The 72089-nt window shown below is 38.4% G+C and overlaps 1 pseudogene; it reads right to left on the reverse strand.

Moving 5' to 3' along the window:
• Window positions 1-24066: 24066 nt before the first annotated feature.
• LOC118988274 (mitochondrial inner membrane protease subunit 1-like) lies at window positions 24067-33678 on the reverse strand (annotated as a pseudogene).
• Window positions 33679-72089: the final 38411 nt, after the last annotated feature.

The following is a 72089-nucleotide window of genomic DNA, read 5'->3' on the forward strand; positions in this document are numbered from 1 at the left end:
ATCTCCATTTTACTGAATCTGTTTACTTGTACTAATTGGGAAGTGTGACAGTTAAAATTATTTGACTACTCAGCATTTATTTCCTTCCTCCCTTCGTCACTTCTTTAGTTCCTTCCTTCCTTTCTTTTTAAAGCAATCTGATTTTTTTTTTAGGAATTATCTCTTCCCCAGTGGATATCATTTGTTGGGATTATAATCAGGAGTTCTGTTTACTTCTCTCCAAGGACTGGGGAGGCAAGCTAGGCCAATCTGCTGTTCTATCCCTGAAATTTGAATCTTGAACAGAAGGACAATGATGCTGAAAGTAGTTGGATTTCCATTCCACCATAGCAAGACTCCTGGATTATACAATTCTTTGTATATAGTTCAATATTCTTTGTATATTGTTGCAGTTCTGCTCTCTTTCCTTCCATTCTTTCTGTGAACCTCACACCTTCCTAATACATACCTTTGACTTAAGTGAGAGTTGCTGCCTACTGCTTACAATTAAAGAACCTTAACTAATACTACCATTGTACATGGTGGTGTGCCTATCTAATGCACAAATACTTCTACAATATGGAGTCTGTCAGAAAGTATCCAGCCATGTAATACGAAAAATAGAGACATTTGTTGAAGATACAAGATACAAGAAACATTGTACATAGGACAATGATGCCTCAGTCCTTCAAAGTAGGTGCCTTGGGACCTTACACAGTTCTCCCAGCATCATTAGCAACTGCAGCATGATGTTTCTTCTGCTCTGGTAGCAAAAGCTGGGGAATAAATTTTGCCACAACATGTTTCATGCCAAGATCCTGTGTCAAAATCTCAGACACAGTAATATTTGGAATTCCAAGATCAGCTTCTAGCTTTTGCACTGTCAGTCACCGGTCTTTGTTGATTGCAGCCTATACACATTCAGCATTCTCAGGTGTCCTGCTTGTTACAGGCCTTCCAGAATGTGGATCACTTTTAACAGGTTCTTGACTGCCTTTGAAGCACTTGTGCCACATGTTTATTTGTGCTGCACTCATTGCATCACCCCCCAAAGCCTTCTGAATCATCCAAATAGTTTCTGTGGAGGAATGTTCAAGCTTAATGCAAAATTGTTGCTCTTTGATGCAGATTTGTTGCTCTACTCACTCAGTTATTTTCAATGTGATGGCCATAGAGTACCCATGCTTACTCAACAGCATCTATCACCCCCACTGACTAGAACAGTGAAATCATCATTGTTCATGCATGTGCATTCCAATCCACTCTCCTTGGCTGCCAGGTTACATCAGTGTTGCACACCATTCTTGTTATATTAACCATGGTTGGATTTTTTCTAAACAGTCCTCATATCTCTCCCTAAAGTTTTCTTTAATATTTTTTACATATTTTTTATTGTTTTTCAAGTGCAGTTGTCTCCATTTTCCCCCCTGCATTACTCCCTGCCCCACCCATCCCTACCTACCACCCTTGATCCTCTCCCCCTTTGGCTTTGTCCATGTGTCCTTTGTATATGTTCCTTGATGACCTTCCTGGTTTTCCCCCATTATACCCCTGCCCCTCCCATCTGGTTACCGTGAGTTTGTTCTTTATTTCAATGTCTCGGGTTATATTTAACTTGTTTGTTTGTTTTGTTGATTAGGTTCCACTTATAGGTGAGAACATATGGTATTTGTCTTTCACCACCTGGCTTATTTCACTTAGCATAATGCTCTCCAGTTTCATCCATTATGTGCTATCTTTATTTCCTAGAGGCTTAATCTGTGGTAGATAAATCTCAGTGTGTTCCCATCTTTCTCTTCTTACTACAATATGATTCTATAAATTTTACTAGAACATTAAGTAATGAAACATCTAGTTTTGAATGAACATAAAAGATTAGTAGCCTTTTGAAAGAGAAGTGTTGCCTTTCATATGGGATGAAGCCAGCTCAGTTGTGGAGTTGTATGGGGCATAAGACATTGTATTCTCTTCCAGGAAACCCTGGGGGAGTAAGAAGCATTTGCATCTGACAAAATGCCAGTACTCTGCAGTTAAGTCAGATTTTTATCCACTTAACCTGTGTTGAAATCACAAGAGGAAAGCAGGTATCCCACCATAAGATTAAAATCAGTTCTTGAGTGAAGATGAAATGTTTTAGTGCTGGTGAGACAACGAGGCCATTCGATGATGTGCTGGGTCTGTGCTCCTCTCCTTCAGTTTGGACTTTTGTTATTAAAGTTTCATCCTCCTCCTTACTGGTGAGACCTCAGTGAGATTGGTGCCTGGGAAGACCAAATATTTTATCTGGGAAATAGATGCTGGGACAGAATTTGTAGTGCAAGATGTTTATTGGGGGTAACCTCTGTGAAAGAAGAAAGAAAGGAAGCAGGATTGAGTGGAATGAGCCTCAGGTGACTGTGCAGATATAACAGTTTCTTTTAAATATATTTTATTGATTATGCTATTACAGTTGTCCCATCCCCCCTTTATTCCTTTCTGACTTGCACCAGCCCTCCCACCTGCATCTTCCAACCTTTAGTCCATGTCCATGGGTCATACACATTGGCTCCTTGGTTTTTCCATTTCCTATACTATTCTTAACCTCCCCCGTCTATTTTGCACTTACCATTTATGCTTCTTATTCCCTGTAACTTTTCCTCCATTTCCCCCTCCCCCTCCCTGCTGGTAATCTTCCATGTGATCTCCATTTTTATGGTTCTGTTTCTGTTCTAGTTGTTTACTTAGTTTATTTTTGTTTTTGTAGGTTAGATTGTTGTGAGTTGGTTGTCATTTTACTGTTCATAGTTTTTGATCTTCTATTTCTTAGATAAGTCTCTTTAACATTTCATGTAATAAGGGCTTGGTGACAATGAACTCCTTTAACTTGAACTTATATGAGAAGCACTTTATCTGCCCTTCCCTTCCAAATGATAGCTTTGCTGGAGAGAGTAATCTTGGATGTAGGTCCTTGCCTTTCATGACTTCAAATACTTCTCTCTAGCCCCTTCTTGCCTGCAAGTTTTCTTTTGAGAAATTAGCTGATAGTCTTATGGGCACTCCTTTGTAGGTAACTGTCTCCTTTTCTCTTGCTGCTTTTAGGATTCTCTGTTTTTCTTTAATCTTTGGTAATGTAACTATGATGTGCCTTGGTGTGTGTGCTTCCATGGTTCCAACTTCTTTGGGACTCTCTGAGCTTCCTGGACTTCCTGGAAGTCTATTTCCTTTGCTAGATTGGGGAAGTTCTCCCTCATGTTTTCAAACAAGTTTTCAATTTCTTTCTCTTCCTTTCCTCCTTATGGCACCCCTATGATTCAGATGTTGGAATGTGTAAAGTTGTCCTGGATGTTCCTAGCCTCTCCTCATTTTTTTTTTTTTTTTTTTGCTTCTTTGAATTCTTGCTTCTTGATTCTGTTCTGGTTGAATGTTTATTTCTTCCTTCTGGTAAAAACCATTGATCTGAGTCACAGTTTCCTTCCCTTCACTGTTGGTTTCTGGTACATTTCCCTTTAATTCACTTTTCATAGCCTTCACCTTTTCCTCTATTTTGTGACCATACTCAACCATTTCTGTGAGCATCCTGATTACCTGTTTTTGAACTCTGTATCTGATAGGTTGGCTATCTCTTCATCACTTAGTTGTATTTTTTCTGGAGCTTTGATCTGTTCTTTTATTTGGGCCTTTTTTTGTTTGTTTGTTTTACAGCATGTGTTACATAGTAAGAGGTGGAGCCTTAGGTGTTCACCAGGGTGGGGCAACCCACTTCACTGTACTGTGGCACTGTATGTGGGGGAAGGGCCTGAGAGGGAACAGTGACACTTACTGGGCTCTCAGCTGGCTTTCGGTCACTTTCTCTGCTACCCACAAGCAAATTGGGCTTTACCCACAAGCTAATTCCTGGGTGGATGGGCTTGTGTACATTCTAGAATTCTGTGGTCTCTCAAATGAACTCTCCTGTGAGGCTGAGAGTTTCTCTTGCTGCAGTAACCCCACAGGTTTTTTCAGTCAGAGGTTTTGACACTTTATTTTCCCACACTGGAACCCTGGGTTGGATGGTCTTTCTTGCTCCTACTCCTTCCTCAGTTGTTCCACCTGGTTTATCTACACAGAAATGTGGGACCACCTGGTCTGCCAGTCACCTCCTTGTCTGCCTGGTCCTCCAGCCTTGCTGTGTGTCCTCTCTGCCCTGGCTGCCTGTCTCCACCCCTCCTACCAGTCTGGATGAATGTTTCTTCTTTAACTCCTTGGTTGTCATACTTCCATGCAGTTTGATTTTCTGTTAGTTCTGGTTATTTTTTGTTTTTAAATTTCTTGTTGTCCTTTGGTTTGTGGGAGGAGGCACAGTGACCTACCTATGCATCCATCTTGTATTCTCTTGGAAGAGGTCTGAAACCTTCCTCCAACCTCACAGGAGTCCGACTTTGGACGGAAGCAGCCAGGATCCAGTACCCTAATCTTGTGGTTGTTGATTAGGATAGCCCAGGAAGAGTGTGACCTCGGGTCAAAAGCTTTTGACTGTGAAATAACTGTAGCTTGAAGTTATAGAACTCCTTACAACTGAATGGAGGCCTGAGCAGTAGACTCCTGTGACTGGCACACTGTCCCTTTGAATATTATTCTAAATCCATTCAGAGTTCATAGACTCTGCAGTCCCGCAGTGTAGATTTGAATCCCAGTGACAACACTTGCTCACATGTGATCTTAGAAAAATTTTTTGAAGCTCTCTTTGCCTCATATTCCTTATCTTTAAATTGGAGATAAAATCAGTAATAACCATATATAATTATTGGAAATCACCTAGAAAAATGCTTGACACAGTAAATATTGTATATAATTATATAAATGTAAAATGCTTGCATAGTATGTATTTGCTATGATTTATTTAGTCGTTGAATGTCAACTATGTGCCAATTCCCATTGACCTATCATGTAGGAGCATTCAGATTACCTTCTCTGAGTTGGCTCCATCCTCTGTGAAGCAACATTACAATTTGCTCTTATTGAAAACACATCTGAGAGTCTCAGGAGACTCTAATGCCTTGATTAGTAATCAGTGACACTATTGAAGATCAAGGACTTAGCTCATGTTTTGAGCGCAGACTTCATTGTTTCTTTTCTTTTTTTAAAGATTATTTTACTTTACTTTTCCTTAAAGAGATTTTTGCTGGCCCTAGAGGCTAACTGCAGTGCAGGATTATTTCAGTTTTAAATGTCAAGCTTCCATTTGTTTGTGTGTTGAGGTTGAACAAGACTCACTTTTTCCAAACCATCACACCAATGTGAGTAAACAGGACCACAGGCTATGCTTTTGGGAACTAAGACAGAGAACTTCCTATAAAAAAAGTCCCCTAAATGCTGTCAGGGAGATAATTTTATTTATTTATCAAACACAGATATAGTAATTATAGGTGCCTGGAATGACATTAAGTGTTTTAAAGTATCAATTAATTTGTTTAATATTATGATATAAATACTTGATTTAAGTACTATCAACACTCTCATTTTATAGCCTTGGCAAATGAAGTATAATGAAGTTAAATGACTTGCCCACGGAGAAAGGATAATGAGAAGCACAGTTCAACTTTGAACACAGCTAGAGTTTGTGTTTCCAGGGTTTGTGCTTTTAACCACCAAACATCTTACCCCTGAATAAGTGCTCATCTTAAAACGCATAATCTTTGTTCCTGTCACATAATTCTGAAGACTCTTTGGAGCATAAATATCTCTAAGGAAGGTCCTAATTTACTCTGGGGCTGAGGATCCATCTATCTAGTTTTTTATAAAAATGCCTAAATTGTGCAGTTCTGAGTTTATATTACTTTGGGGCTTTCAATTGAGAACTGTACATTGAAGGCCACCTGAACTGTTTCTTGGATCCCATTTTTCAGTCACCTGGCAAAACACTTAGGACCAGTTCCCAAATATTAAGCCAAACTGAGGGCAATAAAAGTGATGCTAGTTAAGAAGGTTGACTAACCACTAAGATGGATGGAAGATTTTAGATTTGCAAACACCACTTTGTCTAGGTTTGTCATTTCTTTAAATTGTAAGTTCAAAACAAATTTTTTCTAGCTATAATTCCTATTTTTTGGTGTGTGCATTTGTGTATATGTTTCTGTGTTTCATTTTTTATACACAGATGGAATAATCTGAAAAATGGCAATAGAGCAGAATAAAAGCATTAGATCTGCACATCAGGCTGTCATGATTGACAGCAGATTTTCAGAAAGCAAAACCCTCTTTTAAAAAGAAGGAAGACATGTATGGCATTAGACAATCTGAAATGTAACCTTAGCTCTTCCATAAATTTCCTGTATGACCTTGGGCAAGAAAATATTTAATTTTTCTGGGCCTTAGTTTTTTCATCAGTGACTTCTATGATAATTTCAACTTTAATAATCTGTAGAATTTTGAAAAAAGTATAATGACATGGCATTCTGGAGGAAGAAAAAACAGTATTTATTATATCGATTCATTTTGCCCCTCTACTCATTGTGAAGCTGTATTTGTGCTATCGTGAATTTATCACTGTGAGACAAATACACTGTAGTGCCATTTGCAATGGGAAATAAAGTAGATGTAAATCACTGAATGAATTTATAGAAACAAATGGTTGTAATAATATTATTTCCAATGACATTTTTAATTCAGTTCTGGAGATAGGTTAGACAGGTGAAGCTGGAGGGAGAGGGCATGTATTTTATTGACTAAGCACATTTACTGGATCATCTTTCGTGATACAGGTCTGGTAGCCACAGTGAGATGGTTTATTTTCTTCATCAAACTTTTATCTTTCTTTCGTGTTGTCTTCTCTCCCACTATTTCATTTTTTCTGTGCATGTGTGTGTCACTGTTACTAACAGAATAGATCTATACTTAAACCAAATTTCCTGTTTCTCATTTAAAAGATAAAGCGAGGGCAATATTATTGTAAGTTTTAAAAACACCACAGCAGAAGGCAATTAAGATTTTACTTTAATGGGATATTATTTAGTTAATTAAATTATTCTTGCGGTCAACCAATATTTCTTGAGTACCTACTATATGCTCAGGCACTATGCCAGGTGGTGAGGAGACAGTGGTGAATGAAAATCTATTTACATGGGGGGAATCAGATGACAAGAAAATAATTTCCCAAGGATCTAAACTGTGGTACATATTATAGAGGAAGAGTAGAGACAGTTCTGCGAATGTATGCCTTCATCCAGGCAAGAATTCAGGGAAAGTTTTCCAGAGGAATTGACTTTGAGTTCAAAGGTTAAACAAAAGTATAGTCTATTTTGCTACTATGACATATTCCTATAAGTCAAACTGGCTCTTGCATGACTGGTAAATTGGAGAACAGCATAAAGTGAAAGTCACATTCTTTGATCATATACATTTTCCCCAGTATATTAACTACAGCCAAGTAATGCAGTTGAAGGAGAAGTCCACTTACAGGGCTGAACCCAGCAAAGTGCAGGAGAATATAGGACTGTGCACATAATCCACTCACCTTGCTATTCCCCCCTTATCTTCAAAAGATTTGTTGTATGGTTCTTTAATTTTTGCAGCATTTGCCCTTGTTTCTCTATAAGTCAGAAACCCCAATCCCTCTCCACCTCCTTATATCATAGAAACTTCACCTTTTGGGGAGATTCCCATATTTAAGTAGGAATTTCTTTATTTAATAAGAATGTAATATCTTTTTAATGGGACTATGGTTTTAAATTGAGATTATTATTATGTTTTTGTTCCTCACATCAGAACACTGCACAGATTTTAAGTTGTTTGTCCAAATTTCATTTTCCTTTAAGTCTTTAGCAGAAGGGATTTTTATGTACCTCATAGCAGAAACACTTTTATTTGAAAGCAAACCCATAATTTAAAAGTATATGCAAAGACTGTAACTTTTTAAGAAGATTTTATTTATTTATCTTTAGAGAGAAAGGGAAGGAGAGAGGGAGAGAAACATCAATGTATGGTTGCCTCTTGTGTGTCCCCTGCCAGGAACTGGCCTGCAACCCAGGCATGTGCCCTGACTGGGAATGGAACCTTGTTCCTCTGGTTCGCAGGCCCACACTCAATCCACTGAGCCACACCAGCCAGGGCACAAAGACTATAACTTTTTAAATGAAACTCTTTTTCACAGAGTTCAATGTAGATATGCTAAATCTCAGCTTTAGTTTAGTAAACCCTTAAGTATATAGGTTTTATTTCACCTTTCTAAATAATTTAGACATAAAGAAGTTTTTGACTTATTTCAGATGGCAAACTAATTTCAGCTAAATACTGTTTTTATGAGGGCATATTGCCTTTGACTTGTTAATTATTTTTATTTACCACTCACACATTTTCTCAGACATGATAATGCTAAAGTATTTTAAAAGTAAATCTCATTAAGGTATACTTTGTATGTAATACAAGCCATGTTTCAAGTTTATCATAGGATGAACTTTGACAAATGTAGTCACTGCCTCAAAGGTTCCCTCAAGCTCCTTCACAGTCACTCCTGTGCACTCCATTCCCAACCAATCATTGATTTACTTTTGATCATTGCAGATTCAATTTTTCTTCTCTAGAATTTTGTGTTAAGCAGTTCTTAAATAGCAGTGTCTATTGCAGGGCTAGTCTGGATGACTAGTCAGTCCTCTATAGACTTGGCCCGTAAAGAGGCATGAACCCAAATAGATTCAGGCTTACAGCATAGTAGGTAGCGTGAGTTTTGGGCTTCCACTGATTCTCATCCCACAAGAACGGTGGGGTGGAGTGGAGGAGGGTCCAGATGAGTGCTTATGTACACAGTGGATCTGTGTCTCAGTTGAGGAGTACTCCTAGTATTATAACAGGTCTATTGCCAAACCCATCTATGGAGACAGGTATTATCCTACTCAGGAAACAAATCTGCTTACTGACTCAGAGGAAGTGTCATTTTTATAACCCTTGAATATCTGTAGGGATAAGAGAAAACTTTAAGTTTATTACCCTAGCATGTAAGCAGATCTAAACCCGTCTATGGAGTAGCTTTGCAAACGCCCTTAAACAAAACTGTCGATGCCCTGTGCTTAGAAATGAGCGGAAATGCTGGAATTATCTGCCAACATTATGTAAGTGTAATCATGTAGTATGTGTTCTTTTGAGTGTGACTTATTTTGTCCTGCATAATGTTTTAAAAATTCATCTTTCTAACGCTGAGTAGAATTCCATTGTATGGTTATGCCACAATTTGCTTATCTATTTACCTAGTGATGTACACCTGGATGGGTGGCATCGTAGTTATTATAGATAAAGCCACTATTAACATTTACATCCAAGTCTTTCTACAGGCATATGCTTTCATTTCTCTGAGGGTATTTAGGAGTGGCAAGTGTATGTTTTCCAAGGAATAGCAAGTGTATGATACATACACATTAAACTTTTTAAGAAACTGTCAAACTGTTTTCCAAAGTAGTTGTATCTTATGCCATTCTCCCTAGAAGTGTATGACAGTTCCAATTGCCTTACATCCTCAACAACACTTGTATAGTCTTTTTAACCTTCAGACATTATAGATTTGTCTATGTCTCTTTTAAATTCTATAAATTTTCACTGTTTTGAAACTTGTTATAAGAAATATACATTTTTCCAGATTGTTGTCTTGTTGATGAATTTACTTCTCTATTACTATAAAATGTCCCATTTTATCTCAGTAAAATTCTTTCTTCTGAGGTTTGTTTTTTCTGATATATATTCTTTTTTTAAGATTTTATTTATTTATGTATCTTTATATGGGAAGGAGAGAGGGAGAGAAACATCAATATATGGTTGCCTTTCATGCATCCCCTGCTGGGAGTTGGCCTGCAGGGAACTGGCCTGCAACCCAGGTGTGTGCCCTGACTGGGAATCAAAACGCGATCCTCTGGTTCACAGGCTTGTGTTCAATCCACTGAGCTACACCAGCCAGGGATCTGATATATATTCTTTAGTTTACAAACAGCTCTACTGTTTACAATAAACATCTTTAACTTATTACAGTCCAACTTCACATAATATTATGCCACTTCACAAATCCTATAAAAACCCAACAACAGTATATTCTCATTTTCTCCTCTTAATTGTTGTGCTATTGCTGTTCTACATTCTATGTCTAAATATATTATAAACCATTATTTTTGTTTTAAATGGTCAATTATCTTTTATATAAATTTAAAATTGAGACCAATGAATTCTACATATACATACATGCTTATCATTTCTTTATTCTTTTGCACAGATTCAAGTTTTCTTCTGGTGCAATTTTCCTTGTATCAGAAGCACTTACTTTAGTATTTCTTGTATTTCAAGTTCACTGGTAGCACTTCTCTAAGTTTTTGTTTGATAAATTCTTTATTTTGTCTTCATCTTTGAAGCTATTTTTGCCACATAAAAATACCAGCTTGAAGCCCTGGCTGGTGTAGCTCAGTGGATTGAGTGCGGGCCTGTGAACCACACGATTGTGGTTTGATTCCCAGTCAGGGCACATGCCTGGGTTGCAGGCCAGTTCCCAGCAGGGGACTCACGAGAGGCAACCATACATTGATATTTCTCTCCCTCGCTCCTTCCCTTCCTCTCTAAAGATAAATAAATAAAATATTTTAAAAAATAGCAGCTTGACAGGTTTTTCTCTCAATAAATTAGAAAATGTTGTTCTATTGTTATGACAGCCAGCCTCCCAAATGATTATCAGTGATCCTCAGTTCCTGGTGTCCACGAGTTTGTTTAGTCTGTCCCACACTGAATCAGGGTTAACCTGTGCGATCGTGGACTGTGACTGAAATTACATTACATTACTTCTAAGACTGTTTTATGCAGTCATTGCTTCTTGTCCCTTACAAGAAGGACTTGTCCCTTCAAGTGCCTTGGAACAAGGTCACTCTGGACATAGCCACTCAGCATGTCATGAGGGTACTCAAGCAGTCTCACAAAGTGGCCCATGTGGGGAGAAACAAACTTGTCAGCATCACTTGTCAGAGATGAGAGTGATACATCCTGAAAGTGGATTCTCATAAAAGATACCTAACCAGAACTGCCTAAATGAGCCAGTCTCAAATTCCTGACACATAACCATTGTGAGGTAATACGGTATTATTGTGCTTCAACATCATCAGTTTTGGGGTGATTTGCTATGCTGCAGTAGATGCTTACAGAGTTGTTGATGAAAAGGGTAGAGTCATTCTTTTTTAAAAAAAATTGTTGTATTTTTTCCATTACCATTTAATTCCCTCATACCCCCTCTCCTCCAGCCATCACCACACTGTTGTCCATGTCCATAAGCACCTTTCCCTTTTCACTTAATCCCTCCATCCCCTAATCTCCCCCTCCCCCTTAGCTGTCATCCTACTCTCCATCTATGAGTCTGTCTCTATTTGCTGAACTAATGTTCATTTATTTCAGCAAACTAATGTTCAGTTTGTTCATGAGATTCCACATATGAGTGAAATCCTATGGTATTGTTTTTTCCTGACTGGCTGATTCCATTTAGTATAATGTTCTCCAGGCTCATCCACACTGTCCCAGAGGGTACAAGTTTCTTCCTTTTCATGACTGAGTGGTATTCCATTGTGTAAATGTCCCATAGTTGTTTTATCCATTCATCTAGTGATGAACACTTGGGCTGCTTCCATATCTTGGTTTTTGTAAATAATGCTGCAATGGACATAGGAATGCTTATGTTCTTTCAAATTAGTGTTTTGGGTTCCTTTGTACATACTCACACAAGTGAGATTATTGGGTCAAAAGGCAGATCCATTTTTTTATTTTTTGAGGTATCTCCATCCTACTTTCCACACTGGGTACACCAATCTGTATACACACAAACAGTGAAAAAGTGTTCCCCTTTCTCCACATCCTTGCCAGCACTTGTTTGTTGATTTATTGATGATAGTCATTCTGGCAGGTAAGAAGTAATACTTCATTGTCATTTTATTTTGCATTTCTCTGATGAATCTTTCATTTGCACAGTTGATGAAAAGGGTGTGGTTATTCTTAATTTTGCTCCACGCTTTTGTTCTCTGGATGTCTTGAAGATTTTCTCTGTCATTGGTTTTCAGTAATTTGTTTGTGTTGTGCTTCAGTGTTTTCTTTTTGTTTGTGTTTTCATATGTTCATCTTGCATCCTATTTGTTGAAATTCTTGGGCATACACATTTAGAGTTTTCAACAAATTTGGAGTATTTTTTAGCATTATATCTTGAAATACATGTTAGACCATTTGATATTGTCCTTCAGGATACTCCAGTCTTTCCCTCCTCTTTATACCCTCCCCATAATAAGTCTTTTTTCTTTGTTTCTTTTTTTAAAGATTTTATTTATTTATCTTTAGTGGGGAAGGGAAGGAGAGAGGAGAGAGGGAGAGACTATCAATGTACAGTTGCCTCTGGTGTGTCCCCTGCTGGGAACTGGCCTGTAACCCAGCCATGTGCCCTGACTGGGAATCAAACTGCAATACTCTGGTTCTCAGGCCCACGCTCAATCCACTGAGCTACACCAGCCAGGGCCTCTTTGTTTCTTTTTGCATAAATTGTTGTTATGTCATCAAATTTACAAAATTTTTCTTCTGTAATGTCTAATCTGATGTTTATCCTATCCAATAGAATTTTTATTTTAAATATTTTATTTTTCATCTCTAGAAGTTCAAGAAGATTCTTTTTTATATCATCCATTTCTCTCTTCATATATTCACCTTTTCCTATAGACCAGTGATTTTCAATTTTTTCATCTCATGTCACAAATAAACTAATTACTAAAACTCTATGGCACTCCAAAAATGCATTATTATATTTTTGCTGATCTGACAAATAAAATAATATAATTTTTGTTCATTCACACAGGACAGCTATTGTTATATTGGCTGTTGTCATTTTTTAAAATTTGGCAATCTAATGGTAAAGAAATCAGAGCCCCTGACTAAATAGTCAGGTATGACATGTTTTAAAAATTCTTTGGCATAGCAGTTCAAGATTCCTGCTATAGATCCTTATGCATATTGAAAATATATGTGCCAGTAATACCTGTTTCAGTATTCCTGTGTGCTAATTCAATCATCTCTGTTATTTCTGAGTGTATTTCTATTAACCTGTCTCCTCATTGTGAAGCATGTTTTCCTGCTCCTTATGCTTATTCCAGTAATTATTTTGATGATGAACATAGTGAATTTTATAGTATTTTGACTGCTGGATTTAATTGTTTTTCTTTTATTTATTTATTTTTAATTGTTCAAGTACAGTTGTCTCCATTTCCCCCACCGATCCCGCCTCACTCCAGCCGTCCCCACTCCCCACCCTTGATCCTACCCCTCTTTGCTTTTGTCCATGTGTCCTTTGTACATGTTCCTGAAAATCCTTCCCCTGTTTCCCCCCATTATCCCACCTCCCCCTCTGGTTATTTTCAGTTTGTTCTTAATTTTAATGTCTTTGGTTACATTTTGCTTGCTTGTTCATTTTATTGGTTAGGTTCTCCTTATAGGAGAGATCATATGGTATTTCTCTTTTTATCTCCTGGCTTATTTCACTTAGCATAATGCTCTCCAGTTCCATACATGCTGTTGCAAAGGCTAGGAGCACTTTCTTTCTTTTTGATTCATAGTATTCCATCATGTAAATGAACCACAGTTTTCTGATCCACTCATTTACTGATGGGCACTTAGGTTGCTTCCAGCACTTGGCTATTGTAAACTGTGCTGCTATGAACATTGAGGTACACAGAATCTTTTGGATTGGTGTTTCAGGGTTCTTAGAGTTCCATGGAATTTCTGGGTCAAGAGGCAGTTGCCTTTTTAGTTTTCTGAGGAAATTCCATACTGTTTTCCACAGTGGCTACACCAGTCTGCATTCCCACCAACAGTGTACTAGGGTTCCCTTTTCTCCACAACCTCTTCAACACTTGTTGTTTGTTGCTTTGTTTATGATGGTCATTCTCACTGGTGTGAAGTGGTATCTCATTATGGTTTTAATTTGGATCATTCTGATGGCTAGTGATGTTAGCCATGTATGGATCCTGTACCTTATCAAATGCTTTTTCACATCTATCAATATTATCATGTGGTTTTTGTCTTTCCTTTTGTTTATGTGGTGTATTACATTTATTGATTTGCAAGTATTGTACCATCCTTGCATCCCTGGGATGAATCCCACTTGGTCTTGATGTATGAACCTTTTAATGTATTGCTGGATGTGGTTTGCCAATATTTTGTGGAATATTTTAGCATCTCTGTTCATTAGTGATATTGACGTGTAATTTTCTTTCTTTGTTGTGTCTTTATCTGGTTTTGGGATTAGGATGATGCTGGCTTCATAAAAAGAGTTTGGGAGTCTTCCTTCTTCTTGGGCTTTTTGGAATAGCCTGTGAAGGACAGGTTTTAGCTCTTCCTTAAATGGTTTGTAAAATTTTCCTGTGAAGTTGTCTGGTCCAGGAATTTTGTGTGCTGGAAATTTTTTTGATTAATGTTTCTATTTTGTGAGCTGTTATTGATCTGTTCAGGCTTTCTGCTTCTTCATTTGGTTTTGGAAGATTATATTTTTCTAGAAATTTTCCATTTCACCTAAGTATTCAAATTTCTTGGCATATAGTTTTTGTAGCAATTTCTTATAATCCTTTGTATTTCTGTGGTATCAGTTGTAATCTCCCCCCTTTCATTTCTGATTGTGTGTATTTGGGTCCCCTCTCTTTTTTTCTTTATGAGTCTGCTTAAATGGTTGTTGATTTTGTTTATCTTCTCAAAGAACCAGCTCCTGGATTCATTGATCCTTAGAATTGCACTTTTAGTCTCTATGTCACTTAATTCTGCTCTAATCTTGGTTATTTCCTTCCTTCTTACTTGCTCTGGGCTGTCTTTGTTTTTGTTCCTCCAGTTCTTATAGATGTATGGTTAGGTTGTTTATTTGAAATATTTCTATCTTTTTTTTTAAGGTAGGCCTGTATTGCCATGAACTTCCGTCTCAGGAGTACCTTTGCTGTGTCCCATAAATTTGGGACTGTTGTGAGTTTATTTTCATTTGTTTCCAGAAACTTTGATTTCTTCCTTGATCTCATTCTTAACCCATTCATTGTTTAATAGCATGGTATTTAATCTCCATGAATTTGAATGTTTTTGAGTTTTTTCCTTGAGGTTGGTTTCTAGTTTCAGTACCTTGTGGTCAGAGAAAATGCTTGATATGATTTCAATTTTCTTAAATTTGTTGAGGCTTGTTTTGTGTTCTACCATGTGACCTATCTTTGAAAATGTTCCACGTGCACTTGAAAAGAATGTGTATTTTGCTTCTTTGGTATGAGAATTTCTATATGTATCAGTTAAGTCCATTTTATCTAGGATGTTATTCAGTGCCACAAAATCTTTGTTGACATTTTGTTTGAAAATCAATCCATTTTTGACAGTGGGTTGTTAAAAATCATTTACTATAATTGTGTTGCTGTCTATGTTTCTTGACATCCTCCAAGATTTTCCTTATGTATTTGGGTGCTCCTATGTTGGCTGCATATATATTTACAACGTTTATGTCTTCTTGATGGATTCTTACCTTGAGCATTATGAAGTGACCTTCTGAGTCACTTCTCATGGACCTTGTTTTGAAATCTATTTTGTCTGGTATGAGTACTGCTACCCTGGCTTTTCTTTCCTGTCCATTCTCTTGGAATATTTTTTTGCCAACCCTTCACTTTCAGTCTGTGCAGGTCTTTTGTTCTGAGGTGGGTCACTTGTAGGCAGCATATGTGTGGATCGTGTTTTCTTATCTATTCAGCTCCTTCATGTCTTTTGATTGGAACATTTAATCCATTAATATTTAAGATTGTTGTTGATAGGTACTTGTTCATTTTTACCCCTTCAAACCTGTGTTCCTCCATCTTTCACTCCTTTCCTTTATCTTCTTTGAGTAATTTTTTAGTAAATTACTAAATTTTTTTTAGTAATTATAGGGCCGGTGTGGTGGAGATGTATTTTTTCAGCTTTCTTTTGTCTGGGAAAATCCTCCTTTTGCCTTCCATTTTAATTGAGAACCTTGCTGGGTAGAATAGGTAGAATAGTCTTGGTTGCAAGCCTTTGTTTTATTTATTACTTGGAATATCTCTTGACATTCTCTCTTGGATTAGAGTGTTTCTGTTGAGAAATCAGCTGCTAGCCTTTTTGGAGCCCCTTTGTATGTTACTCCTTTTTTTCTCCCTTGCTGCTTTAAGATTTTCTCTTTGTCTTTAATACTTGGCATTTTAATTATGATATGTCTTGGAGTTGGCCTGTTTGGGTTCATCTTGACTGGAACTCTCTGTACTTCCTGAACTTGCATGGTATTTTTCCCCTTCAAGTTTGAAAATATTTTGTCATTATTTTTTCAAACAGGGTTTCTATTCCTTTTTCCTTTTGTTTTCCTTCTGGTATTTCTATGATTCAAATGTTATTGCATTTCATGTTATCTTGGACTTCCCTTAAGCTATCTTCATATTTCTTTAGTCTCTTTTCATGCAGCTGCTCTATCTGGGTGTTTTTTTTCCATCTTGTCTTCTAGTTCACCAATTTGCTGGAAGATAATCTCACTAATCTGCTTCATTCAGCCTGCTTGTAATTCTTCTAGTGTGTTTTTTATTTCTGAAATGTTATTGTCCATTTCTTTCTAGTTTTTATTTATAGTTTCTATTTCCTTATTCATACTGTTGTAGCTCTTACTCAGTTCCTTGTAATTGTCTGTGAGTACCTTTAGTATCCTTATAATCATTATTTTGAATTCTATATCTGATAGTTTGTTTACTTACATTTCACTTAGCTCTTTTAGTAGGGAGTCTTTCATTCCTTTTGATTGCAGGTTCTTTTTTTGTCTCCCCATTTTAAGTGAGTCTTTTTGTTTATTTTTGCACTTCTTGATGTTTCACTTTGCTGTCTTTGTAGAGTGAACTTCTATAGTAGAAATTCTGTGGGGTTCAGTGGTGTGGTCTCTTTGATCCGGATGCTCTAGGTTTGCTGTTTCTTGTGTCTGTGTGGGTTCTTTTGTTGTGCTTGGGTTTTTATCTTCTGATGTTTCTTTGTTGGTGGGTTCTCTCCAGTGGGTACACTGATGGCTCCAGCTCCCAGTATTCTTGTATGTGATCAATGGCAAGGGGTAGGCAAAATGGATTAAGATATCGGGAGAATATTCTATGGGATTTAAGGTACCAAGGAGAAGAGAAAAGATAGGAGATCCTTTGGATAAGTATAGCATTAACCATGATAATTTACCCATCTAGCCACTTTTTATAAAAGATGAAAGAGAGATAAGACTCTTGTTAAAGGGGAGAAGGACTGTGAGCTGAATCCCCAAAACAAAGCACTTGTGCAAGGTTAGATGATGAGATACAGTGAGAATAAGGGATAGAAAGTAGTATGTGAGAGAATAGAATTAACCACAATTATAAAGCTCAGAAATAAGATGAAATTGGCTAAGGTCAGGGGGGGTGTTGTTTAGTATTTACAATTGTATAGAACAACAATTATTTACAATAGTACTGGAACAACAATAATATGATGAAAAATATATGATTTGGATAACATGAATAGAAAATACATGATCAAGAGTAGTGTGTTTTTGGGACAGGAGTAAAGTGAAAGAAGGAAAATTAAAATACAACATGAAAGAGAGAATAAGGAAAACCAGTCAAAGAATGCAATTAAACCAAGAAATAAAACAAAGAAAACTAAACAGGAAGAAGAGAAATTAAAAAATACTAATAAAATAAAAGAAGTAAAAATAATGAAAAAATACAAATAAACAATAAAATGCCAGCTCTATGGGATAGCAAAGTGAAATTTGTCTCAGTTTCTCAGGTTAGCCTTCTGTTCTCTCTTTGGATCTAACTCTGGACCCTTCACAATTCCAGGTCTTATTGTCTTGCTTTGGGGAAGAAAATAAACAAACAAACAAACAAATAAAAAGAGAGGAAAGAAAAAATAAGCCTGTTGCTGACTTTAAACCATTCAGTGAGTTCGGCAGGTCTTCCTGGATGCCACAGAGAAAGGGGGGCTGGGCCTTGCTTTTCTCCCTTCCTATGGTTTTGAGAGGATGGGGACCAGGTCTGGGCCACAATATTTACGGTTGCCCAGGCTCCAGCCCAGGTCCTCTATGAGCTGCTGGGCCCCCACTGTCCATCTTTGCCAGGCCTGCACCTTTAATCCCCCAGTTGTGCTGAGGTCCATTTAGTGGACCTCCTCCTTGCTCTTTGTGAGCCCACTGTGGCTGGAGCCCACAGCGCTGGTGCCACTCAGCCTCTGGGCGAGCAGCGTGAGTTAGTTGCCTGGAAAGCAGCTGGAGTGCAGGCCCGAGGCTCAAATCCCCCTCAATTTTGTGTGTGTGTGTGAAAATGAAAGGGATTATTTATTTAAAGAGTTATACAAACTTAAGAGGAATGACTTAATGTCTTCATTGAGATCCCAATGTCCTTTAGAATACCCACAAATTCATAGTCCTACCTTCCCTCTCAGCCCCAAAAGTTTGGGGTACCCTATCTCAGAGAGAGGAATAGAAGTTCATGGTTCTTCTCTGCCCAAGCTGCATGGTTCCCAAAAGACTCCACATGGCTGTTATGCCAGCCCCAGTCTTCCTCTGCTGCACCATTTCCAACTCTTCCCACAATTGGCCACAGCTGCCATCATTCCTATATTAAATCCCCCTCATTTTTAACTGGTAAAAATGTAAAGCATCGTAGTTCTTCCCAGACATAACAAGGGATAACATAGTTGAATAAATCTACCTGTTTTTATTTCTTATTTGTTCATTAGCCTAGAATTTTTTTCCTTTCTTTTTATAGTTTGCACTATATAGTTTCAGAGGAATTTCCTATTTGGGGGAAAAGTATCTCAGAAGATTAACTTACTCATAAAGCTGAAAGACATTTTCCTTTAAGCATTTATTACTCTAAAGAAACTAATTATCTTTAGAGAGCTAGGAGAATTTACAATGACCTCTGAGGATGAATTTGTAGAAGCTTCCTGGGAAGATTTTTGATTGCTAAGCTACACTCATAGAATTTTTTATTTTAATAATTTTCTGTAAAATTTTTGAACAAGAGTCATTTCAGAATATCACTGCAGCCACTCCTTGGTTACCTGCCACCGTGTATTAGAGCTGGATGCTACCTGTTAACATTCATCGGCTCTATTTGGTTTTGCCCCCATAAGTGTAAAGTTAAAAAGGGAAAATTCCCCAATTTGGACATATGTTAAGACTCTGCTTGATTTCCTGTTATCACAAATGGGAAAAGTATCAATGAACATCAATCACCTGGGAGAAATACACTGAATTCTTTAAGTAAAGAAAAGACAGTTTTATAGGTTTGGTTCTTTCTAAATTGTTTTAGGTGACAGGAGCTACTAGTAAATCTGGGATGGTCCCCTTAGGGACATATCATAGATATATTGGTAAAAGAGGGCACAAAAGCTCTGGAACAATGTGGGGCCATCTGATTATTTGACATGCTTCTTGGAATGATTATTTGTCACCAGATTTGAAAAGAACCACTCATTTTTAAAACTGGAAGTAGGGATGGCAGAGAATAAATCTTTGTCATAAATTAACTCAACACTTGCAAAGAAGCTAACTCTGGGACAGTGTATTTTATTTGTTTGTTGTGAGAATTAAATGAATTAATACATAAAAAATGCTTAGAATAACACCCAGCGTGTAGAAAAAGCTCTGTAAGTGTTATTACATGTTTTTATAATAATTGAAACAATCCCCAGCTAACTCCAAACACAGTCATTCATTAGGAAATTTGGAGCTTGTGTATACACTTAGGTTTGTTCTGGGTGATCCATTTTCAGAGCCCTAGCTATTTGGACCATAAAACCTCATTTTACTTCATCACTACCCTGGAGACCCATGAAGAGACTTCCTGCAATGATTGATGTGATCTGTTCTTTCCATACTAAAGGAAAAAAGAGCCCTCCTGTAAGTTGAATGTCCCTTTAGCTACATTTTCCCTATCTTCTTCTTTTCTCTGCATCTTCCTTCAAACAGAAGAAAGACAGCAAGGCATACGGAATGAAAAAAGAAAGAAAAATGATGAGAAGAGAAGGGTCTGGTAAGTAAAGAAAGCAAGTAAATTTATATATTTTTTTTCTCTGAGAGTTGACAAAGAATTATATCTCATAAGTTTTCATCTGCAAATGTTCCATTATAATTAATACTATCCAAATAGTTTTTATTTCCTCTTTGACCCAAGAGCTCCTTAAACAAGTATTCTTTCTTCCCCTTCCTTTACAATTCCTTCCTTCCTTTCTGTTTTTCTTTTTAAAATTTCCAACTAATTGGAGTTTTTGTGTTTTTTTAATGATTATTTCTAATTTTGTTTTACATTGTGGTCAAATATGATCTATACTATTTCAACAGTTTGAAACTGTTAAGACTTATATTGCTACCTAATATATGGTTAGATTTTACAAATATTCCATGGAAGCTTGAAAAGAAGGCATACTTTCTGTAAAATGACATTTATAAAGCTGTTAAAATATTTTACTATTTGTAGATTATTTATTTTTATCTACTTAATCTTTTTAAAATTCAATAATTATGGTAATTTCTTTACATTTATAATAATTTATTTTTAAACTTTGAATTATATAATTGCATGCTATTTGACATATAACATTTATGATAGATAATATCCATTATGAATTTTCAGTTTTTAACAAAGTGATATTATTTTTAATGCTTTTTTCCTTTGATTTCTACTTTGATGTTGTAACCCATGTTTTTTGTTCTCTTTTATTATAGTAGGTATTAACACAACATATCTTTATTTCACTTTTTATCCTAACTTTTCTGAGTCACTTTATTTTTTATTTTATTATTATTATTTTAACTCTCACCCAAGGATATGTTTATTGACTTTAGAAAGAGAGGAAGAGAGAGAGAGAGAGAACATCAAGTCTAGAGAGAAACATTGATTGGTTTCCTCCCTCATGTGCTCTGTCTTGGGATTAAACCTGTGACCTAGATATGTGCTCTGATTGGGAATCAAACTTGTAACCTTTTGGTGTATGGGATGATGCTCCAACCAATGGAGCCACCCAGCCAGGGCCTGAGTCAATTTGAATATATTGCTTATAGATATTGTAGAGTTAAATTTTGTTTTTTGACCCAATTGAAAGTCTTTCCTTTTAATTGCTGAGATTTATTTCCTTAACATCTATTTTTATAACATGTTTATTACTTTTTAAATCTCATTTGATATTTTCTGCCTTCTCTCTTTCATTTATTCTCTATATTTACATAGTGTCTGTTTTTCCTTTTTTAAATTTCTTGTAAATCTTTAGGTACAAACTTTCTCAAGTTATTAATATGAAATAGTATTAAATGGCTATTAAATACTATTAAAAAGAATAATTTGTCAGAGATAACATTTCTTTCTATTTTTCAAGGTTATTTTGTATACAGTACTCTGTGAGATTTTCCTGGATAATTACTAAATGGTTGAAACATTATTCTTTTTAAAATTTCTTTTCTTTTAAGAATTATATTTGCATTTTGTTTTATAACCTTATTTGCCAGGTCATTTCAATTTGGTTATGCATTTTAATCCATGTGTCTGGGCCTTTCATGCCACTGCATTTCCTTCTGTGATACTTTTATCTGCACCTCCTCTTTGCCACTATGCATATCATCAAGTAGTTTTTCTAAGTAGAGCATATACTTTGTACACTTACTGAAGATTTGTAAATTTGTTAAGCTTTTTCTTTACCTCTATGTGAAAGATTTTTCTTTTGTCTGAGGTATGGAACTAATGAGTCTTGGCTATTTACCTTAAAAATTAATGTGATTCCTTTTTCTTTTGGAATTTAATATTGCAGAGATGATGAGTGACCCCAGTCTGTTACTCAAAAATCATTTTCTCATAGATAACCTGGAGTGTTGGATATCATTGGATAATGTTACTGTGTTTCCACTCTACTGAAATTATCATAGCAGAATCCAAATTTTTTTTCACATTTAATTTTTTGTTCAGCATGGGCTCTACTCCAAGTACATAGGATGGGTATAGCTTTCTCTGGAATCTTCTCTGGGACTTTTACCCACCAAATTGAGTTAGTTAGTTGTCATTGTAAAGAGCTATCCCTGTACAGTGTCCCAAATTATCTCTAATTTGAGAATGTATTTAATATATCAGGAGGAAGTAGCCAGGTAGGTAAAATTTTGGATGAGAGGAAACTTGGAGCTGGCAGAGTTGTACTGCTGGTCCTGCTCCAACATATGCTGCAGTTAGTTCTGATGGAAAAAAATGCCTTTGGGGAGTGGTCTTCACCTTTCTCATGGTCTTTCTAGCCCTTTGAGAGTCGGGTAAAGGGTCCAGCCTCCTTCCCCATTTTACAAAAGTGCTTCTCTTCATCAGAATGTGCTGCTTCTGAGAAACTGGATAGGCAGCAAGCTGCATTGCTGCAAGGTTTCCTGTCACACCTTTGTTTTTTCTGTCCTGCTCCTGTAGCCTCCGAATCTGTCTTGTCCATTGCCCACTCTCACCCCTTGCCTTCACTCCTCATCGTTAGTGATCACTGGTGAAATTTGTCAAGATTTGATTTGCTTTCTTCCCATAGTTTCCAGGGTGGGGAATTTGAGTTGGCAGTTGGTGAAATCTTTTGATCTCGTTTTTTAACCAGAAAAGACACTGGCTTTTGGGCTGCCTGTCACTGCCAAACCCAATAATCTATGACAGTGATTGAATCTTTTATGGGCACTTTATTCAGATGGCCAGTGATCCAAGAAGATGGGAGGTTCATACCCTAACAAACCATTTTGTCTTTTCTTTTTAGGCCAGACCTTTTATAAGGCGAGGGTGGGTGGATAAACAAGGTGCAGGTGAGGGCTTTGAGATTCAGAAGCTGCAATATTCCTGTCCTTGGCAGTTAGCTGTTCCCAAGGGCAGGGTGGTCATCTGCTTCCCCTGGAACACAAAAGGCTTGGATGCCTCCAACTTGTCCCTGGGTGGTAATCTCTACCCAGTGCCCCAGGAGGTCAGCTGTTTTCCCAGGACCAGGGTGGGCCTTATCTGCAGTTTTTGAAACAAAAGCTTTAACATATACATTACTTGCTACACTTATAACTTTTTACCTTAAGCTAAAATTTTTCAAGTCTTGAGTCCCCTATCAGTTTCACCTTTACTTAACAGATTAGATAATCTTACATGTTTGTCAACAGCATGCTTTACTTTCAGCACTGAGGAGGTGTTTTTGGTATTTTACTTTTATGGTTTTTTCTGTTTCTGGGTGAAGAATTTGTTACAGAATAGAAAGAGTTTGTGCACCTGGCACTGGCAGAGCCAAACACCAGACACTGAGAATTGCAGTGGAGAAAGACTGGTTATTTTATTATGAATGGTGCCACCCAGGAGAACCAGAGGTTAATACTCAACAGCTTGAACTCCCTGATGGTGTGTAGGTTACAGAATACACAGGGAAAAATAACAAGACACTGTGGGTTAGGGTTTCGGAGTCCTGCTTAGAGCTGATTAGTTGGCAGTCAGGTAAGGCTGATGAATCATTTCTTCAAGCCTTGAGGACAGCTCTGAGGTCTGTTCTAATGTTCCCCTGGTGTCTAGTTTCATGGGAAAGTAGCCAGAGGGTTGGTACACCTGAGGGCACAGGAACTAAAACATAGCTTAGGTCAAGATGCTATCTTTAGCCTGCCAGAAGTCTTGACTATGTGACTGTTAGTTAGGTTTTCTGCTGACACCAGTGTTGATTATTGGGAAAAAGACTGGGTCTCTGAGGAGTATATATGTAAAGAGAGAAAGAGGTGATTTCTAGAGGTAGGATTTAAAACTACATTTAATCAATATCTTAAGGACCCTCAGCTTTAGATTTGAAACTAGTTGTTTCATTGCCATCTTCCCTAGAATTTAAAAGATCACAGATTTAAAAGATTCATAAATTGCAGTTCACCTTCCTAAGACTTACAAAGATTACTCTGCAAATTATTTCTTTGGGTCACTCTCAGCTTTGGCTTAGCTAATTCATTTTTCAATTAATTTCTATTAACTGTCTTTGGGCTTGTCCCCCAAATTTGAGAATGCTGCTTTTTTATTGAATGGTAATTATTTTATTGATAAAAACATGGTTTTATTTGCAAGAATAAAGTCACTTGGACAGGAGATAAAAATTAAGTCAAAAGAATAAATGCTTGCTAATTATCGAAAAATCTGTGGCCATTAGGGTTGTCATGTAGGAATTCAAAATCACTCAGAGGCCAAATCTTAAAGAAATATGTCCTCTTATTAATCCATGTGAAGTAGGTCCATAGTACTTGGAATTATAGAAGTCTGTGGGTTATCACCTTCTAACCAAACATGATCTGTTGACACGTAACTGTGGCTTTTAAAGAAAATTGATGGATGGTTGGTAAGGATTTTGTCTCCTTCTAAACCAATTACTCATTTACAAATGTTTGATTTTTGGATCACTTGGACTTTTTGTAGTCACAATATCACCTCTTTGGACACCGTGAAGATGTTGACTAAGACGTTCTGCAAAGGCAATATCTGAGTTTTGAATTATAGGCTCCACTGATGGTCCAGAACTCATAACAGACAACATTACCAAGGTATTCAAAAGCATAATGAGCTATATCATCTACTGACTAGAATATCCAATAAGTTGAAAGGTTCTTTCCAGAACACCCTGAAGCAGAGTTCCATGTAGACTCTACCACCATTGGTCATAGGTCTATTCTATAATACATTAAATTTTGAGGATAGTTGCAGGGTTTCTGGAAAAAAGCATCTAAAGCATGTCTCAAAAGCATATGTAGGTGACTTCTGGTTTTAGGATTTTTCTGGCCCCAAAGAAGCCTAGGAGACTCACCTCTAGGACTCAGGTGGGACTTCCTGGCTTGGGATGCTGAGCAGACAAGCACTTCTCTTTTTGAAGGCTGTGATCCACAATACTCTTAACTACAATAGCTCTAGAGGGTGGGATATTTGCCTGAAGGAAAGGAGAGTAAATGCAGTGAGTAGGCATGTGTGCAATCCTGCTTTTCTCTAGATCCCTGGAGGCTGGGTGATGGAGTGCAAAGTAATCAAGTATTGTGATTGGCCTCATTCCATGCTCTTAGCATCCCAGGCCTTACCTGCTACTCACTTACAGACACAATTTATTTTTCAGAATATCTTTGGAAAGTATTATCTCCCTTGCTTCCTTGTGCTTTTGAGGGTGCTATTGGGTGTCTTCCCCCCTACCATCCATCAGATGATAAATACCCAAATTTTAAATATAGTGAGAAGATAAATCTGTTGCAAATAATATAATACAAAAGCAAATATGTAAGAGTTTTGGATTATCTTTGCTCCTGTACATTATTGTAAGCACAGATAATGAATTGACTCTGACTATGTTGACTTGTACCTTATATCAATAGTTCCTCATTCCCTATTCCTTAACTAAATCCCTTACTGAAGTGATTTCATGTACCAGCAGTCACATTTCAGCAGCTTTCAACTTGGCACCTTAGCTATCTTTTTCAGTGTTGTCTTTTAACAATTGCTACAAAATGAGATTTAGATTTTAAATGTTATATACTTACATTATATTTTTGAAGCACTTAAATTTTTTTAATTAAAAATTTTCAGTGAAATTTATTGGGGGTAATGTTGGTTAACAATATTATATAAATTTCAGGTGTACAATTTATAATACATCATGTATATATTGCATTGAGTGCTTACCACCCAAAGTCTAGTATTCCATCACCATATATTTGATCTCCTTTACCCTCTCCATCCTATCCTTATCCACATTTTTTGTATAAAAATGTGTGCATTCTAATTTATTTTTAAGGAATTAAGAGTGGTGTCCTAGTTTAGAATATTTCAGTTCCTTCTGACATTTAGTAAGGGGTTAGAGAAAACTGATGAGTATAGCTTACTGTCTTCAAGTTACATCAGTTATTTAGCGAATTGAATGAGAATGCATTGAACTTATTTTTAGAATGTTCCTTATTATAAATGTGTTATGTATATTATAGAGACTTATGAGCCCCACCAGTGTGGGAAGTGAACTTGTCACATATCATTCCCTTTTCAGGGTCAGGTCTAATTGAAATTTAGAGAAGGAAGTAGGGACCACTAAAGAAAACTCCGAGTGATTCAAGTAATGATATTTATAAACCTCTGAGTCATTAACGATTCAGCACTGAAATACAGTGTTAAGGACACTTGTTAAAGCAACAGTGCTGTAAAATTAAAGCTGAGGCCACTTGTGATTCTTATCTGTGGATATTTGAAATTATGAGTAGGCTAAACATTTACCACAATGAGCCTTTCACTCTAGGCTCATTTGTAAGCAAATTAAAATTCTTCCTTTCAGCCCTGGATGGTGTAGCTCAGTGGATTGAGCATGGCCCTGTGAAGCAAAGGGTCGCTGGTTTGATTCCCAGTCAGGGCACATGCCTGGGTTGCAGGCCAGGTCCCCAGTAGGGGACACATGAGAGGCAACCAAACATTGATGTTTCTCTTCCACTCTTTCTCCTTCCCTTTGCCTCTCTTTAAAAAATAAATAAATAAATAACATATTTAAAAAATTCTTCCTCTCAAATGTTTTTTAAAAATAATACAAACAGAAGACAAAGACAGAAGACAGAAGACAAAGGTATCTTGTGTAAGTTAATTTGAAATGAAAATGTGAAGTCTAATTAGCTTTTTAAAAAACTGAGCTAGCATTCTCGAGTATTTCGTACCAGATGCATTACAATCATGTGCTGTTGTTCTTGTAATACTAATCTTACAAGTGATGAAACTGAGGTTTAGAGAAGTTAAAAGCTTGCTGAAAGTAATACAGCTCATAATTAATTTTCAGTCAAGATTCTAATGCAGATCTTTGCTCAGACAGGACAAAATTGCTTGTACTGTGCTGTCTACTATGGTGGAAAGAGGTAAGCATCATGTTAAATGAGCCAAAATTCCAAACTCAACTTGGGTTTATGGTAAACTGCCTAAAATTATAATCACTAAATGAAGGTGACAACATCAGAAATCATTTGAAATTCTTGGAAGAAAGAAGCATAGTGTAGAGGAAGATAATACTGGTCTACCTTTGATTTAATACCGGTAAAATTAAAACCTCCAATTTCCATTCCTTTTTCTTTTGAACTTTGAAGACAGATTTAGGGCAAATTTGTCATATTTGCTACATGTTACCCTGTAACTTTCCTTTTAGAATGATATTGTGATGAGTTTTCCCAGTAGACTATGTGGGGGACCGAGTATGCAGGCTGTGACATCAGTTGGCAATGCGGGGACAGACTCCATCAGGGCCTCTGGAAGCGTTAGGAATCATCAGGCTCAGCAATACTTTGTGAGACAGCGTGTTCTTCCAGCCTCCCACGGCAGGACTCTGTGTTACGCAGCCCCATCTTTCCAAAGGAAATCTGGTTCTTTGGATGAGCAAACCACTTACATTGCTGGTCAAGATGCATTTGCAAAAAGTGGGAGGTGACTGCAGAAACATATTATATTATACCTTTTTAGCATGGATCTTGCCTGTGGCTACAGAGAGGAAACCATAGAGAATGGAGGAATGTGCACATATTTGAATTACAGAGTAATACATCATATATCTATCTATATATATATATAAATTTATTTGGGGGCGATAGAGTAGTCAATGTTTTATTTTTTAAGTAATAACATTGAAAAATACCCTATTTTCTATTATCATTTCATAAAAGAAAAGCCATTTTTAAACTAAAAAGGGGAAAAACGTAATATCAAGATAAGGTATAACCTTCTAAATGGAATAAACTTAGCTTCACTGGAAAGTCGTGCTATTGCACCTACCCCTCTTTTTTGCCTCAGCCTGATGGAAACTAGACCACGGGTCAGCACTGCCCATAAACTATTGCCAGACAGTCCCTCAATGTGAAACATTTAGAAGTCCAAGTCCTAGAGCTTTAGTTCACTCACCAGACCTGAGGAAAATCTTGGGGAAATGTGCCCCATCAAAAGAAGACCAGAACAGAGTCTTACACATATTGTGTGCTTAAAAAATATTTGTTGTTGAAACTAAAGAGAAATGACCTTTGCCAAGTACCAGGATTGAATCTAGGGGGTGGACAGTGAAGTCTCTAGGTCTCCCGTCAGGGTGCACACCCCTCATTCTCCCTCAGGTGTAAATCACTGGGAGTTGGAGGCTGCAACATGAGGGTTGGAAGCCTTCTATTCAGGAGCCAGACAGTATCTACTGATGGCCCATGTTGGAAGGATCAGCCTGAGGCCATGCTGCATCCGCAGTGACTGAACATTCCCTCAGAGAGCACGCAGGGGCTCTCCGTGATGCTCTAGGCCTTAGTGGTCTCTGGGATCCTTTTGCTGGGTTCACACTGGCCCAAGGGAAAAGGTGCAGTGTGGCAAAATCACCAACTTTCAAGACAGGCAGACCTGGTTGAAATGTTTATAATTAAACTTAATATCTACAGACACTTTTTTTCCTAAGATTACCTGCACCTGAAGGTCCATATCAAAACATAAACATGGCTAATGGCAATGAACACAGGCATAAATAAAAACAAGAACGTTCGTAATAAAAAGTTATTAAAATAAGTCACTATAAAATCAAGGTCCATATCTTATTTTAAAAAAGATTTCTAATGATGTTTGTCACAGGATGGGTCTCTGGACCTCTGGGCTCATAAGAGACCGAGGCCAAAATTACACAGGTTTGGTAACCACAGGGCCTTAGATACAAGATCATTTGGTTTGGAAACCACAGGGCATTTTAGATTCTCAGGAATGAGTGTCAACTCAGAGCCAGTCCTCAGTAATCCCCCCAAATTTTGGGTATTTCCATTTCTATAGTGCACAGTCACCCTGGTAAATGACCACATTTCCTTTGAGGAAGACTGGAAGTAAGATTTATGATACTTGTGGCACTGGGTCCTTCCTCAAAGGGATTTATGACACTTTCTTAAGGTCCCTCTATACTTGGAAATAGAAAAAAAGAATTGAGGGAATTGGACATTGATTTTGAGATTTTTGGCTTGAACAAGTGGAAGGATGAACAATATTGGCTGAGATGGAAAGGGACCTAAATTTGAGGATGGCAGGAAGATCAGGAGTTCAGTTATGGGCACATTAATTTTGAGACACTGTTTGTCTAAACAGTATCTCAAGTGGAGTTGCTGAAAAGATGGTTGGATGGATGAACCTGCCTTTCAGGGGAGAGGACCAGTATGAAAGTATAATCTGGCAGGCATCAACACATAGATGGTATTTAAAGGCATGAGATTCCAAGAGACAGTACGGAGAAATAGGGGAGGCCTGAGAAGCAGCAGGTCCAAGACCCAGGTGCTGGTCTTGGAGAAGAGGATAAACCAATAACGGAGGAAGCCAGTGTGCTGCAAGCTCTGAATTCTGAGTGAAGAGTGTTTCCAAGTAGTTGAATGTGATCCAACTGTATCAAATGTTACTGATACATCAAGTGGGAAGAGGAATGAAATTCAACAAATGAATTCAGCAACACCGATATTATTAATGATCTTGGAAAAGCAGTTTGGGAGTGGTGGTGGTGGCAAAAGTCTGAATAAAATGTGGTGACAGATAATTGGAGGAGAGAAGAGTGAATACTGAATAGTCAAATCATTCGAGGAGTTTTGCTGCAAAAGAGAAGGGAGGAATGGGCAGTAGGTAAAGGAGGAAGTGCAGTCCAGAGAGGATGTTTTCATAAGGTGAGGAGATAAAGATCAAACTATGCTGGTATATGCCGGAAATGACCTAACCTAATGACAAGGCAAAAATCGACGGTGTCGGAGATGGGAACATTCCTGGAGTGATGTGTTTGAGTAGGTGAGGGGCTATTCAATTACAAATGTGAATCAAACCGCATGCTCTAAACCACAGAGATTTACTCTAATTTATCACTCTTTTTCTTTTTCTTTTTCTTTTTTGGCTGCTTTTGTACCTAGTTGATCATCATTGCCAATTCTTTGTAAAAGTAATGTGTCCTTATGAAACACTATGGAAAGGAACCCCCATATAGTCTGGTGTTTATGTCAGTGCAGAACTGCTTTATACGGGGGCTTTACAGAGTGAACTCTGAGAGTGCTATTCACTAGGGCCCCAGACAGGAAGAAGTGGCTAAAAGAAGACAACCATCGAATTTTAACAACTAGAGAATATTGAGTTCCACTTCGGTGGCACATTGGCAGCACTGCCTTCCTTCTATGCATTTATCTTGCACCCTGGTATGCACATAGCTCTTCTTTAAAAGAGACTGCAGTTCCTCTCTTCCACTGAAGCACCCCTTAGAGCCTGCAGCCAGCAGTCCCTGTCTTTCGCTGTGGTCGCCTGTCTTTTGGTACCCTTGATGTTTATTTATTTTCTGATTATTTGTCAGAATATTAATTTACTTTAATTAAGTATTATATATTTAACAGTTATTTAACCCTCCAGTTATTCCAATTTAGAAATCAAGACTCTTGCAGGTAGCTTTTAGTTTAAGAAAATAAAAAAGTGAAAACCTTTAAACACTAATAATTATAAGGTTTAATGCTCTTTTTCCTTTTATTTTTTCCAAAGCAAACATATTTTTTTCAGTATTTTCTGTAGTATCATATAAATGTGGATTGTCAGTGAGTGTGAAGTTGAAATATCACACGTGTTGCACAATAGGACCCACAGTGCAGCTGTCTGAGGCTTAATGAAAGAGAAAGTGCTTTAAATTCTGAAAAATCGTCTCCCACTGGCTCTTGTCTGCTGTTATTCTGATTACTCAATCTCCTTCTGAATCTAATTTTGAATTCAGTAGCTTCTAAATTCAAACCACAGTGCATTTTTGTGCATAATGCTGAAGAAACTGCTGGAGGCGACACCCTCGTGCCCCACTGTGAATTATCTGAGGGAGGGAGAGCAGTCATGCGCCCTACCTGTGCCTGCTGTCTGGCGGCTGTCTGCCTGCTGTGCACTCCGCAGTGCTGCTACTTGTCAAGATGTCAGTCCTCCCCTCCAGCTGATGCCTTTGGTGAGGGAAGCTTCATACCTGCTTCACTTCCTCCCTGGCAGTGCCCAGTACAGTGTGTGCCACATAGAGGCACCCGAGAAATATTTGTCAAATAGATGAATACTTTGAATAATTAATAAACCACATGATCTGGTCATCCATTTTGCCTGAAAGTAGCTTGCAGTTTAAAAGCTAGAAAGTTAATGTATTTAATTTTCAGCTTCACTGTACATGAACTCTGTTGATCATCTACTCCAATCCCCACCCAACAGTTTTACCAGGATTATGTGTTTTGTGTGTTTAGTGTTTTGGCCCCTCTTGGTTTTTTGTTTTGTTTTGTTTTGTTTTCTTTTTTTTTTTTTTATGATTCTCAGTTTGAGTCAGGTTGCAAAGGTGTAAGATCTAGTTTAGTGTATCTACTTGTAACACAAAAAGCTTTTAGCAGGAACTATAACAGGTCTTTACTCTCTATCAGGCTCTACTTTGTGTGAATGTGGACTGCTGTCCTGCTCTGCCTGAGATGCCTTTCCTCCACCAGTCCACTTGACAGTATCAGTGTGGTGTTGGGAACTGCTCTGCCTGGTTTCAGGAGTTGTAACTGCCCCCCAAGGATAAGGCTGAGAGAGCAACCTTTGGACTGTGAGCTACTAAGGGGACAAAGCTTATCTCCCTGGCAGGAGTGCTGCTTCTGCTGCTTCTATCTCTGGCCCACAGTGCTTGGTCAGTTAGTCAGTGATGGGTAAGACCCTTCAAAAGGGGGACAACCTATGCCAGACACGATCACTTGGGAGGCCCTCAAGGAAAGACTCGGGGGGGCTGCAGCAAAGAGGGGGTGATGGATCTTCGCTCCCCAGCTATTCTGACATAGCCTGAGTCCCCATTTCTGTCTGGGAGAAGTGCTATGATGGGGAGGGCAGTGCAACCTTTTGCCGGCTAGAGTGGGTTCCGGGGTGATCGGGCCTAGGAAAGACTTCCTAAAGTCCTGTGAAGCCTACTTTGCTAAGAGTGCTTTCATTCGTATGATAAGGGTCCGGGCAGGAAATGAGTATGTCTTCCAAAGTTTTTGCAACCCCCTTACCTGACAAAAATGGACTCAGATTAAGCCCTGAGTTCTTTGAAATGTTATCTATTGTTTGATGCTTGCCGCCTGACTTTGATTGATGAGCTTTACCTGTATTCCTGTGTGTTACAAACCTAATAAAAGCCATTGAGGAAGGGGTTCTTGGTCCTTCTCCTTTGAGAGATTGACCACCTCTCCTCCCCCAGCAGATCATGTCTTGGTAATTTTGTTTCCATCCATGGTAGATGGGGGGAGTTGCGCACAAAGTTTCCCCCACAGCATAGGAAGTATTGTTAGAACTACAAGTTTTAGTAGGTAATTTTTATTTCACCTATCTCTTGCGTGACATTAGGCAAAATTCCTGACTTTCCGGAAGGTCTTTTATTTCCTTTGTAAAGTATGGGTAGAGCTGATCTTCATGGACTGCTGTGGGGATTTAACGAGGTAATGTATAAACATGACACAGTGATGACAGGTGCTATGACTGCCACTGTCATGGCTATCGTCATCATGATTCCTGTAGCATTTTATATACCCAGTACTCATTGCATTCTATTGTCTCTGTTCCTTTTCTTGTAGTCTCTCTACCTGGCTGAGCCACATGTTGACAGTAAAGTTGTCTTATTAATCAGTAGATCTTTAGTATATAGCATTTAACACTGGACTTGCCACCTAAAATCAGCTCATTAATTGTGCTTTGAATTAATACAGAAATATAATCAACTTTTACGTAGGCATAAAGCTAGTTTTCAACCATGTATCTGAAAAAGTATCATGCAACAATAGTGCTAAGTCTGGGAGACTGAATACAAGTGTAACAAACATAAATTTGGAGATTGAGCAGGAGTCTATTGTTTGTAAGCTCTACATGCAATTACAGTAAGCTGTAACAGCTTTAAACATTAATATAAAAATAAATTTGTGCTCAATTATGATTCTTGGAATATTACTTTAAATAATTGCAAATTTTAGTTGTTTTTGTTTTTTGACATATTGTTGGATATGCCTACATGTTTTTGAGATGGCTTTTTGATCAAGAATGCAGTCCCTAATCAAAATACTGTCTGAAGACGCCCATCAGTAAATGACTGGATCAAAAAGCTATGGTACATTTACACAATGGAATTCTATGCTGCAGAAAGGAAGAAGGAACTCCTACCCTTTGCAACATCATGGATGGAACTGGAAAGCATTATGCTGAGTGAAATAAGCCAGGCGGTGAAAGACAAATACCATATGATCTCACCATTAACAGGAATCTAAACAACAAAACAAACAAGCAAGCAAAATATGACCAATGACACTCAAATATGGAACAGGCTGACAGGGTCCAGAGACAAGGGGGAGAGAATCATAGGGGAAAATGGGATGGACTCACATGAACAAGTATAAAGGAAACATGGACAATAACTAAGGGTGGGGGCGGAAATGGGAGGGAGGTGGGGAGCACGGGGCGGGGTGGGCAGGGCTGGGAATATAAGACAGAAAGCTGTACTTGAACAAGAATTAAATTTAAAAAATTATATAATAAAAAAAATAAATAAAAACCCCATAATACTGTCTGAGAGATTGCAACTGCCTTAAACTTGTTTTATTTTGTTATAAGGTTTTAAGGCACTCACTTTTTTGAGAAAAATGGAGTCTGCCTGACTTTCACTGTGTTCAAAGTTATCATCAGTAGTGGCCAGCTGTACAAAACTTGAGGACAAGGAGGCAAATAGGAGTGATGCCATTCTGGATCTCTGTCTCCATGTGGCACTCCCCGATCACTCACAGTACCTCTTCCTTTCCTTTTCGCCTGGGAAAGGCTAAAACCTAATACCTGAAGTTGGAGGTTGGGGGATTCATTTCCTAGCTGTTGTTTAGGAATTGCTGTTGCCTTTGTGGTAATTATAAAGGTCCTGAAACTTTCAAAACTTCTAAGTGGTTAGAAGGTTTGATGCTTTTTTCTGTATCCATTAAAGAAACTCAGATTTCTGGAAAGACTGGGCTCAGATTTGCTTGGCTGGCATTTCAAAATTAGACAGAGGTCTTCTTGGACTTTGGAGGTCCAAGTCACAGTGACTTGGGAGACTCTGGTTAACAGGCTTTGGAGTTAAGTATGTCTGCAGACTTAAACTCAGTTCTACCTCTGAAGTGTATTCATATTTTTTTAGCCTTCAAGTAGTGTTTTCATTTTTTAAATTTTTTCATTTTATTTTTATTTTTAAATTTCATTGTTCAATTACAGTTGTCCCAATATTTTCCCCATTGCTCTCCCATGCCCTGCCCACTTACTCCCCTGCCCTGCTGGCTCCCACAGTCAATAACCACCCTGTTGTCCATGTCTATGGGTCTTTTATACATGTTTCTTGACTAGACACTTGCCCTTCTTATGCCCCTCCCTACTCCCCCTCTGGTTACTGTCAATTTGTTCTTTATTTCCATGTCTCTGGTTCTAGTTTGCTCATTTGTTTGTTTTGTTCGTATAGGTGACACCATATGGTATTTGTCTTTCACCACCAGGCTTATTTTGCTTAGCATAGTAATTTCCAGTTCCATACATGCTTTCTCAAAGTGTAGGAATTCCTTCTTCCTCTTTGCTGTGTAATATTCCATTGCGTAAATGTACCACAGTTGTTGTTTTTTGTATCCACACTCATTTACTGATGGGCACTTAGGCTGTTTTTAGCACTTGGCTATTGTAAACTATGCTACTATGAACATGGGATGCACAGGGTTTTTTTTGAATTAGTGTTTCAGGATTCTTAGGGTGTAATTCCAGTAGTGGAACTGGTAGGTCAAAAGGCAATTTCATTTTTAGTGTTTTGAGAAAATTCCATACTGTTTTCCACAGTGGCTTTACCAATTTGCATTCTCACTAACAGTGTTATAGGGTTCCCTTTTCTCCACATGCTTGCCAGCATTTGTTTGTTGATTTGTTAATGATGACCATTCTAACAGGTGTGAAGTGCTATCTTATTGTGGTTTTAACTTGCATCTCTCTGATGCCTAGTGATGTTGAGCATTCTTTCATATGTCTCTTGGCCCTCTGTATGTCCTCCTTGGAGAAGTGTCTGTTCAGGTCCTTTGGCCATTTTTTGATTGGATTGTTTCTCTTCCTGGTTTTGAGTTACATGAGTTCTTTACATATTTGGAGACCAAACCCTTGTCCAAAGTATCACTGACAAACATGTTTTCCCATACGGTTGGTTCTCTTTTTATTTTGTTGATGTTTCCTTTAGTCGTGCAGAAGCTTTTTAATTTGATGCAGTCCCATTTTTGTATTCTTTCCTTTATATCTCTTGCCTTAGAGGGTGTATCTGTGAAAATATTGCTGCATGGAATGTCTGAAATTTTTCTACCTTTGTTTTTCTCTAGGACTTTTATGGGGTCACAAGGTATATTTAAGTCTTTTATCCATCTTGAGTTTATTTCTGTGTATGGATTAAGTTAGTGATCTAGTTTCATTTTTTTGCAGGTACCTGTCCAGATCTTCCAAAAGTATTTGGAAGAGAGAGTTGAAGAGACTATTTTTACTTATTTTATGCTCCTCCCTTGTCAATTATTAGTGACCATAGAAAGGTGGGTTTATTTCTGGTCTCTCTATTCTGTTCCATTGATGTTTGTGCCAGTTCTTATGCCAGTACCAGGCTGTTTTGATTATAGTGGCTTTGTAATATAGTCTGATATCAGGTATTGTGATTCCTCCTACTTTGTTCTTCTCCCTCAAATTGCTGAGGTTTTTCAGCATTGTTTATGATCCCCTATACATTTTTGAAACATTTGTTCTATATCTTTGAAATATGTCATTGGTATTTTAATAGGGATTGCATTGAATCAATAAATTGCTTTGGGTAGTATGGACATTTATTGATGTCAATTCTTCCAATCCATGAACACAGTGTGTGCGCTTCCACTTATTTGTGTCTTCCTTAATTTCTTTCTTCAGTGTTCTGTAGTTTTCTGAGTACAAATATTATTTCCTTTGTTAAGTTTATTCCTAGGTACTTTATTTTTCTTGTTGCTATAGTATATGGGATTTTCCCCCTAGTTTCTGTTTCTGATATTTCATTGTTGGTATACAAAACTGCCTTTGATTTCTGAATATTACCTTTGTATCCTGCTGCTTTGCCCAATTCACTTATTAGGTTGAGTAGATTTTCGGTGGAATCCATAGGGTTTTCTATATACACTATCATGACATTTGCAAACAATGACAGTTTTACTTCCTCCTTTCCAATTTGTATCCTTTTATTTCTTTTTCTTGTTTGATCACTGTGACTAGAACTTTCAATACTTATATGTTGAATATAAGTGGTAAAAGCAGGTCTCCTTGTCTTGTTCCTGATCTTAGGGAGAAAACTTTTAGTTTGTCTTCATCGAGTATGATGTTGGCTAGTGACCCTTTGATTTGCAGGCCAGCATTCAATCCACTGAGCCACACCAGCCAGGGCCACAGTTTATTCTTATATTATTATTTGTTGTATTCTTTTCTCTTTTTTCACATTTTTTGTTGTTGTTCAAGTACAGTTATCTCCATTTTCCCCCACTACTCCCTGCTCCCTCAGCCATCCCCACATCCCATCCTTGATCCTACTCCCTTTAATTTTTTTGCAGTGGTTTGAAAAGGATAAAAGTTATCTGTTACCTAAATGTTTGGTAAAATTCCCCTGTGAAACCATGTGGTCCAGGGTTTTGTGTGGCAGGAGTTTTTTTTATTACTGCTTCAATTTCTTCTGCCATTATTGGTCTGTTCAGGCTTTCTGCTTCTTCTTCTTTCAGTTTTAGAAGATTAAATGTTTTTAGAAATTTGTCCATTTTACCCAGGTTGTCAAATTTCTTGGCATATAGTTGTTTGTAGTAATTTCTGTCAATCCTTTGTGTTTCTGTGGTATCAGTTGTAACTTCTCTTTAATTTCTGGTTTTATTTTTTGGGTCCTCTCTCTTGTTTTCTTGATAAGTCTAGTTAAAGGTCTGTTGATTTTGTTTATATTTTCAAAGAAACAGCTCCTGGATTTATTGATTCTTTAAATTATTCCTTTAGTCTTGACGTCATTTGATTCTTCTCTGATGTTGATTCTTTCTTTCCTTCTATTTGCTCTGAATTTTGTTTGTTGTTCTTCCTCTAGTTCTTCTAGATGTAGGGTTAGGTTGTTTTTTTAAATTTTTAAATCTTTTTTAGGTAGGCCTGTATTGCCATGAACTTCCTTCTCAGGATTGCCTTTACTGTGTCCTACAGGTTTTGGGCTGTTGTATATTCATTTTCATTTGTTTCCAGAAACTTTTTAATTTATGCTTTCATCTCATTGTTGACCCATTTATCGTTTAATAGCATGCTATTCAGTTTCCATGAATGTAAATTGTTGTTGAGTTTTTCCTTGAGGTTGGTTTCTAGTTTCAAGCTGTTGTGATCCAAAAAAGTGCTTGATATAATTTCAATTTTCTTGAACTTTTTGAGGCATGTTCTGTGTCCTATCATGAGGTCTATTTATGAAAATATTCCATGTGCATTTGTAAAGAATGTACCATATTTTCCATACCATAAGACACAACTAGGTTTTAGAGGAGGAAAATAGGAAAAAAAAATTTGAAGCAAAAAATGTGGTAAAATATTTAATAACATAATATTTCATCAATGTAAATTAAACAGAACTCAACAGCAGCATTAACAACCATTATTCCTCTCAAATTTGGGGGAGTGCATTTTATAGTCCTAAAATATGCTATATTTTGCTTCTTTGGGGTGAGAGGTTCTGTATATATCAATTAAATCCATTTAATCTAGAGTGTTGTTCAGTGTCACAATATCCTTGTTGATTCTTTGTTTTGAAGATCTATCCATTGTTGATAGTGGGGTGTTAAAATCCCTTCCTATAAGTGTGTTGCTGTCTATATGTTTCTTGAAGTCCTCTGAGATTTTCCTTATATCTTTAGGTGCTCCTATGTTGGGTGCATATATGTGTATAATGGTTATATATTCTTGATGGATTCTTCCCTTAAGTATTATGAAGTGTCATTCTCTATCTCTTTTTACAGCTTTTGTTTTGAAATCTATTTTATGTGATGTAAGTATTGCCATGCTGGCTTTTTTATGTCCATTTACTTGAAATATTTTTTTCTATCCTCCCACTTTTAGTCTGTGTAGATCTTTTGTTCTGAGGTGGGTCACCCATAGACAGCATACATGCAGGTCATGTTTTCTTATCCATTCAGTTACCCTATGTCTTTTGATTGGAGGATTTAAATAATTTACACTGAACATTGTTATTGATAGGTAATTATTCATTGCTTTCCCCCCTTTGTACCTGTGCTCCTCTCTCTCTGTCCCCCTCTCTCTCAGTTTTGACTTATTTTCTTTAAAAGCCCTCCCTTTCTCATGTCTTGCAAAGCTGGTTTGGTGGATATGTATTCTCTTAGCCTTCTTTTGTCTGAGAAACTTCTTATTTCACTTTCTATTTTAAATAAGAGGCTTTCTAGGTAGAGGAGTCTTGATTGCAGGCCTTCGCTTTTCATTGCTTGGGATATTTCTTGCCCTCCTTTCTGGCTTATAGTGTTTCTGTTGAGAAATCCACTGATAGCCTTATCAGAGCTCCCTGGTATGTTACTAGCTGTTTGTCCCTTGCTGCCTTTAAGATTCTCTCTTTGTCTTTGAATTTTGCCATTTTAATTATGATGTGTCTTGGAGTGGGCCTCTTTGGGACCATGATTGGGACCCTCAGTACCTCCTGGACTTGCATGACATTTTCTCTCTTCAAGTTAGTTTCTGTTATTACTTTTTCAAGCAGGTTTTCTGTCCCTTGCTCCTCTTCCTCTCCTTATGGTATCCCTGTTATGTGGATATTATTATGTTTCATGTTGTCTTGCAAGTCCTTTAACCTCTTTTTGTTCTTTTAGAGTCTTTTTTCTTTTTCTCCTCTTTACAGGAATTTTTTTCTATCTTGTCCTCCAACTTGCTGATTCAATCCTCTGCTTCATCCAACCTGCTTTTAGTTCTACCTACTGTGTCCTTCATTTCAGATATTGTATTGTTCATTTCCTCTGGGCTCTTATTGATAGTTTATATATCCTTTTTTCCTGCTGGTGTATTTTGCAGTAAGTTCCTTGTAGCTTCCCTGAGTTCTTTTTAGTTCTTACTGAGCTCCTTGAGTGTACTTAGAACAATTCTTTTGAACTTGATGTCTGATAGTTTGTTTGTATCAATTTTGTTTAAATATCTTTCTGGGGATTTCTCCTTTCCTTTCAATTTTGGGTTGTTTCTTCATCTCCCCATTTTAGGTGACTCTTTTTGTTCATTTCTGCATATTCGATTGATCCACTTTGACTCCCTGTCTTCATGGTGTGACCTTCTGTGGGACCCAGTGGTGCAGTCTCCTTTATCTCCTGAGCTTGATGCTCTTGGAATGACCTTTGGGACATTTATTTGGTCTCTCTGGTTGTAATTGGCTTTTTGTCATTTTTGTGTCCTTCCTTGGTGGGTCCTTCCTTCTGGTTGGGTGACAGTCACTCTGCCCACCCTGTCTTATATACTGTTGTACAGGTGCTGCCGGAACAAAATGAAACAGTCCAGAAAACAAACTCACACCTGCAAAAATGGCCCCTACCCTCAACCACACTATCAAGAGCAAATGAGCCAAAATTAGTAAAGGTGTACAGAGATTAAGACTACTATAAGAAAGTAAAAAAATGAGATGACTAACTGCAAGAAAAGTGATTTTGTGAGGGTAGAGGAAGGATGAATAATAAGAGTAGGAATAGAGACAAGATGAAAAGAAAAAATAAATACAATTTACATTTTAAGTAGAATTCCAGCCAAGATGGAGGCATAGGTAGAAACACTTTACTTCCTTGCACAACCAAAAAAAAAAAAAAAGAATAACAATCAATTTGAAAACAATAAACAACCAGAAGTTTCAGAAAATCGAACTGCATGGAACTCTGACAACCAAGGAGTTATAAAACATGCATCCAGATCAGTGGGAGAACTGGAGATGGGAAGATGGGAAGAGAAGGTGTGCAGCAAGTCAGTGGAATGCGAAGGGGAAGTGTGGCTGGCTCTCTGGGAAACTAAAGACTCAAAACCTCTAGCTGTAAAATACTGTACAGGTTGTGAAGGTGGGAGAAACTCCCAATCTCCCAGGAGAGTTCCTTGGAACATGGGGCTAAAGTGAAGCAACTCAGCAGCATTTTTCCTTCTCTGACCCCTATACCACAGACAGTAACACAATGCAGCAAAGAGGGTTGTTCCACCTTGGTGAATACCTGAAGCTCCACCTTCTTACAGCAGGTGCTCAGAGACAAAAAAATATGGCCCAAATGAAAGAACAGATCAAAACTCCATAAAAAGAACAATGAAGAGATAGACGACCCATCAGATGCAAGGTTCAAAACGCTGATAATCAGGATGCTCACAGAATTGATTGAACTCGGTCACAAAATGAAGACTCTACAAAGTGAAATAAAGGAAAATGTACAAGGCACCAACAGTGAAGGGAAGAAAACCAGGACTTAAATCAACAATTTGGAACAAAAGAAATAAATATCGACCCCAAACAGAATGAAGAGACAAGAATGCAAAAAAAATGAGGAGAGGCTTAGGAACCTCTGGGACAACTTCAAGCACTCCAACATCCTAATTGTGGGGGGGGGGGTGTCAGAAGGAGAAGAACAACAGTAAGAAATTGAAAACTTATTTGAAAAAACAGTGAAGGAAAACTTTTCCAATATGGCAAAGAAAATAGACTCCCAGGAAGTCCAGGAAGCCCAGAGAGTCCCAAAGAAATTGGACACCAACACACATCATAATTAAGTTACCCAGATTAAAGATAAAGAGAGAATCTTAAAAGTAGCAAGAGGAAAGGAGAGAGTTACCTACAAAGGAGTTCTTGTAAGACTATCAGAAGATTTCTCAAAAGAAACCTTACAGGCAAAAAGGGGCTGGAAAGAAGTATTTGAAGTCATGAAAGGCAAGGACCTACATCCAAGATTAGTCTCTCCAGCAAAGCTTTCATTTAGAATGGAAGGGCAGATAAAGTGCTTCCCAAGTAAGGTAAAGTTAAAGGAGTTCACCATAACCAAGCCCTTATTATATGAAATGTTAAAGGGATTTATTTAAGAAATAGAAGAATATAAAAATCTATGAACAGTAAAATCACAACAAACTCACAACTATTGATGACTGACAAAAAACAAAAACAGAAACAAAAACTAGGCAAACAAGTAGAACAGGAACAGAATCACAGAAATGGATATCACATGGAGGGTTATCAGTGGGGGAGGGGAGGGGAGCATACAGGGAAGAAGAAGCATAATGGGTAGGCATAAAATAGACGGGGTGAGGTTAAGAATAGTGTAGGAAACAGAGGAGTGAAAGACCTGGTATGTATAACCCATGGACATAGTGGGGGTGGACATGAACTAAGGCGGGTGGAACGCTGGAGGGTATGGGGGGCAGCGCAGAAGGGTGATAAAGGGGGAAAAATTATGACAAGTGTAATAGCATAATCATTAAGATATACATAAAAACAAAAAGATTACATCATAAATAAAGTGGGGGCAGAGTGGAGTAAGAGAAGGGAAGTATGTAGTACTAGGCTTAAACTGAAATTAAAAATAAAATATATATGTATATCTATTGAGAGGAATGAAAACAATAACAAAGAATATATATGTATATAATATGAAAGGGACCTAATTGGAGAAAATGATATACCACAGTAATATCAACAGCAAAAGAGATAAGCTTTATAATAGGCAGGATGGGAATATGAGGGGGGAAAAAGAAAGAGAAGCTTAAGAGATGTTAAAATGAAAGTGAGTTATTTTGAGATGATAGAGGGAGAAGGAATACTGAGCGAGGAATGAAAACCAGTCTCAGACTGTGAAAAATTAATATTTAAAACAAACAAAAAAAGAAAGGACAGGAGGAAGATGAAGTGGAGGAGAGGGAATGGTAAAATTGGAGATTTGAAATACAAAAATAGTGACTATCTAGAAATAAGATTGAAGAAATGCAACATCCACAACCAACAACCAACCAACAAAGACTTACAATGGTGGAGAGGGAAAATATTTTATGAACAGGGAAAAAAGAGTATGAGATGAGTAATGATAATTACAAATAGTTTTGAGAGGCTGGGGGTGGAAACAGTAAGAGTGTAGAATAAAAACTAGTTGTGGTAAGAGAGAAAGTAGAATTTAAAACAAAACTAAGAAAAGGAAGGAAGAAGGTAAAATGGAATAGGAGGAGGGAAGAGCAAAAGATGAGATTTGAAATAAACTATAATATAAAACCTTGTGACATAGTAGGTCCAGACTTGAAGGATAGGAAACGAATGTTAAACAGCCGTGCAGGAGAGAGAATAGCACCCTGTTGTTCCTGTCTCTATTCTCCCTGCCCTACTGGGTGTGGTAGATCAGGGCCCAAGGATCTGTGTAGTTCATAGTGTCTGGCAGAGCTTTTTCTTCTTTTCCCTGTGGAATGTATGCAGCAGGTTACTCCTGAGCCTGGACTTGCTGAGCCTGTAGAGCCTGTAATCCCACAGGAGGGGGTTGGGTTTACCTCTGTGAAGGAACCTGGCCAGCTGCAGTTAAGTCTTGTGTTCAGCTCCTACATCCCGTCCCCTCTGAGCCTGAAGTTCTTGCAGGAGGTTCTGTCGTGAATTCTCCACTCTGAACAGGCCCCTGATCTCGACCTTGCGGGTTCACATTCTACTGTTCCTTCGGTGTAATCTACCTCTAGCCGCTGAGCCCACGCATAGGTGCATGAGCCCCAGGTCCCTGCCAAATCCAAGTCACGCCCGAGATCCCCTTTTAAAAGAGTTTCTGTGTAGTCTCCATGCTGTAGCACGGGTCCCTGGGGGACCTGTTCTCCACATGCTCCCCTTCCCCAAAATCACACAGTGTCTCATGGTCAGGGCTGGCCACTGTCTCTCAGAACCTCAAAGAGTTTGAGATAAATTTCTCTCTGGATCTTTGCTGGATGGTGTTGGGAAGAGCCCTGCAGTTGTATTATAACACAGGGTGGTGTCAGAGTGCTGATCCCACTCCCTCCAGGGCTCTTCAGTCTCAGGAGGGCCTGCTCCCACAGTGCTGTTTCTGGGGCCTGCACCTCCCAGGTCTTCTCTTTCCACTCTGGTAGCTTGAGGCTACTGAGCTGGCCCAGCACTACCTGGACTCTATAGCCAGAAGTGCTGGGCTGGTCTGGGCAGCTGGCTTCCTTAGAAAGCCCTGGCTCCTGGGTGCCCTGCAGTTGGACCAGTTCTTGCCCACTGCCGCACACCCCCCTCACTCTCATCTGTGTACTCATTCAGTCACAGACACTGCCACTCACTCTCTGCTCTGTGTTTTGACTGCCAGTCTGGTCTGTGTCTTGGAGCAAGTAGACAGAGCTGCTGGTTTAGCTACTCTGCCACCATCTTGCATCTCTTATTTTCATTGTTCTGAAGCTTCATTTCCTAATCCTGTATATAGGTAATTATAACATCTACTTGTAAAGGGGCCCTGGTGATGAATAAATAGGATAATATGCATTAAGCATCTTGCATAGTTTCTGGCCCATTGTTCAACTAAAACATAAAAGGAAGAGGTGGGGGCTGGGGGTGAGGTGGGGAAAAAGCTGAAAAGGGAATTTATGGATTGAAAGAAACTTAGAGAACATATTGATCAATTGCAATATATGGAGCTTATATGAGTCCTCATTCATACTACAGGAAATATATTGGAAGTTTAAATGCTGGGTGGACATTTGATGATATTAAGGAATTATTAACTTTTAGCTGTAATCATTATATTGCTATGCTTAAAAAATGAGTTTCTGGCTTTTAGAAATACATACTAAACTATGAAGGAATAAAACAAAAAAATTGCTTGTAAACATTTCCTTGATAAAATAATTTTGGCTATACATTAATCTTTTAAAAAATCAAGCATTTATATATACATATAAATTTGGCAATTTGACGAAGAAATAAAATGCTACCACACAAGTGCACCAGGACAGACTAAGTGTGAGGCAGGGCTCAGGTGCATCTGCTCTGCTCCTGTCCTTACCAGCATCATAACCAGGCAGGTGAAAAAGAACATCGTTGTGCCATGACGTGCATTTCATTGTAGGTATTTTTGATGTTTTTTGTGTATTAGGAGTGCTTCTTTTCTGACATTATAAAGTGAATGCAAGCAACTCTCAGATAATATGATTTACATTAAAATAAATATGACTGTTTTTCTTTTATATCTCTGGATTTGTTTAAGACCATTCTTAGCTGTCAAAAACTAAGCAAATTTTCAAAACTGCTTATCTGTGAAAGATCTGATAGATTCTGTACAACGAGAACAAAAGAAATAATTTGGATGGTGTGTGTGTTACATGACATTGGGTCAGCTCCAACTGCTGGCGACTCTATGAATAAGTGGTACTCACAATGGCCCGTCCTCAACTGCCCTGCTCTGTTTCTTCACAGCTTTTTACACAGCTCTCCCATAATAATGCACTCCTGGCTTCATTCCTGCCTCTCTGAGTGTTCCTCCTCTGTTTCCCTTGCTAAATGTTGCTGAATGTTCCACTGCTAAACATTCTCCAAGTGTTATGAGCTGGGTTTTGTCTGACCTTGCCCTTTATCCCATTTGACACCAACCTTAGGTAATCTCACTCACTCCCAAGACTTCAACTTTGAAGTTTCCGATATCTGTACAAACAAACCTGCAACTCAGACATGTTGCCCAAGACTTAGGCTCAGCAAGATTATTTTATTACTATTCTATGCCAGACACATGATAGCACTGTGGTTTCAGAGACAAAGGAGACATGGGCAAGCCAGGTTGCTGCAAAAGATACTCTTTTATAATGGTAACTTACTTTTTTATTTCTAATTTTTAGTTTGAGTTCCAACTATGATTTAGTTCTAATCATAGTCTAATGCCATTCATTCTTTTCTTTTCTTCTGTAATGCCAGAATATCTCTTTTAAACCAGATTTACAACTCCTCAGCATCCTGGGCTGTTCATGGGTACTGTCTTCTCCTCCACTTACACCAGCTCATTTCCTTGGTGTCCCACCCAATACCAATTCCCATGAGGCTGACTTCCAAATCTTTATCTACAGCTCTGACATCTCTCTGAAACTCCAGACACTGACACTTACTTGCCAAGTTTTCACCTCCACTTGGATGCTATAGTTATCTTAAATTTAACATGGTCCAAGAGAAATGCCCCTTTTCCTCTCTCAAATCTGCTCTTTTCTCAGTAAATGCTACCACCATCCACCCTCGCACATGCCAAACTTTCAGCAGCATCTCTGGATCCCACTTTTTCTCTTTTTCTCCATGTCTAATCCACTGACTCCTTTTTGAACTCCACATGGAAACATATTCCAAATCCATCCTGTTCACTCCATCTCCTCGGCCATCACCCTAGTCTCCCCAATTTCTTCCATGAGAACTGCTGAAGGTTTTCTGACTTTTCACTTGTACTCTTTTCTACCTTCCACATAACAGTCAGTGATCATTTAGAAATATGTACTTTCTTGCCTAAAACCCTGAAGTGACTTTCTAGTCCTTAAATAAAGCCCAAACATGTTGCCCCAGGTCACATAGTCTTTGAATTCTAGCCTGAGTCTATCTATTAAAACAAATCAATTACCCCTCACCTTCATGCTGCTACTTACTAGGCATACTGGCCTTTGTTCCATTTCTTGAGCGGGCAAAGTATTTCCCATCTTAGTACCAGTTGTTCCCTTTGCTTAGAATGCTCTACCCCCAATCATAGAGTGACCAATTTTTCTTGTCTTTAGATTTTGCTCAGAGAGGTCTTTTTTAGACATGCAACTCAAAATAGTCATTGGACACTTATGTCATCCTATTTTCATTTTTGCACAGTTCCTAACACCACTTTTTATTTTTCTTGCTTACCTATTGACTTCTCTGGTTATTATTTATTTGCCTCTGTCAGGATGCTCTGTGAGAGCAGAGATCTTGTCTCCTTGGTTCATCACTATCTTCCAAGAGTTTAGGACAGTATCTGGTACTTAAAACATACTTAAAAACATGTTTGAATAAATGAATACAATGTTTCTAGGCCCCCAAACTTCTAATTTAATCTGTAAACAACTGCCAGAGTGAACTCTCAAAACTATTTATCTCACCAAGTCACACCCTACTTAAAACACTCCGGAGACTCCATGTTACCAAGAGAATTATAACCCAAATAGCTCAGCACAGCACACAAAAAACCCCATGATCTGGTTTCTGCTTACCTCTCCAGTCTCATTTCTCATCTAATGCCTAACAGCTGCAAGAAGCCTAAGGGCTGACGTGTTCCAGAGGCCATGCTGTTTCACGTCTCTGGGCCTTTGATCCATTTCTTCATCATGTCTGGGCTGCCCTTTCTTTCCATTACTGCTCCCACTCCAACCTCCCTTATTTACTCAGTTTTTAAGATACAATTCAAGTCAGGAAGTTGTTCTCATCAGCCTATCACCCCCAACTGCAATGTTTTCCTCTATAAATTATATTTGCCACTATCATAGTTGCTGAAATTCTTTCCTATTTTTATTTTCTTTCATGTTTGTCTCTCCACTTGAACAATAAACTTCATGAGGGTAGGCATAGTGTTATATATAATATCATAGTATATATCATAGTGTTATTTATCTTCATAGTGCTATATATCATTTTATTCCCAGATATGATTCATGGTTGACACTTGCTCAAGTGTTGGCTCACTGACTACTGAATGTATGTATCAATTTATTGTACTTGCCATAAAAATGCAAGGAACTTGAGAACCCTTGCCATCAAGTGCAATGTGGTTGACAGGTGCTACTCATTACACTGTGTTTACTGGGGCTTGGACCCTACTGCATGATCACTCAGATTAATGTAGGTGAATGTCTTTACACTCTTAAGAAAAACATGCTTTGGGAGAAAGAACATAGGCAATATATCACCTAAAAGCAATTCTTCGATCACCACAGGGTGAATCAATGGGTCTGATAAGAATATAAAAGTTTTAAGGAAAAATTGATTAAAGAGGCCTTCATGAATGATTGATTATAAAGTTTAATAACTGGTTGAGAGCATTTAACTGATATTTAAATAAATGCCAACAAAACAAGCTCCATTTAGGCATTTTCCATGGCAAATAAATTGTCATCAAGGTAATTTTTCTGAATCATAATTATATAAATATGGTATGTACAACTCTGAAATATCGTAAGTGTTCGTGTTAGATATGACTCATTGATTGGAATTTTGCATTTGGACACTTTAGTTTTTATCATGATAGTTGCAAGTGTTGCTACCTAAAGGTGAATGCACTATGCCTCCTTTTCCTGGGCCCCAACACTTTTTCAGTCTACTGCTTTTGAGTTTCCAGTTTTGTCTGCTTTTACTTAGACCTTTTCATAATGTCTCTAGTGACTTTCTGGTGAAGATATCCAATAGCCCCAGCTTACTTGGCTTTTTAAGAGTATATAATTCATTGATTCAATGGATATTAATTTATCACCCACTATGAGTTAACATTAGGCACTGATTTCGTACATTTAATTTTTTTAAAAAAAGGAGAGACACTTTCCCTACCAACACCCCAAACCCAAAACCAAATCAATAGAAACTCCAAAGAAATAAAAAACCCAAATTAAATAACAACAAAAACCAGACTTGATTCCTGACCTCAAATATACTTTCATTTACTAGGAAAATAGACATTAAATAAATAAGCACAGAGATAAACATTTAATTAAATTATGAAGAGTTCAATGAAAGAAAAAAGTACATGATGTTCTGAGAAATATTAACAGGGAACTCAATTTAAATCAGGGATCAAGTCAGCATGCCTAATAAGGAGACCTGAGAATAAGGAAGGAAAAAAGTTCAAATGAGGAGAAAAAAAATGACAGCTTGGAAGACATGTTTGATTGGCCAACACATGAAGGATATGAATCCTGTTGGGCAGATCATTTCCCCCCAGCAGCAGATGAGGAGGAAGAATTGTCAGCTCTCACAAAGAAACCCAGCACTTATGGCGATATACATGTTACAGCCAAAGATTAGATGCTTGTGTAGCTATATTTGAAAGAAGATAGGAGAGAGAAACTAGTCGCAATATTTTCTTCATTTTGAGGTGGTTCCGAAGAAAGAAGAGAGAACCAAATTGCTTGAGCATAGATGAAAGGAATGTGAAATTTATTGTGTAGACATTCCAGCAGGAGAGAGAGAACACAGCTGGCTCCCTGTCAAGATGCCGATCCCGCCATATTCTGCCCAACACATCAGAGACTTTATGGGAAGCTGGCTTTCCCTCTGACATAGTGCAGATATTTCCTTAAGCCTTAATGGTACATGTGTATAGAGTACAGCCATTCCCCAGCAATGGGGAAGATGAAATAAATCATTGGCTGAAATTGTTCGATGTGTCTAGGACTGCAAGCAATAAGTATGAAAGAGAAACTGATAGTTTTTTTCACAGAAATGAAACTTCCTTTTTGTGGTCAGCACATGTGATTCAAACAAAAACTGCAAAATGTATTCTTTACCCTGTTTGGACTTTTCTGGATCAGAGGTACCTTATTCCTTATATAGAAATAGAGCAAATGTCTTTTTCTTCTTTTCTGTTTAAAAATTAAAAAAAAATTTCTAAGTCAGTAGTTCTCAACCTTGTCTGCACATCAGACTTACATGGGGTACTATGAAAACTCCATGTATCTTGGAAGCACTGCAGGAGTCCCTGCCTGGTGGGTCTGGGTTGGACTGAGGGATTGGTAGTTTCAAAGGCTTTCCGAGGGATTCTGATGTGCTGCCAAATTTGAGATTGCTATACTAAGTCTTTACCGCCTGTATTGCCTTTTTTTCTTTCTAAAATAATCTTTTTTCCCTGAAAATTAAATGAACATTGAAAAAAATCATTAAAATTCTCATATTTCTTAAAGCAAAAAGGAGCTTAGCAAACTTCCAGTAGAATGTTTGTGGTCTTATCGTCCTGCCTGCATTATAGGTGGTGATGAGCGAAGGCTCCACAGTCTCCAGCAGGCAAGTCTCTCCCTGGCTGCAGGACTCAGCAGGGCTCCCAAACACTCTCACTCACCACAACTTCTCCGTGATTCTGCATGTGCACAGTTGCATATCTAGTGTTCTCTCCCTTTGACAGACCACATGTTTCTATCAGGCCTTCTGAAAATAGTTGCCCCTGGAACCATGTTAGCTTCTCCCACTTGCCGTTACTTCCCCTCACTCTGCTCTCGCTTTCCTCTCACAGATGCCAACACCGACACACAACCCTTTACCTGAAACCTTTGAGGCTAGATGTGCTTTGGAATTCAGAATGTCTCATGTATTGGAAAGGTGGACTCCACTCTACCCTGTAATCGAGGATTTTCATGTTTCTACAGCGAACTCATGACTACTCCCAGGATATGGGATGAACTAGACAAGACTATAAGCAGCCTTTTGTTTGTGCACTTCAGGTTTTGCCACCAGATGATGTTAGAAAACTCATGAAGTAAAACCTTCAGAATTTCAGAGTTCTTTGGCTTTTGGAATAAGAGATGGAGGACCTGTGGCAGCAATGTTATTTAAAAATGTTTTGCATACTGCTTTTTCACTTTCTTGATTAGTTTTAGTCAGATGAAGTTAAATGGGTTTCCACGTCATTTGCTTTCTGAGTGTTAATACTTTCCATTTGGTCAGAAATGGAAACCCCAGAAAACCCTAGAGTTAGGCTGGTGGAGGGGAGGGATTGGAGAGTTAAACTAAAATAGGTGAAATAGACATTGAACCTAACAGCTGACTTAAACCTCAGGTGGGCCATTTTGCTTTTGCTTATGACAAGTTGTTAATTATCCTGATAACTCTCTCTTCTTCAGCCTTAAGACATCTGTTCTCCTCCTAATTTTATGTTACATAGTTTTTCACACTTGCATTGGCTGAATTTCTGTTGTATTGGCCTTCCTCATATCTGTCAGGACATGAGGCCACAGGTTCCTAGGGGCAGTGGGGATGTTGTAGAAACTGAACTGTTAAATATCATGCGATCTTAGTATTTTCACAGGCTGGTGAGGGCCAAGAGAAATTTGAGTTATGTACATTTATATCCCTATTAGATTATCTGCTCTTCAAGAGCAGCTTTTCTTCCAGTATACTCCTTAGAACATATGGCATAGTTGGTAGGCGCTAAAAAAATTCTACCATTTTCTTAATAGTTGATAGTAGAATTTCTTTTGGGAATAGGTGGTCTTTAAAAAGCAAAGCACCTTGGAGAATTTGGGTATGAAAAAAATAGGCTCATCACAGGATTCAGAAGTTTAGGAGCAGAGTAAATGGATTAAAAATAATTGGTGGTGGTGGGAAGGGACAGAAAAAAGAGAGAATAGCTGAGCAACATGGGAGACCAACCAAAAGACTTTACAGAACAGGATGACTATTATCCAATTCTAATTGCTATAGGTCAGTGCAAATCCCATCTGTTCATTTCTGTTATCTCTCTGTAAAAATCCACTACAGAAAGTTCTTGTGTGCGTACTTCTTATTTGTGTGTAAAACTAAGGAAGGTAGTTCAAGAACCCAGGTGGCGATAAAGGAAAAGTTGCAAGATGCCCAAGCAAGAGGAGTCCATGGGAATATAAGACCCCGTGGAATACACAGAAATCTTGGAGAGGGAACTGGACTTTTCAACAGTGTGATGAGACCAGGAACGGTGTTGTCCAGCTTTTAAGAGGCAGGGTGACCCTGGATGCCATTTAGGTTAAGTAGTCCAAGCTCAACATGACATTTAAAAATAATAAACAGTAGACTAGTAGAATGTCCCAGTCATCTGCATAGTGGAAAGAGTCCTGGAGAAGGGTATAGAAGTTCTGAGTTTGAATTATTTTCTTTCCCTTCAACTTCCAGTATCTTTTTCTATCAGGGCTGTTCTCAATATACTTCAGGCTCACACTTTAGGTTCTTTAAACTACTTCAATATTTGCAAATATGAGGATGCACAATCAATAACTGGGAAACTAGTTTGAGATTATACCAATAAATTTACTCAACACAGATGATACTCCTCAAAATTATTCATGCAACATATGGGCTTTATAGAATTTGGCCATATTATAAGAAGATTATGATACTCTTTACTTCTAAGTCCTAATTTATGAAGTGGTGCAACCAGCAAACTGACTCCCTCCCATAGCTTTTCACTATGTTCTTAAAAACATAGGTAATTCTTCCTCTTAGACAAGGTTATAAAAAATTCCCACTCAGAAAAAAATGTTAACTCAGAATTGTCAAATTTTGGAGTTCCAGCAGATGGGGCACCAGAAATAGATTATAAGCAAGTTTAACTTAAGTCTTTTACCTAAGTAGTGACATAGGAATTTACAGTGTTGACGAAAAGAAGACACGGGTTTCTCAATGAACTTTGTTTTAATTGGTCTATGACATATTTTTGGTCAAGTTGTTTCCATTAAAAAGTACTGGTTTTAAAAGCTAATAATTAAAACTGCCATGCACACACACAAACACAACTAATAGTCCTCAAACGTTTTTCTTTTGTTCTGAAGGGTTTTTTAAAAAGGACTTTTAGTCAATAAACTGATGCTTGGTTGTATGTGTGTGTTTTAAAGATTTTATTTATTTATTTATTTATTTATTTTTAGAGAGAGGAGAAGAGAGGGAGAAAGGGGGAGAGAAACATCAATCAAGGGCACCCCTAACTGGGAAACTGACCTGCAACCCAGGTAGGTGTCCTAACCAGGAATGGAATTGAGGAACTTTTGGTTCTGCAGACAATTCCTGACCCACTGAGCCACCCCAGTCAGGGCTGCTTCTGCAGGTTTTAGGGTACATTATCACTAACCAATTAAAAAAATCTTAAACTTACATGGCCTCTAGAGACAACAGTTCTGACACTGTTCTTCCAATGCTGATTAAGACTGCAGTGGTAGCTATTAGCGACAATATTCATTTAGCCTTCTGAGATTTCTGGCAGACTTGGTGGCTTTGCCAGCTCCAGCAGCCTTTTGCCCACTGCCTTGATGACACCTACAGTAACCAAAAGTCTCGTGTCATGAAAAGCAAAATGACCCAGCGGAGGATGGTCAGAGAATCTCTTAACACACATAGGCTTGCCAGGGGCCATATCAATGATTTCAGCATGACCAGATTTCTGGAATTTGGGGTATTATTCCAGCTTCTTCCCAAAATGACAATCAATTTTCTTCAGCTCAGCAGACTTGCAAAGCAGCATGAGCCGTGTGACGGTCCAGCACAGGTGCTTAGGAAGCACTGATTTGGTCTGTAAGGTTCAGGATAATCACCTGAGCTGTGAAGCCAGCTGCTGATGGGTCATTTTGGCTGTCACCAGCCATGGTGCATGATAAACTTCTTTGATAGACGAGTTCTTGACATTGAAGCCCACATTGTCCCTAAGAAGGGCTTCACCCAAGCTTTATAAGTTTCAACAGACTTTACTTCAGTTGTAATATTGACTAGGGCAAAAAATAACATTATACTAGATTGGAGATTACCAGTCTCAACACAGGGAGATGAACAAAAGCACCAATTTTGTAGACATCTTGGAGGGACAGATACAAGGGCTTGAAATCTTAAATTCTTCTGTGAAAATGGAAGTCCCTCTCTTTATCTGGATCATGTTTTAATATTTCTTCTCACAAAGCAGGCAGCCATTATCAGGATCCTTGGGTTGGACTTCATGTCACTAAATATTGTTTTTTTAGTATCACTGAAGAACAGATAAAGTGAAGGGACTGCTCTGTCTACCTCCTTGTGTCCATATTTCTTGAGTGCCTACACTTTCTGTCTCCTTAAGGTCCTAGAGAGGACCTCCTTGAGAGGGAAGAGGGAGTGCTTCCCTGTACCTAAGAAGTATTGATTGGCTAGTTTTTCTGTCCTAAATCCTCTTTTTCTGGTTGGCCTCACAGTGTCTCTATTTCACCCACAATGTATATTTGAGCCTTACATACCTAAGGATGCTAGAATAAAGAAAGTGGATCTGAGAATAAGTGGAAAGCATTTGTAATTATAGAAGACCATACAAATATATTTTTCTTAATTTTGGTCCACATTTTTATATGTTCGTTTAGTAAGTATGTATACTGTATTGACCAAACCCATTTATAGTTGCTCCTAGGTTGAAAAAAAAATAGTTCTTAGCTGATTAAGAATTTCCAAATGGGGGTGGGTGGGCTGGGATTGGAGTAAAAAACAGAAAACTATACTTGAACAACAATTAAAATAAAAACAATTTTTAAAAAGAATTTCCAAATGGTTATTGTATTTCAAAAGATGTTCTTCTAGACATTTTACTATATGTAAAGCTTATATTTCTGGCCTGATATTTCCTTCCATTTGTGTGGGCCATAATATTTCTTTGATAGGTATTTATGATATTGAATTCTCAGTTCCTGAAGAGCACTGGGTGGGCCGTCAGAGCAGGCTGGAGCACGGATACTGCAGGCTCTTTCCGGGGATGGCCCTTGGCATCAGGGCCTTGTACTTTTTTGAAGTCTGAGTAGTAACAACAATGTCATATTAACTCATCCTCCTGAATGCTGATTAAATTTGTATAATTCTCTTTATTCATATTATCATCACCCCAATACCATATCCCATCAGGATTCCTGGAATGATTGTCTAACCTTCCTACCAACCTGCTCTACAACTACTTTCCAGCTGAATCCTCATGATACAACAAAACTGATCTTTTAAAGACTCAACTTTTAGAGAATTGTGGCTATATTTGAATCTGCCACTGATTTCTCATAGTTCTTAAAATAAGGCCCCAAAGCCTTAGTGAGTTCGACATGGTGCTCCACACCTCAGCTTTCTCTGCTTCTCCAACCTCATGTTGGGGAGTTCTCTACACCAAACTTACTTTCATTTGGTGAGCATGCCAGCCTTTTCGTGTTGGGCTTTCATGCACAATGTATCCTTTCTTTTAAATAAACTCTTCTCCAAACTCTTTGCCTGATCTAGGGGCAGTATCCTTGCACCAATATGTTCTCAGAGGAGTTTAGTCCATGATTAAAGCTCAAATTCATACAACAATGGGTAGAAGCCTTTCACAGGCTAATTAAAATATAAGATGGGATTTATCTGATCTGAAGTTTTCAGCTTACCCTAACATGAATGTGTGTGCATGCAACCCCCACTCCATTATTTTTTAACAGTTTCATGATACATTAAAATATATTTTAGTTTGTGTTTGTGGATTACCATTTATTACTTGGAGCTAATGTTTTATTTTGTAATAGTTTGAATTATAGTTCAAATATGAGCTATATCTTAACAATTCCTAGCAGGATAAAGAACCTTTGATTAAAAAAAAAAAAAACATTTAGGCCCTGGCTGGTGTAGCTCAGTGGATTGAACACAGGCCTGCGAACCAGAGGATCATGGTTCGATTCCCAGTCAGGGCACATGCCTGGGTTGCAGGCTGGTTCCCTGCAGGCCAACTCCCAGCAGGGGATGCACGAAAGGCAACCATACATTGATGTTTCTCTCCCTCTCTCCTTCCCCTCTAAAGATAAATAAATAAATAAAATCTTTAAAATAAAAAAAAACATTTAAGCTCCATTCATTGCTATTGTGAGGTAGGGTGATCACTTTCCCTAACAAGTGACTATAATGAAATGGAGATCTTAATTCATTTGTCTTGTTAATGGACATTGTAATAAATAGTTATTAATAAAATAACTCTAATGTTTAATATAATTCAGATTCTATCCAGAGGTCATTAACTGATAATCTATAGATCAGAACCATGTTTTGTTTTGTTTTGCCTATAGAGTATTAAAAAATATTTAAAGCAGTATTCGAAATTTGGGAGAATGAAAATAACCGAAGCTTCTAGCTCTCTTAAACCTGGGAGATTCTGATGACCTGGGACTCGTATTCCTCTCCTGGCAACAAGCAGCTACAGTGGAGCTGAAGGCGTCCATTTCCCAGAGAGTGGTGGGTCTCAGGCCCGAGCACGCATTAAAGTCATGTGGGGGCCTTGTTGGAGATTTCAGGCCTCACCCATGGCTTTTTTTGATTCAGTAGGCCAGTGGCTTTGCATTTCTAACCTTCTCCCAGGCGATGCTGGTGCTGTAGGTCAGGAGTTCACACTTTGAAAAACACTGAAGTAGCAGGAGATGTGTTTTTGGCAAACCTTGTTCCTCCACTTCTTGATCCCCTTAACCTAGGCATCCACCGCCACTTATCATCAAGTTCACTTTGTTACCTTTGGTATATTTAGAGAAATATTTTCCTATATATTTCTTCTGAAAGTGGACAAATTAAGAAAAACAGAAGAAATATTTGTCTTCGTGGAAGCAAAAAAATATTCCAACAGGTTTACCATTCAAACATCTGGCTCTTTTTATTTGTATGCATTTCCTGCATGGCTCAATGTTTTGGCATCTCTGGGCCACACTTAAAGAAGAGTTGTCTTGGGCCACACATTAACTACACACACACTAGGGAGAACTGTTGAGCAAACAAAAAGGTTTTTAATAAATTTATGATTTTGTGTTGGGCCACATTCATAGCCATCCTGTACTGTGTGTGGTCCATGGACCATGGTAGGACACCCCTGCTAGAGTTTGTGAGTGCAGTTCCATGACAACTTTCACATACAAAAATAATTTGCTAGTAAACCTTGACTTTTAGTCATTTAGACCTAGTTTTGAGCCCCTGGCTCTGCTGTTCACCAGATCTGTGACCTTGGAAAATATTTGAATCCCATTAAGCCTCATTTTCTCATCTATAATATAAGTATTGTAAAGATCTCTAGTCCACTGGGATATTGTGAAATTAAAAGACTGAACGTGAGTCACCTAGGATACAGTAAATGCTCAGTAACTGTTATCTGCCAATGTTACTGGTGTCACTTTAATACAGATTTTAAAGTGATTAGACAATAAACTGGAAGGAGAAGAAAGAAACTAAGCAGAAGTGGGAAGGACCAGGAAATTGGAAAAGCTGGATCAAGAAGATTAAAACCAAGAATGTGCAGAGGCTTGCAAAGTACAAAGGACAACAAAAGTAGAACCTTAGTCATTTTTACAGTTAGTAATATGAGGACAAAATATCTACTGCTTAAGGAAAAGTGTGTAATGTTAACAGACAACAGAAAGAAACCCAATCTATCGTGGTAGTGTTTTAATTTTATCTTCTTGGTCAAAGAGAAGTATTTTTGGTCAGAAAGGGAAGAATAAACATTGGTAAAAGTAACTTAAGTTCTCAGAGACAGAAGGATAGCTGTCTGAATGATTTCACATAAGCCGTGTGGTGGGCTGATGCGGCAGGTAAGACTGTGGAAGCACAGATGGTCATCTACGAGGAAGCACAGAGTGCGAGCTCATCTAGACAATGACACAAAGACAAGGCGTCTAGATAGCCGAGCGGGGGAAGAGGAAGAGTCTGTCTATTCTACAGTTTCATGAACTGTAAACCAAAAGGCTCAATGTTTTCCCCAAGTGAAATAATAAATGGATTGTTTGTGCTCATTTAGGAAAGGAAAAGGATGATCACAAAGAATTGGCATTCCTTTGTAAGTGTAAGTTTTATCGGTATATTCATTTTCTTTTCCAAGAAGGTTATTAAGCTAGTAGATTATTCAGCAAATATTTGTGAAATACTAATTAGGGGCAGACATATTGCCTGTCATATTTTTCTTGGAGAAGTAGGCAACAGGTTCATTATTAATAGACATGGGATAGAACCAGACATTCTAGGAATACATGGCACAGAGATCTGGCCAGGTGTATAGAAAGGAATGGTGATAATTTTTACCAAATTTGGAAATATAGTAGTTGCTGAGTGGGGTAATAGAAAACAAATTAATTTTTGGACTTGTGTTTAAAATGTGTTCATGAAGTAGGTGGAAATGTTTATTAATATACACATATGAAGCTCAAAGGTCCTGAGACACAGACCCAGGAATCAATGGCTGGTAGAGTTACTAAAATTTTTACAGTGGCTGGGATTTCTCTGAGTGGCATACGGAGTGAGAAGAGGGCTAAGGCTAGAATGAAAGTGGCACTAATATTAAAGAAAAGAAGCTTACAAAAAGGACTGGGAGGCGAAAGTCAAGAAGAACAGTGAGGGGAAAAACAGAAGAGAGTGGTGTTACTCCAGCAGGGGGAAGAGAGAAACTCCTGTGTAGTGCTGAGGACCCAGGTGGATTTGGTGGTGACACCAGTCAGCATCGACATGTGAGTTTTGTCCACAGTCCACAGTGGTAGGAAGACTGCACCCTCACCTCAGTGGGCAGGGGAGGAAAAGGGACATGGATTGACTGGTCTAAGAGTAAGATGTTTGCAGAGATGGTAAATTAGAAGAACAAGGAAGAGGGGAAAGAAGCTGTTGAAGAAATGGCTTAAATTTAAGATCATGTGATATTGGGTGGGCAGTCAGAATATTGGTTAATATAATTGAGACTCAAAAATAGCATAGTTAGAAGAAATGGTCGAATTTAGCAGAGTGAAAAATTTAATAGGGATGCATGTACATTCTTCCACTTTTCCAAGGACTTGGTGCTAAACAAAACAGGAAGACCAGTTCCTGTGTAATGAAGACATCTATTCACCTTCTTGCCTTTTCTCTTTCCTTTGAAGTAACAACAAATATCTAATGAACATTTTTCCTTTTTTAAGAATGGATTTTAAAAGAGCAATGAAATGAATCAACATTTTTTCCCTCTGGACAGAAGAACCTTGTAAAGTTCAGTTGATGGTTATACAATGAAAAATACTTTTCAGATTTTGTAGTTGACTTTGAATTTACTATTATTGCTAATATAGATGACATTTTGAGCATACATGCTAGAAAGTTTATAAATGTTTTATAACATTTATAAACTTTCTAGTAGACATATAAAACAGTCCACAGACTCAGTTTATCTAAAAAAAACCACTTCAACATTTCTTGTAATTCAGTTTAATTCTAACCCTTCCTCCCATTGCCAGGCTAAGAGTAACATCTCAGGTACTTTTTGGTTTCTCCCTTATCCATGGGGTGGAGACAAAGGCCCAGGAGAGATTTACACAGTGCCCTGGTCAGTGAATTGGGGGAGTAAGGAGACTTCTGGATGCCTGCAGTGTGGCTCACACAGTTGTTTTGTTGTATCACTTAGGGACAATAGACAATTCTGTGTAGACACTGCATGAAACCATTCCTTCCTTGAGGTACTGCTACCTCCCCAGAGACTCAGCCTAGAAGATAGAAAACTTGCCTCCTGGACCCATCATTCTGCCTGTTCTTATTGCCTCCTCTTTCACTCTCCTTCCCTCAGCCCTCAGATAATCCTATTCTAGGCAGAGAGTAGCAGAAATTATGGCTCTCTGACCCCGGCTTCTCCCACACATTCATCTGTATGTCATCCCCAAAACTCTAAGTTGCTCACTTTAAAACACAGAGTCAAAAAGAGCCCATGGACCATTTCTACTTTCGAACCAACTGCACCCCTTTCTCAGAGGCAGTGAGCTCAGGGTTGCCCATGCACTTGGAAAAGGGGAAATACCAGGAGAGAAATGTGCCAAAATAACTGTAACACCACACCCACATTCAATTATTTATTCTTGAAGTGACAAAATTAGAAAATTAGGCAGGGTCTTAGGTATTTGCATGAAAGGATGCTTGCAAATCTAAGGCTGTAGTTCTTTGAGTGTTAGATGAAGCCAGTTGGTTTGTGCTGACAAAGGACAGGAACTGCCTCGGGCAGCATGGGGCCAGAGAGCGGCAGCAGGGGCTTGGGCCCTGGGAGGAAGGGCTTTGGCCCTTTAGATTTGACAGTGCTTGGCAAGATTCTTAAGAAATGATAGTGGCCCACATGAAAATTTTTATATGATGGCTAATGTGGATTCTGCTTCCTCTCTCAAAACCTCTAGCCATTACATAACAGTTTTTACTTCTCTACCAGCCTAAGCCAGGCCTTTTCTCAACTCCAGTTTCTCCTCTGGCTGTGGCCTGGCAGGATTTCTCCATCCTGGTGACCCTCGTTCTCTTGCTTTGGGGTCAGGAGAGTAATGCATCATGGTGGTCTCTCAAATTGCACAGACCCTCACTGTCAATGACCACTTATCGACACGGGTTGTTCAGAGCCTTGTAATGAGGATTCACACACTGTAAACCACAAGGGGCTTATGACATATTGGAAAAATGGGGTGTGTACATAATCCAGCATAGACTGTCCCAAACACTTTCTGAGTTCTTGCTCCAGGAGTTTGGAGAATTTGAGCATGAAGCACGACCGAGCTGCTGAATAAGAAAGGCATCTGCTTGTGGAACTTGAATTGCAGCTGCTTTTTGGAACCCTACCCCCAAATAGTTTAGCTCAATCTGCAGAAAGTCAGGCCTATATGGATGTGCCCAAGTACAAGAAAGAGTTATTTTTAGACCTTTATAAGAAATTGTGAAGGAAGTCACCACCTTAGCAACATCAGCAATTAAGACTAATAATACCGCTTTCCCAGATATATGCTTTGAAGGTTAATTGGGAAAAAAAATATATATGTAACGCTGATTCCCATTCAGATACATACTGGTATCGTTTGTTATTTTTATATACTCAAGGGGTACAGCAGGTGCTTTAACGTTATGGTCTGACTACTAAATCCAGAGTGGGACCCTTCCCTCTAGACTCATCACTTTTGTGTTTAAATCACACTCCGAGAGCCTCAGAATACCAAAGTGCCGATTTAAAAACTGCTATTTAAGATGAATGTCCCGGCTTGTATGTTGTAATTTTAAACTATTCAATCAGAGAAGTACTTTGATGTTGTAAATACCTACACATCAGCCCATCTATTTTTAACTTAATCAAAATATTTAGGCATCTTCACAGAAATGTCTCATATTCATAAAATAAGGCAGTCGTTGTTTACTTCCAGGTACTATAGTGTGTTTTGGGAAATCTCTATGTGACTTGTATAAAAGGAATGAAAGCTAGTTTCATGGAACTCCGTTGTCAGCCTAATGAATGCTTTAAGAACACATTAATTCAAATCTTGCCTGACTCTTCCTGGGGCTGTGGAGAGTGTGTCACAATGGGTCTTAAAACAAAGGAGACTTCCTTTGCCCCACTTCCCTTACTGTCCTTGGAGCAGGGCCTCTAGTGGGTGGTAGGAGAGAATGGCTAAACTGAGAAAGTTAACAGCCAGCATGGTGGTCCCAGCATCTCTCAAGGGCACTCAGGAAACTAGTTGCAGAGAGCTCAGTAGCAGCCAGAGAGCACCCCAGAGAGTACAGTTGAGTGTATCATTCCACATGATTATATATTCAAATGGGTTTGAATTCTCTGGGTACCCATGGGGTGTCAGGGGAGGTAGGAAAGAGCCCCCTGGGTCAGGGCAGGAGCTGTGGAAGAAGATGGTCTGGCATTAAAAATGGGCTACAGATGCTTCCCTTTGGTGGAAAAGCCCCAGAGTCATAAAAATTCAGGCAATCAGGAAAGAACTGTCAACCTAAAAAATGAATTTCCAAGTGACATATGATAATTCTTTTTAATACACTGATTCTACCTTGCATTAGCAAGAACTTCTTTTTCTTGAATCCTTTGTGAGTTTTTAAAATTCTCGTATTATAGCAAGGTAGGTTGACACATATTAACCCCACTGTCTAGACTAAAAATCCCCAGGAATTATGAGTAAATGTCTGACTGACATTTTGGTTAATTGCCATTGGTGTCGGGGGAACTTTTGAGTGTTAGTGGCTATAGGCACAACCTTTGGTCATCTTCGCTAATGTGGTTTGGGAGGATTCAGACTCGTGTTGGAAAGTGTGGGCAGATGCAGGGGAATTTGAAAAATACATGAAATTGCTTATTAGCCTCATACGTTTGTGACCTTTCAATGCAAACTATGTAGAGAACTTTGCAAAACCATGTTTCCATGATAGATAGAATACATAGAATGTGAACATGTCAATAATAATGAATACAGTCTGTTTAAAACACATTATAAGATTGAAAGTTCTCATCAAGTTTTCAGTTTCACCCGGGAATGTGTAGGAGATCCTAACTGAGCTGGGCTGAGGTGGGACTTGGGGAATGTAATGGAGCAGAGACTTGGAGGTGAGAAATTCAGATTGAGCACAGCATTACCCAGAAGGCAGGACAGTAAACCACAGAGATGCACTGTCTGATTGGCAGGACCAGGGGAACCCTACACGAGAGTGAGGGCTTGGAGTGTTTGAGCAAGTAATTATTTAAATGTCTAACCAGCACTGCTCCATAGATATGTATAACTGACCATTTTCTAGCAGCTCCGTCTAAAAAAGTAAAAAAGAAAAAGCTTAGATAAATTCAGGTTATACATTTTATTGAATCCAGTATATTCAAAATATTATCTAACCAACACGTGGCACTATACACTTCAAGTGCTCAGTGGCCATGCAGGACCGTGGGCAGCACAGGAGTCAGTCAGGCTTTGGGTGTGAGAGGTGTGGCAGGCAGGCGAAGGCCAGCCTCATGAAGGCTGATGGGGACTGATATGGAAACTGACAACCACGGAAAAGAAAGCATGAGTGGTTAGAAAACTTATTTTAGTGTCTGCCTGATTCTGTTATCAAAACTATATAAATTGAAATGCCAGTGAGATGCTATTTCTTTCCTGACGAAAGAGCCAAGGTTTAAAAAAGTTGCAGTTGCTTGAAGGTGTGCTAAAATCCTTGTGCTGCTATTAGCATTATAAACTAGTATAACTTTTTGTAAGCAGCTTACATTTCATGTGAAGAGCTTTGGTTTTTTTCAACTTCTAAAACTCTATAACAAAAAACCAAAACAATTATTTGTTGAGTGTTTATTATATAACATAATATGCTCAGTGCCTTGTATACTTGAAGTCTTTTGACCCTCACAAAACTCTATGAAGTAGTTATTATTATCCAGTTTTAACCATATAAAAATAAAGTATGAAAAATGTAGACATTAATGTTATTATAGCATTATTAAAAGAAGTTTTAAAAAAAGGAGCCAAGAAAAACTGAGGAAGAACCTAAATGTCTCCTAATCAGTGAATTGTTACTTAAGTTAACGTATTCAGTGGAACTGATGTGTTTACAGAGGTTCTTAAAGAACGTGTAATATCATGGAAAACACATGTCTTAGTCTGTTATTGCCTCAGTCAAGCCGTATAGCAAACACTAAACTCGGATAACATGACAACAAACATGTATTTCTCATGCTCGTGTCTACAGATCGGCAGGGAGGTGGCTTCGTCTTCTGGCCTTGGGTATGTTGGCTTTGGTTGCAGGCTCAGGTATGATGCACTGTGTTCACATTGGAACCCAGGTTAAAGGGGCATCTGCTACCAAAGGGAAGCTCTTTTCATGACAGGCTGCTGGAGCACAAGAGGGCAAGAATAACTGCACAGCTCACTGGAAGCATCTGCTTGCTTCATGGTTGGCTGACTACTCATTGGCCAGAGCAAGGCACAGGGGTGAGCCTAAAGCTGAGGGGTGGGGAAATATCCTCTGTCTGCCACGAGAATGTAACAAGAATGTATATGTGTACTTCTATTATAGGAGAATAAAGAATTGGCACCAGTAATTCAACCAATGACAGTCTGGTCTCTATCACTATTGTTTACATCCCTCCCAACCAAACATCCCAGAAACCTCTTTCCGTGATGGCGTCGGCTGGAAAGATAGCATCACTGGATCTACATCAACTCCAGGTGTGATTCCTCTTGGTCTAGGCACCTTTAAAGCAAAGAGACAACTTATTTTATCCCACTCAACATACAAAAGTGGAACAGGAACTTGGTGACCACAGTGAACATCCCCATTCTAATAGGGGAAGAGTGAGAAGCGTATAGCAGTCTCAGGTTTGCAGCCGTTGTGAAATTCCTGCAGGCAAAAGTTGGAGGGTTCCTCTACCTCGGGGGTTGGGGGGAAGGGCGTGTTCTTGCTTTAGGCCACACTGCTGCTCCCTGGGAGGGGTCCCCACACCCTAATCTGATTTTTTTCCCTCTAGACTCTTGGATCCACTCTCTGAGAGGTCTGTCTTTGCACAAATCCCCCCTTGGCTAAGTCTAAAGACAGCATTGGGGAATATGCCTAATTTGGTGGCTGAGCAACCTTCTCAGCCTGCTTACTGCCTGAAGAAACTTAGAGGAAGGTGAGTCCAGGAGTATTTTTATATCTCAAAGAGTCATAATCACTTTTAATTTAAGCTGATAGAAATTTTCTCAATACAACTTTTTATCCCTGAAAATTCTGGGATTTCTGGGCTGTGTTTATTCACTCTCAGTTCTGTCTTCAAGCCAGCCATGTGTTTCCCCGAATTCATCTCTTAGAGTACCTTTTCAAATGCAATTAGCAATAACCCGCTTACTCTGTCAACATTGTGCCTTGAAACTTGCTTGCTCCTTATCCCAGCTTCACTGGGCCCACTTCCTGTCTTTTGGTTTATTGCATGTAACCATTATAACAATGTTTCACTGTATATAACATGCATTAACATTTTCCCATCCTCCTATAACAAGTTCTTTCTTTCCCACTCCTTGGTCCCAGAGCCAATGGCATATATTTTGGGATTTATCATGGCAGCATCCCATTTGTAGTAATAATTTCCAATCCTATTCAGTTATTGCCACAATAATGCTATGTAACAAACAACTACAAAATCTTACAGGCATGCAGCAATAAACATTTGTTTCTCATTTATGTGGATTGACGGGTTTGGCTCAGCTTCCTGCTGAGCACCAGTTGGCTTAGCTCCTGGCCGTAAGTTGTGTACAGATTTATCCCACTTTGCGGTAGTTCTGCAACTGTGGCTGTATGAACTCTTCTAGTTATAAACAACCATGTCAGCACATTCCAGGCCTCTGCTTGCATCATGTTGTATCAGTTATAATTTTTTTAATGCTTCAACATCCTGGGGCCTTGCTGACCGGAGGGACTGTCCCTCCCAGGGAGAGCTAATTCCTAGAAATAGCAAACAACTAGCCTTCCTAGAGCACACTGATCCCTTGAAAACCAAATCAGAGGCCATAACCCCAAACATCACCTTCATGTCAGTATATAAATATTCATTCCAGGTCAATAATCCCCTCACTCAGTCACCCCAGGGCCAGTACCAGACAACTAGCGACAGCCTCTGTACCACAGAGCACATTGAAAGTTATTCAAATTGCCTGAAACTGTTTATTCTAGCCTCATCTATTCCTTCCTAGGGAGACCACAATAAAGTTCTTGCCCACGATTTTCCCTCATTCGCTCTGCCTCCTGACATACCCTGGTGCTTGTCTGTGTGGCCTGTGTATGCCCCCTTCTCTTGCCATCTCTAAGCATAAAAAACTTTCTTTTCAAAAGCCCTATGTGCTGATCTGTTGGCCTTTTCATACCTAAGTTAAAAACAAACAAGAAAATCTACTTTAGTCCTGATCAGTGTGGCTCGGTTGGTTAGGCATTGTCCCTCGAAGTGAAAGGTCACCAGTTTGATTCCTAGTCAAGGCACATGCCTGGGTTGTGGGTTCTGTCCCAGGTCCAGGTGTGTATAAGAGGCAACTGATTGATGTTTCTCCCTCACATTGATTTTCTCTTCTTTTCGTTCTTCCTCCCTACTCCTCTCTCTAAAAATAAATAAACAAAATCTTTGTTTTAAAAAAAACTACTTTAAAAAGAACCCATCTACTAATATCCCTTTGACCAATTTAAGTCACGTGGTCCAGCTCAATGTTTAGGTGTGGGGGAGTGCTCTTCACCCACGAGCTCGGTGAGAGTGAATGCATATTTGTATTAGAAGGCAGCAAAAAATTGGACACTGTTCACCAGAGTGGCAAGAGTGTGGATGTATAATTCTGTTACTGTGGTTATGTAACTTTATTAGAGGGGAGTGAATAATTGGGACCAATAATTTACTTGCTACACTGTATGTACATACGTATACAGTGTTAAGATGAAAAATGAGATATACAACATGATTTCAAATACGTAAGACAGAATCTATGCAGAGAAAAAAGTCTTGAAGGAAAGACATCCAACTGTTGACAGGGTGTATCTTTGGGTGCTAGGATCGTGGGTGATTAAACTTATTCTTCCTCTATTTTACAAATTGTGTTTCATGAGACTATATTCATTTCATAGTTTAAATATACTCTATTAACTAGAGTATAAGTGTGTTCCAAGTGTTAAACTAAACTTCCGGGAATATCTTCTGCGTATGACCAGGAATGGTCCTAAACACCTGGGCAAAGGAAGATTTGCCCCTGCTTGTGAGAACAGAAAGGTCTCTAGGGCAGGGAACCATGCAGAATCTGATATGGGCTGTCGTCTCTCTATTATTTAAAGTATGCCTCACAGTTCGCCTGCATTGGCATCACCTGGACGCTTGTTAGAGACACATAGTCCCGGTCTTCACCTCAGAACTACTGAGTCAGATCTGCACTTAAGAGTCTTCTCCAGGAGGTTTGTAGGAATTACTATGTTAAAATGAAAAATAGGCAGGTAGTGCAATAGATAGGCAAACAGACTGGCTGGTGCAGTGTCAAAGAACCAACAATATTTACGCGATGAATTACTCAGTCTGCAATAGTTATTGACTGCCAGTTTGAGGAGGGCCACTGTTTCAGTAGAGTAATATTTCCTCTCCCAGATTATCACGGAGAACTGTAATTCTGGGATGTGTTAGTAGAATGTTAACCGGTGTCCCACTGTATTAGTTCCTTAGGGCTGCTGTAATATAACCACAAACTCGGTCCCTTAAAACAACACACATTTATTACATTACTGTTCTGGTGGTGAAAAGTCTGAAATGGGTCTCACTGTGCTAAAAACAAGGGGTCAGGAGGGGTGTGTTCTTTCTGGAAGCTCCAGGGAAGAATCGGTTTCCTTCCCTTTTCTGGCTTCTGCGGGCTGCCTGCACCCTTTGCCTCACTCCATCTCAAAGCCAGTAGTAGCCAGTGGTGTCTCCTTGCTGCATCACTCACTCTTCAATCGACTCTCTTTGGCCTCCAATTCCACTTTTAAGAACCTTTGTCATTACTGGTCCACCCAGATAATATAGGATAAACTCTCTATTTTAAGGTCAGCTGATTAGCAACCTTAATTCCAGCTGCCAACTTAATTCTTGTTTGCCATGTAAGGTTCTAGGATAAGGACACAGATATTTTTGGGAGGCCATTATCCTACGCACCACACCCATGAACTAGAGACTTGGAGATCATGTGATTCTGTGAATAATATTCCCTTCTTGGAGTTTTGCAGTGCATGTTAGCACAGTGAGGGCTCTGAGAAATCTTGAAGCAAAGGAGACCATTTAACTTTGCCCAACCCAGGGACTCTTCTTTTACCTGCACTTTTCATGAATCTGAGCCAGAGAAATATGTAGAAATTTGGAGTAAATGAAAGAACTTGTTGCTGCCCTGAAGAAGTTGAAGAAAGCTTTTTATTTTTAAAACCATGTACTGCAAAAAAGCCTAGACTTCATTAGTACTGGGGGAATGCAGGGCAGAAGAGTGAGAACATCCGTGACACCAGAGGCCCCCACTCCCTGGCTTCTGTTCCATGAAAAGGCAGCACCAAGTGCAGCAGTGGTGGCGGGCGCCTATGCCCATTTCCATTTTACCGGTGACATATTGCGGTATTATGAATAATTTTTTAAAAATCTGTCCAGATCACTTCTTAATCTCGATAACTCTGTTTCTCATTTGTAAAACTGGGTTAACGGTATCCTTTTCATCCAATATTATTGTGGTGGTTTAATTAATTTTAAAATGCTTTTTGGCATCAACATGCAGAAAGAGTTATTAAATTTCACTGCTACATATTGTGATGGTAATGAGGATTAGCTCAACAATATTTCATCACATGCACAACGTTTCCATTCATTTATTGCATAAGCCATCATACAGTATTATCTCTATAGCCAGAATAGCCATCTTCTTTCATCTTTTAGAGATCTCGTGTTGACACCAAGAAACATAAACTAGAGAAAGCTGTGGCTTTAAAAAAAAATCCCAGAAGGCATGTGTTTTATGTGGTGACTATAATGATTGCTTACAACAGACAAGACTTGGAAGCTCTCACTTGTTCTGAGATTATTCATTCGGCAATTACTCTGTTGATGACAATCTGTTTTCATGATAATATATTATAAGCTATTCTGAAACCACTCAACAAAGCGTAGTATAATGCTTGTAGCCTTCCTTGGGACCTCTTTTACTAAGATACCTGTTTACTTTCTTAATTAGGGAAAGCTAAAATATATAGGCATTAAAAAATTACAAATCAATTGTAATTTCAACAAATTAGAACTTGTAATATTAAAGTGAAGAATCACAAAAGAGAGAAATTGTTAGGTACTCTGATTTACAATCTTGATAATTTTATTTATCTTAGCACAAATGCTTTCCTAAATTGTGTGCAAAACACAAAGGAAGGGGGCCTATTTATTTTACAATTTGAAAAGAACAAAGGGGCTTTTTAAAATTTGTTTTTGTGTTGCTATAGGTTTTTAAGTAACTGCTGTTGACCCTTGAACAACATGGGTTTGAACTGCACAGGCCCACAAACAGGTAAATTTTTTCAGTAAATACGGTTGTTGTTCTTTTATATCCACAGATTTTTGCATCTGTAGCTTCAACCAGCCACATATCAAAAGCAGTGTTTTTGAAATCACAGCTGTGGTTTTCCAACCACTGATTCCCAGCTTTGGATCAAAAATACCGTTTGCAGTCTGCAGTTGGTTGAATTCATACCACAGTTGGTAGCATCTGCGATATAATGCAAAGGGCTGACTGTAGAGTCCAAAGTTAAACCTTGATTTTCTACTGCATGGGGTTAGAGCCACTAACCCCCTGCGTTGTTCAAGGGTCAACTTTAATCTTATCTCAAGGGAATGTTCTTATTTGAGTTCTTTAAAGTTTTTGTTTTTGTAGAGTATGTAACACATTAATGCATTTTATTGTTAAAATAGTTATTGTGGCTGTTTTGTTGGGGTGAAGCTGCTGAAAGAAGATATGTGCCCTTACCTTTCAGAGGTTAAATCTCACACTTGTTTCATTCAAGTTTTGCTACAATTTTGAATTCAGTGCATATCCACATGGGCAGATTGAAAAATGCACCAATGAAACAACTGTTTCACGTTGTCATCCATTTTCACAGTCTGCAAAATTTAATATAAAATATATTACGTCAAAGTTTTTTTTTTTATCCTCAGTAACAGGTTTTTCCTTTTATTTGTTTTCTGTCCACTTCATTCTGTGTTGCAGATACAATTTGGGTAAATAATTTGAACTGGGGTATATAAAATGTTGGCTGAAACTAATAGAGAAAGCATATTGATTGATTAATATCTTGGTTTTTATAAACTGGTTACAAAAATAATTATGTAAAATAAAATTTAAAAATAGGTGTGTAAGTCAAGGTAAAGAAACTGGGTAGAGAAGAGTAAAATGAACCCAAGTGTAAGGTCACATTTAAAATACATCCTGCTCTTGTAACACACAAATACTCTCAAGCTGATTGGTATACATACATTTGTTTCAAGATTTTTAGCAGCTCATGAAATGAGGGAAAATAAGCTCTTATGAGAATTTCTTGAAAATAAAAGAAAGTCAGTTATTTCTCTGGAGTCTATTTAAAAACATTGAGGCAAGAGATGGAAATGAAACCCTCTTTCTCTCTCTATTATCTGTTTCTCATGCCTCTATCTGTGTCTCTGTCTTTGTCTCTCTTGCATTCTGGGATTGAGAATAATGAACGAGTTTACACAGTTGAATTCTCTGAAATTAAGTGTGTCTGGGACACAACTCTATTGTTCTCTGCATTGGGCTGTTCGAAGAACAGAATTTTAAAATGCACGTACCTCTGTTATTTTCGGGTAAGAGGGGAGTAGTATAGCTGATTATCTGAAAATGTCAGATGATACAACATAATTTTATTTTTAGCTCAGAAATGCCACTGTGAGACTTTAAAACAAAATTCAACATGCTTTTTAGTGAGGCTAAACTAGTCATGACCAGCTGGCAGTGCACAAAACTGAAAGTCACCCACAAAAGGAATTATCAGTGAGAGCAAAGAGCTATGGGAAAGTCCTCCTGCAGCCGCTAGTGGCTGGCTGGTTTGCCCCAATGGTAGAGAAGCTGTGTGTGCTCATGTGGTGAATCCCGTGATTTCCACCATCAATTAATAGGGGTGAAAGTGACTCTGGATTTTTGAAAGCTCACATATCATGCTGCCTCAGAGATGGGAGCCCTTGACCTGGCTTTGTTACTATCTCTTCAATCCCGAGAGAATTTCTTCCCCATCTGTCAGTGTGTCTCATCCCAATACAATATGAAATGGACTAGATACCCTTCAAAGTCCATTCCAGGATTCTAAGTTTAAGCAGGGTAGTTATTCCCATGAACCTCATGTGTGTAAACATGTGATTTTATTTAACTTCTCTATTGACAAAGTGAATTGCTCATTGCCCCTATTTTAATGATGAGAGAGAGGGGAAAGGAGAGAGAGAAAAAGAGAAATATTGATCATTTGCATCTTGTAAGCACCCTGACCAGGGATTGAACCCTCAGCCTAGGTATGTGTCCTGACTGGGGATTGAACCTACAACCTTTGGGTGCATAGGATGATGCTCACACCAAGTGAGCACCCAGCCAGGGCATGTTCTCTCAGTTTTAATGCTTAGAAGTCTGCAAAGGAATCCACCACACCCATTCCCTGCTTCACAAAGTTTGGCTCTAGCAAGTTAGAAATTAAAAAATCTGGATTTCTTGTCTTCGAAGTGCACATGATCAACTTATTTAAGAAGTTAGAAGCTGAAATCTGACTACTCTCTTCCTTGCTCCTAAGCAAGAGATTCTAAGACTTCTATGAACGGAGGAGAAAATTCTCTAAAAATATTTAAAAATAGAATTCAGCTATGAAAGGGCACCATCAGAGATCCTAGTGGTGATAGAAAGGACCGTATCAATGCCAGCATTGTGCTCTGATTTCACAAGATGTTACCGCTGCGGGGATCTGGATAAAGGGTTCACAAGATCTCTGTATTATTGCTTATAATTGAATGTGAATCTGCAATTATCTCAAACATAAAACATTTAATTAAAAAAAGTAAAAAGAAGAGAAAAGCAACATTGATCCTGTTCTGAGTTCCTGTGCCCCATACATATGTTTTAGTCTCTGGGACAGTTTCTGGCATATAGAAAACACTTAATTTTGTTGAATGAATGAATGAGATACAAATTTGAAATGAGGGCATGATTCATAAATTATTTTGTATTTATTTAAGATTCATAAATGTTAGAACTTCCAGGATAGATAGAAATTCTCTTCTACCACCCACAGATGTTCTTTTTAAGTTTTCTTTCCTTCTCCCTGTGACATTGGTTCATTCTTCTAAATTTGTGGACAAACCTTTGAAAGATTGTTTGAATCCAAATATGCTTCAGAGCACAAAACAACCTCTCACAGAAGCCAGTTGAAAAGTTTTCATTTTTCCAAAGAAATTTTATTGTTTTTCTCTTCCTTTCTAGGTGCAGATACCAGTCTCATGAATCTCACAGAAGCCAGTTGAAAAGTTTTCATTTTTCCAAAGAAATTTTATTGTTTTTCTCTTCCTTTCTAGGTGCAGATACCAGTCTCATGAATCTCTTCCCAGGTAGCTTTGCCCACACTTGCTACCTGGGTCTTGGTTGGCAGAGCATGGACCCCAATTTTATCATTGGGGTGATCATTGGGCTGATACTCTCCCCAGGTTTCTCTTTTACGTAGGCTAGCACCTAGTGATTTTTTTGGAAATGAGTATTTGGGGGGAAGCAGAAGAGAAGATTGTGCTTTTGACCTGCTTTATAATGGAATTACCTGTGAGGACTCTCAGTTTCTCTACCATTCTAAGTAGAAGTCTTGTTGCCTCCGAGACAGTCTGTAGATAGGCTGCTAAAGGAAACCAGGTCTCTGAGAACTCAGTCTGGTGAACGGGTATCCCAATTTTTAAAATTCTGAGGCCAGGAGAGTATATCTTCCAAGTCATGAAGGGGACACGATCAGATTAATGTTCGATTTATGCTTCTGAGGGAATTGGTATAAAACGATAACCTATGGTCACAGCCGCAAGAATGTGGGACCTGTAGTTAATTTGTGATACAACTGATGGAGCAGCTCTCTCTAGTGGTCAAAGCCTGTATTGCCTAAAGAAGCGAAGGGGCATCCTGTGTTAATTCAGAAATAAAGGCTAAGGAAAATAGAGCCTTTTCTTAGTTTGGGCCACTAACAACATCTGATGTTCGTAATGCATTTTGAATGCTTATAAAACAAGCCTCCCTTTACAGGCACCAAGAGGGGACCTAGCTTATAATTACTAAGCAGTCAACCAGATGCAAAATTGTAAGGTGTCCATTTGCCTTCGATGGCCTGCCTCCCCTTTCAGAGCTGCTTCGTTCTAAACTGTAAAACTGTCCACTTCTCCCAAGTGCAGTTCATCATGTGCACATTCAGACTTCAGTGCTATTGCCATCATCAAGATATCTGGTCTAGAATCATATATACATATTTTTATGAAATTAGATCAATAGATTTCCTTTCCCAAAGGAAATACATTTTAAGCCCTGCTTTCTAAATGTAAAATTAAAGGCCATTAAATTTCAAGCATCAAAGAGAGGTTAAAATTGCGAGGGCTGTTAGCCCAGCCCAGCTCAGCTCATGCCTTAGAATCTTTGTATTTGGATTGTTTGAGGGGTATTGGTGCAGCAGTGACGGATATGACGACTTTTAGCACTCGATTGAGGCCCCAAACTCTCTACTAACTCTTCAAGTCCCATTTCACAATGTTTCTTTCTCCAGAAGCTTCCTGTTCTCCATGACCTCTTCCTCATGTTCAGAAGTTTTCATTCTTTTGCTCTTTCTCCTAAATTGGATAATTGACATAAATTATTATGCATTCAGCAAGTCATGGCCCTGACATTTTGAAATTCACTCCACCCAGTGAAGGCTTTTTGTTTCCTTAGAGTGGTGTTCCCAGGTGGTGGCCCAGGGAGAGGGAGGGGGAAGAAAGGTGGTGGATACCCACCTCTTTACTGCAGTTTAATAGAGTATATTTTAAAATTACCATTGCTTTAATGTGCTTTTAAAAAAAATCTCCACCAGAAGATTTGCTTGTAAGGTAGCGAGAGAAACAGAGATAGAGATGAGATGAGATGAGATGAGAGAGGGAGACAGACAGACAGACATCTGTGTGAGAG

This window comes from Sturnira hondurensis, unplaced genomic scaffold, assembly GCF_014824575.4.
Source record: "Sturnira hondurensis isolate 20B ecotype Veracruz unplaced genomic scaffold, ASM1482457v3 Scaffold0006213, whole genome shotgun sequence".
Taxonomy (NCBI): Eukaryota; Metazoa; Chordata; class Mammalia; order Chiroptera; family Phyllostomidae; genus Sturnira; species Sturnira hondurensis.